Source organism: Muscardinus avellanarius, assembly GCF_963383645.1.
Source record: "Muscardinus avellanarius genome assembly, chromosome: 6".
NCBI classification, from domain to species: domain Eukaryota; kingdom Metazoa; phylum Chordata; class Mammalia; order Rodentia; family Gliridae; genus Muscardinus; species Muscardinus avellanarius.
Window position 1 is genome coordinate 69,556,558 of NC_137791.1, and position 72,089 is coordinate 69,628,646.

Below are 72,089 nucleotides of genomic sequence, written 5' to 3' on the forward strand. Positions count from 1 at the left end.
TAAAAAAAACTATTTTCTAGAAAGATAAACAAGTCAACTTTTATGGCTTTCACCAAATATGTAATCCAAATGGCTTTGTGTGTGTGTGGGGGGGGGGGTCTGGGGATAGAACCCAGGAGCATTTGACCTCTGAGCTACACTCTCTGCCCTATTTTTTATTTTTTATTTTGAAATCGGGTCTCACTAAGTTACGGAAAGCCTCACTAAGTAGCTGAGGCTGTCTTCGAACTGCGATCCTCCTCGGTCTCAGCCTCCCAAATGCTGATTATAAGTATGCGCCATCATGCCTGGCTAATCCAACTGGCATTTTTTTTTTTTTTTTATGGTACTGGGGTTCCTGGAAACCCTTCTACTTCCAGGCTACATCCCAGACCTATTTTTATATTTTTCTTTGGAAACAGGGTCTCTTAAGCCAGCGCAGCTGGCTTTGAACCTGCGCAATCCTCCTGTGTCTGCCTCCCAAGTGCAGGGATTACAAGCGTGCGCCACCACGCCTGACTCCAACTGGCATTTTGAAGTGCTTTCTTCTGTGTGTGAGGAGCTAGAGACCTTCCAGTGTTTTCTCTCACTCCAGGAGAAAGTTAAAATAAAAGTAATATATACAAGTTGGGCATAGTGTTGCACTCCTCTAATCCCAGTACTTTGGAGGCTGACAGTGAAGGACCGCAGGTTTGAGACCAGCCTCAGCAATTTAGCAGGGTCCCTCAGCAACTTAGTGAGACCTTGTTTCAAAATAAAAAATAAAAATAGGGCTGTGGTGTAGCTCAGAGGTAGACTGACTTGGGTTCAATCCCCAGTACCAAAACAAAACAAAACAAACAAAAAAAGAGTACAAGGGATAGTTTTTTTTTATTTTACTTATTTGTTTATTGTGGTGTTGGGGATGGAACCCAGGGGCATTCTACCTCCAAGCTATACCCCCAGCCTTATTTTTTATTATTTATTTTGAAACAGGGTCTCACTGAGTTGCAAAGGACCTCACTAAGTAGCTGAGGCTGTCCGCGAACCACGATCCTCTGGTCTCAGCCTCCCGAACATGGCGAAAGTTGGGTGTGGTGGTGCACACTTGTAATCTCAGGACATGAGAGGCTGAGACAGAAGAATTGCAGGTTCACAGCCAGCCTCAGCTACTTAGTGAGGCCATCTGAAACTTAGTGAGACCCTGTTTCAAAATAAAGAATAAAAAATTGAGCTGGGGGTATAGCTTGAAGATAGAATGCCCAGGGTTTGATCCCCAGTACCGAAAAAAAAAAAAAAAGGCAAAATTTTAGGAGACACACAAAAGAATTTGCTTGCCCTAATTAGAAAGAGAGCCTTATTAATCAAGACCGGCCTTCCTCCTCTCCTATCTTACCATCTAAACTTAGCTAGTGTGTAAAATTATGAATAAGATATGGTTAACCTGGACAACCATTGGTGGGAGGGGGGAAGGGAAAATGGGGGCGGGGGGGGGAGAGGGCACCAAATATAGTGTAAATGTATACTATTTATGTTCAATAAAAAAATTGTTAAAAAAATTAAATAAAACAGTGACTTTGGGAAAAAAAAATAAAACGCAGGAGGTACATAAACAAATGCATCAAAGTAAATCACCAAAGAAGCGTGGGATGGAGGGAGGGGGAGGGAATGGGATGGGGGCTGGAGGAGGGCTAATTGGATGATGTGTGCTTGTATATCCTCTCAAGTCTTGTACTCCACTGTGATTGATATATGACTACAATGCATCAATTTAAAAAATAAATTAATAAAAAAATAAATTAAAAAAAAAAAAGAAAGAGAGAAGTTAAAATCTCTTTTCCTCTTCAGTAATATCCTTGGCTCCTCAACCAAATCACACTTTCTAGAGATAGGGATTAGTTTTTGAGACCAGGGCAGCTCCCCTTGACAAATATTTGCCCCTGAAGGGTAGGATGTTTGTGTGGATATCTGTACTTCCTGCCGTAGGACTGCTAACGTCTTTCTCTCGTTGCTCCGTGTTTTGAAGATTTCTCTCTCTCTCTTTCATCAACAACTCTTTAGCACCAGGACTGTAGAGCTATCTCTCTGATGAGAGTTCAGAATGTTTTTCTGCCAGGTAGACAGCGCTGTCTCCCAACATAGTATGGGGCCTCCATAAAAATTCTAGACTACATTTATATTCGGGGCTAATTGTGGTTGATCCTGCATTTATTGCATGGCCCTGGCTAGAGCTCATGCTTATTTTTGTTTCTATCCACAGATCAGAAAAGATTCAGGGGCTGGTATATATGCCACTTACTAAAAATGATAGATGTACAAAGAGAGAGGCCTTTGTTTGGGCCAGGGGTACTGACCCATAAAAGCAGAGGAAACTGTGAAGCAGTTTTACTCACAGAACTGGTAGAAGAGAAAGGAAAAAAATAAAATGGAGACGGGCAGTATAAGAAAGAGGTAGAGTGAACTAAGGAGGGAAAAACCATGCAAAAGACCTCTTGGGCTCACAAATATGGAGCCTGGAGACTGGGAACCGGTATGGATGGAGAGAAAGATGCACTGCAGGGATCCCAGTGCTGATAATGACCTCTTCCCACAGGGCAGCCACCAGGGAGCTCTGCTCAGCTCCTCCAACTTGCCTAATGTGTTAGCCTCTTAAAGGATAATCACTTTGTACAATAATATTCCAATTTTTTATTTTAAAGCTATATTAATAAGACGGGCATGGTGGCACATGTTTGTAATCCCAGCACTTTGGTGGCTGAGACAAAAGGATTGCAGGTTTGAAGCCAGCCTCAAAAACTTAGGCCCTCCATAACTGAGTGAGACCCTGTTTCCAAATAAGAAGTAAAATTGGGCTGAGGGTTTAACACAGAGGTAGAATGCTGCTGGGTTCAATCCCGGTACAAGTAAATGATAATTATTAATATTATTAATATAGGATTTTTTTTTGGTGTGTGTGGCACTGGGGATTGAACCTAGCGGCATTCTTCTTTTGAGTTATGCCTTCAGTTCTCTATTTTCTTTCTTTCTTTCTTTCTTTCTTTCTTTCTTTCTTTCTCTCTTTCTCTCTTTCTTTCTTTTACTTTGAAACAAGGTCTCCCTAAGTTGCTGAGGGTCTCACTAAATTGCTGAGACTGCCCTCAAATCTGCAATCCTTCTGTCTCATCTTCCCAAGTACTGGGATTAAAGTCATATGACAATATGCCTGGCTCAATAATTGTTTATTTTTAACAGTCTATATTTGAAGGTAAGAATACAAGGAATCTAAAATGTTCATGAAATATGCCACTTTGCAAAGCTGGCTAGAGTCTAAGCCAGGTCTCTTGACTCTCAAGGCAAGGTAAGTTGTATGCTGGATTCTATAAAAATGGATGGAGTCTTAAGGAGGTAACCAGCAAGTGATATAATTATGGAGTAAGAATTTCAAATGCAATCCATGTTCTTTGACTAAGGTGTAGACCATGATCACAACAAACCAAACTCATAAATATGGGGACTGGAACAAACTGTATTAAGTGTCTCTCTCAATTTTCTCTATTTTCTGATAGTATCTTTATTTGGAATATTGGGATGGGAGCTTTTATATATTTCTGGGGAAAATACATTATATACTTATGGAGTCTTTATTTTATTCAAGTTCTTGAATTATGAAAGTTCTTTCTTTAAGAAAACCATAGTCTCAAAACATATTCTCATACAATTTAAATCTAGTTCCTTACAAATGTACCGTTAGCATACTAGCACACATTCTTCATTTTAGATAGCCCAGCCTACAAAACTATCTTCTTTTCTTTTTTTTTTTTTTTCATGGAGAGGGAAATTAGGATTCTCTTAATTAACCTCTTTCAGAATTTCCTAGTGAAGAGGTTTCCTGCTTATAGACAGTCTAATATGTACTGAGTTCCTGGTATGGGCTAGTTAGTATGGGAAGAATTTTATTTTTCATTAATTACTCTGATATTTCTCCAGATACTCCATTTTACAGATAAGCAAATTGAAACTCAATTTTTTTAAATGGTTACTATTTTAAAATGGCAGATTCAAAGCTGGGCGTGGTGGCGCACACTTGTAATCCCTGCGCTTGGGAGGCTGAGACAGGAGGGTCGCACAGGTTCAAAGCCAGCCTCAGGTACTGAGTGAGGCTCTCAGCAACTGAGTGAGACCCTGTTTCCAAATAAAATATAAAATAGGTCTGGGAGTATAGCCTGGAGGTAGAAAGCCCCTGAATTCCACCCCCAGTACCACCATAAATAAATAAATAAATAAATAAATAAATAAATAAATAAAGTGGCAGATTCAGGTTCATGTCTAATAATTCCCACTTTCCTCTCTGTCCTTCACTAAATATTGCAATAGATAGACATGTGTTCTGTTAGTTCTATGAGTTGGATGGAGATCATATGATGGGCCAGTAATATTTGGAAGCTTAGGGTAGAAAAAAATTGCCCCAAATTAAATAATCTTTCTCCACTTAAGTCACTTATTTGTTCAATATTAAATGCATATAATTTGCCAGTACTAGACTATGCATAAATAATTCAAGAGTTAATAATAAATTTATCTTTTTCTCACTACCAGGGTTGCCAGTGATATAGATATGTATATAAAGATATGGAACACATTGTTCTGTAACTCTATGATAAATTAGTATGCATTTATTGTGGGTAAACCAGGAAGGGACTGGTCAATTTTCTGTGAGGGCAAGTCCAAGGATAGCTTTCACGAAAGTACATGGAAATGTATTTTAAATACCCCTGACAGGGTGTGACTCAGAGGTACAATGCCCCTGGGCTCCATCCCCAGTTCCCCAGCCCCCCCCCCCACAAAAAAAGAAAAAAAAAAAAAACCCTGACTGTGCCTAGGCCACAGGTGGCCATACGTATTCATTATTTTTATTGTGATAGGCAGAAAAGACTGAAACAGCTATATTACATTTATTTTATTCTGCTGCCTAATTTTCATCATTTCTACTCTGTCACTTTTTTCCTGACTTATTCTTGTTTCTTTTGGAAGCCGCAGGATCCAGAACTTCTGTAAGGACAGCATTCTCCCTTTCTAGCCACTTATGGGGCAGGAGCAGGGGAGCCTGAGCGTGCCAACTTCTCCAGAGTGAACCATTAAGTGAGGATTTGGAAACTCTCGTCTTGTCTCCTCTTCTCTTACTTTCACCAATCAGCAACCTTCTCTACCTCTCTCACAGCCTTCTCTTTCAACCACATCAGCACGGACTCCTATGGGACGAAGACAAGAGCTTTCCAAAGACAGAGGAAGCCAAAAGAAGCGGTAGACCCTGTCTAGTGGTGAGCTTTACGAACGTGCATGTGTGTGGTTTCTTTAAGTCACTGGGAAAGTTTTTAATGCTTCTAGAAGCCAAAAAGGCCTGGAGAGTTACAGAAACCCCCAGTGGCCACCAGCTGACACTTGAAAGGCACCGAAGCCATATATCCATCCCAGAAAGAGATGGGGAAAGGAAGGCAGTGGGGTGCCAGAGGCACTGGGTAGTTTTTATTTTTGTTGTTTCTTCCCTTCACAAAGTACATGTCATAGACATATCCTCATCAATCATCCTCAAAACACAACTGCACGGGCATGTTGAGAGCTTGTTTCCATATTTTCACATCTATTCCTACATGTGAGGGCTCTCTCTTTTTCTCTACTTCCCTGCCCTGTTTTATTCTGATTCTTTCTCTGAAAACTTTCCCATGAGTCTTTTTGTGTTTCAACAATTACTTAAAGCCACAGCAGCATACAATTTGAAGAATTATCATCAGGTGTTGGGGTGTTTTAGGGTGTGATTCAGATGAACACTACTTTGAAAGATAGAGATCTCATTTATTGTTTCTACTAAGGTTGAAGCAGTTTGTCACAAAATATCTTCTCTATGGAAATATGGTAGAAGCTACAAACTTCCTACCTAAGAACCGAGAGACCTCATGTAAAGGGTGTGTGATAGAGAATGCTGCACACACATGCGTGCATATAAGCACATGCATTTTTATTTTTTGTCTTTATTTATTACATGTGAAACTAATAAAATAATCCCACTTTGCATCCAGAAAGTGGACAGCTATCCATCCTGAACCGTTTGCGTTTCATATAAAAATACCATCTTGCAGTGTTTAGTATCTCTTTATCCCAAGTCTAAATTACCGTGGAAGAAAAATTTACCTGAATTAGATGTGATAATTTTCTTTCTTTTTTTTTTTGGTGGTACTGGGGTTCCTGGAAGCCCTTCTACCTCCGGGCTACACTCCCAGACCTATTTTTACATTTTTATTTGGAAACAGGGTCTCCTAAGCCAGCGCGCGCGGCTGGCTTCGAACCTGCACGATCCTTCTGTCTCTGCCTCCCAAGCGCGGGGATTACAAGCGTGCGCCACCACGCCCGGCTAGATGTGATAATTTTCTTGGTTCGGTCTGCTGGGCATGGTGGCACATACTTGTAATCCCAGTACTTGAAAGGTTGAGCCAAGCCTCAACCACCAGCCTCAGCCACTTAGTGAGGCCCTTCGCAATTTAGTGAGACCGTTTCAAAATTTAAAAAAATAAAAAAAAATAAGACTATTCTCCTCAATTATTCAGTCCCCACTGTTTCCTATTTTCTCTCTAACTTCCACATAGGAGAGAAAACATCATTTTACCCTAGACTTTCTGAAACTGGCTGGTCTAACTTAGCATAATATTCTCTAAATCCATTGATTTTTCTGCAAATGATATGATTTTGTTCTTTATGGCTGAGCAAAATTCCATTGTGTACACTGATCTCCATAGGGGCTGCACTAATTTGTAATCCCACCAACAGTATAGAAGAGTTTGTATTTCCCTGCATCCTTGCCAGCATTTGTTGTTGTTTGACTTCTTGATGATTGCCATTCTAACTGGGGTTAGATGGAATCTCAGTGAAATTTTGATTTGCGTCTCCCTGATTACTAATGATGTTGAACATTTTTTCATGTATGTATTAGGAGGGAGAGAAAAGGGAAAGTGGGGGAGGGGAGGTTACCAAGTACTGTGTGAATATATGCCATTGTCAACATGATTCACATTATAACTTGAGACTATAGTGCACCAATAAAATAAAAAATAAAATAAAATAAAATACCATTACTGTCATGTATCAAACTCTTACATATCCTAGAGTAATCTGTGAAATTTAAGTTCCATAGTTGTATTCATGTAGAGACAAAACATTTTCTATTTGATTCTCATGTAACAAGAGTTTAATTATTAGGAATGAAGTTTTTAAAAATTTAGGGTACTCTCTGTTGACTATTGGTATTGAGTAAGATAGTTACTTACATACGTATATTTGTATTATAATATAGCATCTTGCTGAACTTTTTAGTAGTGTTTAAATTTGGTTAGCCAGCTATAAGATTATTTCATTTACAAGTGATTAAAATATATCATATATAATCTATGATATGTAGATATATATCATAGATATATATCATATATTTTATGATATATATCATATATTTTATCAATATATCATATATTTTATCAATATATCATATATTTTGATATATAAAATATATCATAAAATATATCATATATAATTTATATCATATAAATATATATAATCTTTAAATTTGTTTCCATCTTTTGATCAATACTTTTAGAATAATGCTGAATAATAGTAGTGATAGTGTAATCATGATTTCAGAATTTTAAAAAATATACTTTTGAGGCCGGGCGTGGTGGCACACGCTTGTAATCCCCGCACTTGGGAGGCAGAGACAGGAGGATCGCGCAGGTTCGAAGTCAGCTGCACTGGCTTAAGAGGCCCTGTTCCCAAATTTAAAAAATATAAAATAGGTCTGGGAGTGTAGCCCGGAGATAGAAGGGTTTCCAGGAACCCCAGTACCACACACACACACACACACACACACACACACACACACACACACTCTATATGTATGTGTATATATATATATATATATATATATACACTTTTGAGCAAAATTCCCTAATGTACATGATGTACATTCACAAACATATCAAAGTCAACCACTAAGCCAAACATGAGGAGGAGTGAGGGAATGGGGTGGGAATTTGGAAAGGGCTAAATGAGTGAGGTGTGCATGTATGCCTCTACCATCTTGTACCCCATTAAGATGCATGACTACAATGCACCAATAAAAATTAAAGAACCAAATTATACTATAAAAATATACTTTTATTGGTGTGTTGTAATAACACATTCTAATGAAGTTCAGAGTGATAGGGACATACATGCACACAGCCACACAGCACTTGAACTTCTCTCCAGATCCCACTCCACTCTCTCCCCTTCCCCACACATGACATTGAGATTGGCATTGATAATTTTGTATATATGCATGGCATCAATTGAAATGTTTCCTTCATCAAGTCTCTCCCACCCACCTCCCTCCCTTAGGTCTTCTCCATGGCTCCACTGGAGTTTTCCTCCTTTTCATGAAGTCCCTCTTGTATCCTAATTACGCCTAAGCTTCCACATATGAGATGAAACATATGACCCTTCACTTCCTGAGGCTGGCTAATGTCACTTTGCATAATATTCTCTAGTCCCATTAATTTCCCTGCAAATGACAGAATTTTGTTTTTTGTGGCCGAGTAGAATTTCATCGTGCACATATCCCATAACTGTGTAATCCATTCATCTGTTGATGGACACCTAGGTTGGATCCATAATTGGCTATGGCAAATTGTATATGCTTGTATCACTATAATATTCTGACCAGAGTTTTATGGGACTGCCTTTGAAGGAATGACATGAACTCAGATGCCAACAGTAACTTAGTAGGAAACAAACAATGGACAAAGGCCACCATCAGAAAACAACCATGTGAGTGGCATGAAACAGAGTCTCTTGTCACCTGGTCTCTCTGGCAGAGGAAACGTAGAGTGAAACAGTAACCGCAACTGTCACATGACAGAAAAACATCACAAAGTTTATGCAAACTATTATATTTTTAAAATCTTGTTAGCTAGAGCAAATTAAAAGCAAATCAATGCACCAGCCAAAACAAACCTATCTGTTGTACATATCTGGCCCTTGAGCATCAAACCTGTGTGACCTGTTGTCTGGGGTGCAGTTATAATAATGAGGATGGTATTGGCTGTTGATTCCAGATAGACTTGTTTTTCATGTGAAATGAGTACATTTTAATTTATACTTTACTAATAAATTGTATCAGGAAAGGATGCTTTCCTGATTTCCAAGAATGGTCGCTGTATCAGATTTGAGATAAGCTGGGCGTGGTGGTGCATACTTGTAATCCCAGCATTCCGGAGGTTAAGACTGGAGGATCGCAGTTCGCAGACAGCCTCAGCTACTTAGTGAGGCCCTCTGCAACTTGGTGAGACCCTGTTTCAAAATAAAGAATAATAAAAAAAAAATAGGGCATGGGGTGTATCTCGGAGGTCAAATGCTCCTAGGTTCCATCCCCAGTCCCGCCAAAAAAAAAAAAAAAAAGAATTGAGAAAATTTTTATAAATTTTCACAGTTAAAAAAAATTGTTTTTAAAACTTTAAAATTTATCAGCATCAGGATAGCTTTTCAATTACTGTATTGTTATGCTCTCTGTTGAAGTTCATTACATTTTCTCATTAATGTTGTCTTTAGTGAGCTAAGACTGCCATCACAGAGTGCCACAGACTGAATGGTGAAAACAAAGGACGCTTAGGCCTCACATTCACGAGGGCCAAATGTTCAAGATCAAGATACTCAGGGTCTGGTTTCTCTTGAGGCCTTGCTCTTGGTTTGTACCTGGACTTTTCTTTCTTGTCCTCTCGTGGCCTTTTCTCTGGGCCTGTGCATCCCTGGTGTTCTCTTCTTCTTCTGCTGAGGACATTCTTCTTAGTGGATTAGAGCCCCACCGTTATGACCTCAATTAACCTCAATTCCCTCTTTACAGAGAGGCAATTATTTCCAAGTTAGGGCCACAGTGGGAGTTAGGGATACAACCTAAGAATTGGGGGAGGACACAGGTTATCTTTATTTTCCCTTGAAATTATCAAAACTTCCTCCATTTTCATTTTCATTTCTTCACAGAGTCCCAAGCATTAGTTGTGTTTTCTTCACTGATTCTTCATTCCTGCTCAATGGGACTGATTAATAAGACCAAGAGCAGGTGTACGGGAGAGCACATAGCTGAGAGAGTAACAAAATTCCTTGGAAGTCCAGGCATAATATTTGTGTGTGTGTGTATGTGTGTGTGTGTGTGTGTGTGCATGGTACTGGGTAGAACCCAGGGGCTTTCTACCTCTGCACTACACTCCCAGACCTATTTTATATTTTATTTGGAAATAGGGTCTCGCTAAGTTGCTGAGAGCCTCACTAAGTAGCTGAGGTTGGCTTTGAACCTGCCTGGTCTTCCTGTCTCAGCCTCCCAGTGCGGGGATTACAAGCGTGCTCCACTATGCCCGGCCAGGCATGACATTTTTTTTTTTTTTTTTGGTGGTACTGGGGTTCCTGGAAACCCTTCTACCTCCAGGCTACACTCCCGGACCTATTTTTTTTATACTTTTTTAAATTTGGAAACAGGGTCTCTTAAGCCAGAGCGGCTGGCTTCGAACCTGCATGATCCTCCTGTCTCCGCCTCCCAAGCGCGGAGATTATAAGCGTGCGCCACCACGCCCGCCCAGGCATGACATTTTTTAACAGAGATAATTCTGGGGAAATGATTAGTCCTTCCCACATCATGGTTAAGAGCATACACCTCTGGGCCCAGACTGCCTGCGCTCAACTCCACATCTCCCACTTACCAGCTGTGTGACTGTAGGGAAACAACTTGACTCTTTGTGCCTCAGTGTTTGTACCTATAAAATGGAGCTTTTGATATCAATCTCCACGAATGGTTGTTAAGAAGATTTAGCCGGGTGTGGTGGCACACGCTTGTAATCCCCGTGCTTGGGAGGCAGAGACAGGAGGATCACGCAGGTTCGAAGCCAGCCGTGCTGGCTTAAGAGACCCTGTTTCCAAATAAAAATATAAAAATAGGTCTGGGAGTGTAGCCCAGAGGTAGGAGGGTTTCCAGGAACCCCAGTACCACCACCAAAAAAAAAAAGAGAATTTAATAAGTTAATATTTGTAGATTTCTTAGATGATTTCCTGGCACATAGTAGTTGCTATAGAAATGTTTGAAAACAATAAACAATTATAAGTAGAGCAGAGACTAGAGCTATGGACAGGAACCTGCTGGAGAGTAGAGTACCGACTTACTGTCAGTAGGGCTGCCACACGCATGGCCCAGAAACTGGTGCTGATACTGAGGCCTGATGGGATTTCCCCACTGCTTTTTTCTGAATTGCTTGCAGATGGGTCTGGTCCTTTAAACTAAATGAGCCTCTTTAATTTATTGATAATTTTGTTGGTGAGGACATGATATAAATGGTTTGGACTTCTAACTTAGCTCTGTAGTAGTATTTAGCCATGTTGAGTTTGCAGTACAACCTAGCAAATTAGTTCATACCAGTTAAATATATAAATTCTATACTAGTTTTAGATAATATTCTTTTTTGCCAAGCTTTTTGCTTGTGATTTTGACATATTTTAATGGGTTGTAAATATTTACGTAGTTACATCTGTTGGAATTTTTGGGTGTGATTTCTTTGTATTTTGGCCTGTTTTCTTTATTTGCTGAGGAAGACATCCTGACATAGGTCACAATATTAGCAAAGAAACAAATATAATAGTAACGGGATGAAAATATCAGCAGGAAGTCTCACTTGCTGAAAATGAAGGGTCAGGTGAAATTCTTTACTGGTCTTGCTAACAATTTCATCTCTCAGAAAGGAAGGAAACTGATGAGGGGAACTACTATTCTCAATTTAAGAATCCCCAGAAAAGAGTTGTTTAATCAAGTGTAAATGATGAGAATTCTGGTGAGAATGACCATTCTATCTTAATATCTATGATGAGGCAGGGAAAGCCTGACATAGTCACTGCATGCTGTAGATAAGAAGTGACAAAAAAATGAAATCCCCCTCTTCCTTCTCCTAGGCCAGTGTCAGGCATTAGTAATTAACCAAAAACTTTCCTGCTGAACTTGAAAACAACTTCAAATCTATCTCAAACCAATTCTCCAGAGTGCCATTATCAACTGATCAAGTTGACAGTGGGAGAAAGCTTATTTTACTTCTTTTCTATATTATATAGGATTCGATTGTTAAAGTTTTAAATATATCTACAGGTTAGGAGCCCATCATAATTGTGATAACACTTATCTGACATATTATGTGATCATATATTCACGTGTTCATGTGGCTGATCAGACAGAGTGGGTTATTTACATGACAGTGTCTTGGGTTGGGGACTAGGCCTTGTTCCTCTTTGAATTTGTGCTGTCTTATATGGGGCCTACTAGTATATTAAACCCATGAAGCACTGGAGTGCTTCTAATGAATATGAAGACGTTTTATATATTTACTTAGAAATGTATATATTTAAAAACTATCCTTTGCACACATGGTTTCATTTGAGTATACATTCTATTAGTTTCAGAAGAGATAAAAGCCCCACCCAAATATCGCAAGAGCTGAGATTTTCTTCACCAGAAAACATGATTTATGAAGAAAGAATAAGACACTGGCTGAATAATAGCTCACAATGTGAGTGGCAAAACATTGATCTTTGGAACCATGTCAGGTTTCCTGGCCTCATTTTCTCTGATGTGGGTTAAGTTGGTAAAGCTTGAACACAGGGTTTGCAAAGATATTAATGATGTTCACTATATTGGAAAAAATCCTTCATGCTGCTTTATTAGTGTATGTGAAGACTTTTTACTCCTTTCCTCTCAAAAGGAAATAGTTGTAACCCAGGCCAAAGTGAGTAAACTCCCAAGAGCATCACTGCTCAGCCTCACAGCAAGTCCCTGTGACTACTTGCATGGCGAGTGCAGGTAATTCATTCTCATGACAATGTCGAGACAGAGCCGAAAACGAAAACAGTGGTGAGTGATATGGTGCTGCTTGACCTGTGTCGCTGGGGAAATGTGAGTATAAGAGAAAGTAATTTAAACAAAAATAAAATGGGAGTGGCTTTAGTTTGTGAAAGTCCCTGTTTCCCCTAGACATTCTCCTACAGCGTGAAACTCCCATAGTTACTTTGCCTTTGTGCAATGCTATGTGGATGACTAAACATGGGGAGGGGGGAGGGCAAGAGACCAGGTGGGCGAAGAGACCATAGACTCAGCATCCCAGAACAAATCAGGGGTTTCAGTGATGGTAACATCATGCTGAAAGTGGCATATCAGGAAGACCAGTTTTAGTGGTTCCTTTCATCATGGATTGGAAGAGGGAGAAAGAGACTCTAACCAAAGGGTAGCACTCAATTATTTATTCCAGTGGTCCAAGTGTGTGTTTATGGGGTCTCTAGCTACAGGAGTGGAAGTCTGAATGGAAAGAAGGAACTGGGCCCAAGCCTGCTGAAAAGCAAGCAGTGCCTGGGCTCAGAGACAGGGGGGATACAGGCAGGGGGAGGGGGAGAAATAACATTGCAGGTGGTGATTTTACTATTGGATAGATTACTCTAAACCCAAACCTTGATTTAAGAAAGAAAATGAGAAAGCGTTCTTTTCTCGTACTGACTTGATCACTATTCCCTTTTTCCTCCACATTCTTTTTTTATGTGATTTCTTCCCCACAGAGTGACATTTGATAATTAATTGCAGTTTTAAATATAATTATAAAACCAAAAATTTATTTCTAAGGTCTTTTTTCAATAGTATCATTCTTGTTTTAAAATAATTTTTATTGGGGGCTGGGCGTGGTGGCGCACGCTTGTAATCCCCGCGCTTGGGAGTCAGAGACAGAAGAATCGCGCAGGTTCGAAGCCAGTCACGCGCGCTGGCTTAGGACACCCTGTTTCCAAATAAAAATGTAAAAATCGGACTGAGAGTGTAGCCCGGAGGTAGAAGGGCTTCCAGGAACCCCAGTACCACCAAAAAAATAAAATAAAATAAAATAATTTTATGGGTATATTGTAATTATTCATGATAGTGAGATTTATAGTGATACAGTCATATATGTACATAGCAGCCAGCTAATCCTTTACAAAAGTGCCAAAAACATATGTTGGAGCAAAGATAGCCTTTAACAGGGTGTAGTGGTACAGGCCTGTAATTCTAGTACTTAGGAGGCTGAAATAAGAGAATCACAGGTTCAACATCAGCTTTAGCAACGTAGCAAGACCCTATCCCAAAATAAAGAATAAAAAGGGCTGGGGTGTAGCTTGGAAGTAGAACTTCCCTGGATTCAGCCCCTAGTAAAAAAATAAATAAACAAAAAAAGACAGGCTTTTCAACAAATGGTGTTGGAAAACCTGGATATCCATGTGTAGAAGAATGAAACTAGATCCTTATCTCTCACTCTGCATAAGAGCATCCTCACATCTTTTCATCCTTAGGAATAATAAAGAAGAACAAAATCATGTCATTCTCAAGAAGGTGTACAGACCTGGAGAACATTATGTTAAGTGAGATCAGCCAAGCACAGAAAGAGAAGGGACATATGTTTTCTCTAATATGCCCAAACTAGGGAGTATTAGGAATGCCAGAGGGACTCCAGATAATGGAGGGGAAACCTCAGCAAAGCTAGAGAGGAAGGGTAGTGGGGGAAGAAGGCTGAGGTTGATTAATGGAGGAACTACATTCAAATATGTGTAAAAGTATGAATGTAGCATGGTCAACCTGGACACTCATTGTTGAGAGGGGAGGCAGGGGACACAGGGGAGGGAGTACCAAGAACTGTGTGAATGTATGCAGTTGTCAATATGATCCACATTACGATGTGAAACTATAATTACAAATAAAATAAAGAAATTTTAAAAAATTAAAAAGCTAGAAAGAAATTGGGAAATGAAAGAGACCAGATAAATGAGAAGAGATAACAGCAGGGGGATTTGAGAAAACAGGTGGGGAGGGGGAAGAGGAGACTTGATGAAGGAATCAGTTCAAACAATGCTGTGAACATTTGCAAAGCTATCATTACTGGTTTCAATATTAAGAATATGGATGGAGGAGGGAGCAGGGTGGAATCCAGAGGGAGAGCACTGGGTGGTCTGTGCCCCTAGGTTGCTATCATACTGAACTTCAGTGTGATGTGTGGTTACAATGCACCAATAAAAGTATATTCAATAATTACATTATAAAAAAGAATTATTAAAAAAGGAGTCAGCACAGCTGGGCGTGGTGGCGCAAGCTTGTAATCCTCACGCTTGGGAGGCTGAGACAAGAGGATCACATAGATTCAAAGCCAGCCTCAGCTACTTAGTGAGGGTCTCAGCAACTTAGTGAGACCCTGTTTCCAAATAAAATATAAAATAGGTTTGGGAGTATAGACTGGAGGTAGAAAATCCCTGAGTTCTACCCCCCAGTACCACCAAAAAAATAATAATAAAAGGACTCAGTACAATGTGGTATCTAGCTTCACATAAACTTCAATATTATGTGTGGTTACAATAAACCAGAAAATGCATATTAAATAGGTAAATATATTATAAAAATTGTTTTTTAAAGAGTCGGCATAATGTGGTGTCTAGTGTAAGTTTTAATTTTGCCCCCAGATAAGCCCTCTTATTACCCTTTGGAAGCCTCCAGGTCCACAGCTGTAAAACGAGGTTGGGCAGGACAATCTCTGAGGCCCTTTTCTTTTCTAAGTTTCTGTATTGACTTCTCTACAGGTTGTACTATTTCCCAAAGACTTAAAGTATAATGAAAATACGGTATTTCTATGAAAGGCGCTGCCTCCAGAAAGTGTACAGTTTTCCTTGGTCTTTCTCATGTCATGGCGTCTACCTTTATCAGAAAGTCCTTTATGTTTAAAGACTTCCACAAATTGTAGTTTGTGAACCCAGGGAAATGGAAAGATCAGAAGAATAATTTAATGCTGTTGCAGGCAGTTGAGCAGGCCAGAAAAACAGAAAATGAAACTAAGTCAACAAGCAAAATGATGGATGCCACGCAAGCTCAGGGGCGTTTTCAAAGGTGAAGAAATGCCGCTGTGCTAAGCCGTGTGGGGCACTGAACCCAGGGAGAACCCGTGGCCCTGGCCGTGAATGTGCATGGAGTTCAGCCCCTTCCTCTTTAGCCCTCGGGCAAAATCCCCACTTGTCCAACTGAACCAAGATCAAAGTAACAACAAGGTGAAAAATGAGAGAAAGAAAAATAGCACTCGTTTTGATGCTTTAGCCTGAAACTACATGCAGCAAGTCACAAAAAAATACCTTGGAGTGCCGTCACGTGTTCCGTCTTAGCTTGGGAACAACAACAGCAAAAAAGATGGAATCTTGAAACTGCAGGCAGGTTCCTTTCTGTCTAGTTTCTGTTGATGGTTAACCTTCTTAAAATCTTGGAAACAATTTCTTTTCCTCAGGAAGGACTGAAAGTAGACAATTCCTGGGGCAACTACATGTTGATTTAAATTTACACTTAACTGAGAGAATGGTGGACTTTGACTGAGGGTTTGTGGAGCCAGAAAGCTCCAGGTCTCTGAAATTAAGAATCCCACACAGAGAAAAGACCATGACAGAGAGAAAATTAGAAGTCTTGAGCAACCAGCTTGCCTTCTTTGCACTTTGCAAGACCTAATTTATTTAATTTTCAAATGAATTATTCTGAGTTGTCCTTGGAATTATTTTTACGCTGATGGCTTCTGTTAGTGAATAAAGATTTGTAAATCTTTTTGCATTTCCTGAGCCCTTAGGGCCAACGCATCCATTTTAGTGCTTTTCTCTTGGTAGAAATGAAATGAATAAAATAACTACTGTAAGAAACCAAGGAGTAGAAAATGAAGTGCACCTCCAACTGTGAGCCTATATTGGGTTCCCAGCCTCCTGTTTTTCTGGATCTGTTGGGCAAAGATTTGTTCTTTAGGAACAAACACTGCCATATGAGAAGTGCCAGGAGTCAAGATTACTAAGAAATGAAGCTGAAAAATACTCTACTTTTCTGGAGGAATAAATATGTGCCTTTGGTAAGTATCAGAAACAACTTGATCATTACAGATTTGCTTTGAAAGCAGCCAGCTCAGTCTTTTTGAGCACCGTGCTCTGTTCTTTATTATTATTGCTAATCGAAAATCCATACTGTGAGCTAAGCACCTTTTTAGCAAAGGCAAAAGCGAATTCAGCTAGTGTGGTTTGACAAGCGGCCCGGCTGCCGCTCCCTAATGATGTATTAATGTGAAAGTAACAATAGGAGAGAGAAAAGCAAGTATTTGTGTCATGCATTTAAAGAAAGGATGAGTCAAAAGTACAGGGCTTGAATGAATGGGGTCTTCATTTCTGAATTTTAGCAGACTTCACTGGTATTTTTAGCTGCTTTTAAACGAGCTTGAGAATTAGCTCAGCATGTGAAAGAAATTAGGTCAAAGTTTTAAGAAAAACAGGATGAGGGAAAATTTGTTTATATGGAACGGATGAGGAGTGAGTGGCACACACCTCCTGCCCTTCCTTTGACTGCCAGTCACAAGGATGCTGTGGAGATGGAGAGCAGAGGAAACCTGTCAACAGGACGTGGCCTGTTGCTTTAGCCCATCTGCAAAACATCTATCTGCACGACACTGTTCTATGACTTTAAGCAGAAGACCAAGGTTGGAGTTACTGATTTCTGTTTCCAAACACTTACCCAGTTGGGAAGCGGGGATGGAATAATTGGATTTTAAAACTTCCGTGATATAATTCTAGACTTACAGAAGAGCCACAAAGATGATGAGTTCCCATGTTAACATTGTACACAGGCAGGGTACACTGACCAAAACTAAGAAGGAAACACTGGTGTCAAAATGTAAATGAAACAACAGGCTTTGGTTTTGCTGATCATGTCTACTGCTGTCTTATTTCTCTTCTGAGATTCAACCCAGGACCCCACATTCTGCTTGGTTCTTGTGCTTCCTCACTGACCTCCATTCTGTGACAGTTTGTCATTCTTTCTTTTTCCTTTTACATTTCATGAATTTGACATTTTTGAAGAGTGGTGATCAAGTGTTTTGTAGACTGTCCCTTAGTTTGGATTTTTCTGATGCCAGGTCATTGTTATTATGGTGTTAGTGGAAGAATGCCACGGAGACCAGGTGTCTTCTCATCAAGCTGCATTATTTCAGGGCTATGTGACACCACAGTGACTCACTACTGGTCATGGTAACTTTTATCACCTGGTTAGGGAGGGCCCTGCCAGTTTTCTCCTGTAGTCATCAAAAGTGAATGACTAAATCCAGCCTATACTATAGGGCAGGTGAATTTAGCTCTACCTCTTGGGGGATAGAGTGTTGAGCAATTCTTGGACCAATGTTAAAAACACCACAAATAATTGATAAGAATTTTGAAAAGGTACTTTGGGGCTATGCAGATATGCTGCCCATCTTTCAATTTAGCATCCATCGGTGAATCTGCCTGTAGCAATTATTAGCGTGGTGTTATAATGGTGACCTTCATTCCTTCCATTGTATTGTTTTCATTTTATCTCATCTGCAAAGACGATTTGTGTCTTCTCCCCCATGGATTTATCCAGTCGTCGATTTTCATCAGTGTGGACCCATAGACGTGTTTTGTTTAAAGGGTTATAGTGCATTCTTATCATTATGTAGTTGCTCGGATTGTTGCAGTTAAAGCCACTGAGAATTACTTCAGTTTGTCATGGCCCCACTAAAATTTTATTTTTTCCTTGCTTTCTGCTGTTAGAAATGTTCTAGATTCATTTTGCATTTTCTCAAGGAATCCTGGTTCCTCTGTGGATACTAGCACTTGGAAACCAAGATTTCAGTGGCTGGTGTGCTCATTGCTTCTGCATCAGTATCAACTGCCTTTAGGCTCACTCAGTGGACAGAGCTGAGAAATGTATGTCTATGTATGTGCATGTGTGCGTGTGCAAATAGTAAAAGCTGCACTTTGGGGTGTACACATCTATGGGGTTTTGACAAATGCAGTCATGTATCCGTCTATAGTACCACACATAATAGTTCTATCACCTAATATTTTTTGTGCCACAATTTTGTATTCAGTCCTTTCTCTTCTCCCAAAAGTGAACCTGTTTTCTTCCTTCCCTCCTCCCTCCCTCCCTTCCTTCTTTCCTTCTTTCCTTCTTTCCTTCCTTCCTTGTAATGGAGCTTGAACCCAGGAGCATTCTATCTCTGCACTACACCCCCAGACCAATTTTTTATTCTTTATTTTGAAACAGGGTCTCACTAAGTTGTGGAGGGCCTCACAAGTTGCTGGGACTGGCTACAAACCTGCAATCTTCCCGTCTCAGCCTCTCAAGTACTGGGATTACAAGCATGCACTACCACTCCAGGATCTGTTTTTCATTTCTATAGTTTGGCCTTTTCTAGAAGTCATAAAATTGAATCGTACAATATTCCGCCTTTTGAATTTGGCAAACTTCACTTTGCAGACTGTATTTTAAGAACCATGTTGTTCTGAGTCAATAGTTCCTTTTATCACTGAATTGGTGTCCCATTGTATGGATATACCATTGTATGTTTTATATCCACCAGTTAAAGGATACTTAAAGGATACCCGAGTTGTTCCTAGTTTGTGGCAATTATATAATAGTATTGCTATAAAAATTCACATGTGCATTTTTGTGACAACATAGTTTTTTTTTTTATTCCCTTCAGTAAATCTTTAGGAGTGGGATTTCTGCAGTTTTGTGGTTAGTGTTTGTTTAACTTTATAAAAAAAACCTAAATTATTTTACAAAGAGGCTATACTCTTACTACATTCTTATCACCAAAAAATGAATGATCTAGTTTCTCAGCATTCTTCGTGACATTTGTTATTGTCAACTATTTGTTAAAAGACTTTTTATAACAATTTTAGATTTACTATGGAAAAGGTTCATAAATTTCCCCTATACCCTTTCATTCATAGAAAAACAGCTTCCCCCACGATCAAAATTCTTCACCAGAGTGCTACCTTTGCTACAATTGATAGGCTAGTATCAACTCATTATTACGGAAAGTCTATACTTGACATTAGGATCTCTTGGTATTATGTTTTTTGTTGGAAAAAATGTGTAATGGTACGTATTCACCATTATGGTATCATACACATATTTTCATTTCCTAAAAGTCCTCTGTGCTCCACCCTTTTGTTCCACCATCCTAATCCCTTGACAACCTTTTTTTCCTTTCAGAGTTCTTCCTTTTCTAGAATATCATATAATAGGAATCATACAACATGTAGCCTGTGTAGACTGGCTACTATTGTCAACTATTATTTTTATTTTAGCCACTCTGATAAGTGGTTTTTGTGGTACTAAGGATTGAACCCAGGGGCATTCTACCTTTGAGCTATAACCCTAGTTTGTTTTACATTTTGACTTTGAAACAGGTTCTCCCTGGGTTATTGAGAGCCTCACTATGGAGTCAAGGCTGTCCGGGAACCTGTGAACTTCTTGTCTCAGCCTCCCAAGTACTGAGATTACAGGCATGTGCCACCACAACCGGAAGTCATTGTTTTAATTTGCAGTTCCCATTAACTCATGATGTTAAAAATATTTTATGTGCTTATTTGCTATCCACATATCTTCTTTGGTGAAGTGCTTATTCAAATTTTTAAATTTAGTGTGTTTTCTTATTATTAAATTTTAAGAGTTCTTTAAATATTCTATATACACACCCTTTCTCAAATATGTAATTGGCAAATATTTTCTCCCAATCTGTGTCTTGTCTTTTTATTCACTTAACAGTGTCTCTTGCAGAGAAAAACTATAAATTTTTATAAACACATTTTTCATTCTTTTTTGATTGTTTTGGTACTAGAGATTAAACCCAGGGACATTCTACCTCCAAGCTATACCCCAGACATTTTTTTATTTTAAAACAGGGTTTCATTAGGTTTTATTTATGAGCCATCAAGTTTAAGCTTTGTAAAAAGGAAATGTGAAAATGGACTGGGTCATAGGGTTAAAGATCAGAAGTGTTAGTATGTGAAAGTGAACTTGGTATCAGAGGAAGTGAATTAAAAGTAAAGGAAGTGATTGTCATATTTTAGGGTGATGAAAATTTAGGTTATAAAGGGGATGCAATTATTGGTAACTATGACAAGGTAAAATCCCAGGAGTAGTTGGGCTACCAAATGAGATCACTGGAGAGGCTGAAATCAAGATATTGATAAATCAAGAGTATTAGATCACTACGATGTATGAATATAATGCACCAATAAAAAATAAATTAATTAAAAAAAGAAAGATCACCCCTGTAGATATTGACATTACCAAGAATCATGATGGCAGCAGTGTTGGAGAAAGAGGAGTTGCTAAAATCTGTAGGAAATGAGATCTATGTTGAGGTCTGTCTGGAATGGTTCATCAAGGAGTGTAGCGTGTGTTAAAATCTGAAGTAGGGTTTTCCAAAGAGCTATAGATTTTCAAAGAGGGAGAAAAAATAAAGCTTTGTAAGTAGTCATTGGCATAAGATGTGTGGGAGAGAAAACAGACACTACTCGATAGTGATGCTGAGAAAGGGACGTGGGGCATAAGTAGGTTTCAGTAGACCAAGAATGAGAAGAAAAGGTTAGAAAAGAGTTTAAACCTTTGGGAGATGTTTCCAGTAAAATCAAAAGGGTTGGAGGTTTGAGGGTATGATTAGGAGATGTTTGGTGCAAGCATTCAGATGATGAGTGATAATCTATATATATTTGGATTTGCTCATGCTCATAAATTTGTCCTGAGAGTTTCTTAAAGAGTATTTAACTATGAGATATTAAGTGTATTTGACTGTAAGATGTTGGTGTCCAGGTCTTGTTACATAAAGGAAGTTGTGTGGGTCTCTATCCATCACACTGATGATTGTATTCAAATGGGCATGGGTGGTTCTATGACATAAGCATTATTGCTGTTTTCAGAAAGAAAAAAATGAAACCAAACAAGTTTGATGATTTGATGAAGAATAGAATGTGGCAGGCTTGGTTGGGAGGGAAGCCTGATTTGTCTAATCTCAAAGTCTGCATTCTGGAAGTTTTGCTGGCAATTTTCCCTTACTTGAGAGGCTCCATTTTCCCTCTGGGATAATTGTTCATCCACTTTGGGGTGAGTGATTCTTTCTTAGTCTATTGACAGCAACATTCCCGGAAATGTGTTTCTACAAATAAACACCTGACAACTGCAACTTTCTTTTTACTGTTTTAATTGATTATCTTCATATCCCAATAACGTAACTATCTTGTAGAGATATTAAGTTCTTTTTATCTTTCAAATGTATTAAAATTCTTTCTTGATGAATCAATATATAGATCAAGCATAGGTTAAATACCTTTTAAATTTCTTATCTAGACTGAAAAAAAGAATATATGCTTCTAGTCAACTTAAAAAAAAAGGTTTGGAGATAAAGATATACTTAGGAGATAGAAATATACTTGTGGCATTTAGAATTCTCAAATCATAAAATATAAACTCCCTGAGGACAAATGTTTTGCTTTTTTCTTCTACTATCAAGGGGCCTACAATTTGAATGAATTGGCATTTGGGTTGTTTTCAATCATACTGAAAGGATAATGTGTCGTGATAAATGTTCCTGTCAATGTCTTCTTGAATGTATGTACAAGATTTCTAGAAAGTAAAAAATTGGAAGTAGAATTACCAAGACCTCCAACATACAAATTTTACTTTATAAATGCTAAGAAATTATTTCCTAACAAGATTGTACCAATCTACATTCTTAACAACAATGTAAGATACTTTTGATTTGTTCTCATCCTTGTCAGATTTAATCTGCACTTGAATTTGTATTAATAACTGGTTGTTAAAACTGAAGATCTTGCCGGGCATGGTGGTGCGCGCTTGTAATCCCTGCTCTTGGGAGGCGGAGACAGGAGGATCATGCTGGTTCGGAGCCAGCCTCGCTGGCTTAAGAGACCCTGTTTCCAAATAAAAATATAAAAATAGGTCTGGGAGTGAATCCCCGAGGTAGAAGGGCTTCCAGGAACCCCAGTACCACCAAAAAATACTAAAAACAAAAAACCCTGAAAATATTGATTAATGCTAATTAGCTATTTAGATTCCATTTGTATTGTCTGTTCATAATGTTGTCAACTTTTTTATTTGTTGAATTTCTCTCTCAGACTCTTTTATTTTTCATTTTTTATATGGGTTCTCTATATATTGTAGATCCATCTCCTTGGTCTATTACATGTATTATGACTATCTTATCCAAACTTATGAAGACCAAAGAGAATCAAAGTTTTGAATACTGATGTGCTCACATTTATCAGTATTTTAAGGTTTATGACTTTTTGTCTCTTAGTTAAGAAAAGCTTTCTTTTACTAAGTCATAAAAATAAAATTACTTTGTGTTTTTAAAGTGTGCTTTATAAACATATTGAATTTGTATGGCATGTTACAGATATAATTTTATTTTTTTCCATAAGGATGACCACTTTTCTCATTGCCTATTGAACAGTCTATCTTATTCTCTACTTGTATTGGCATTTATTCACAAGACTTCTTCTGGGTGTGGCACTTTTTTATTGGTCTAATTTTCTATCCTTACCTGTCACACAACTGTGTGACTTATTTACCATTTTTTAATCTTAATTACTTTATTTTACTTTATTTATTTACTATTAATTATTATCATATTTTAGATATCAAGGAAATACTTATACTTTATCATTTACCTATTTTTCTCATTTTTGTACATTTTTTATCCAAATTATAATATCAACTTATCACGTTTCTTGAAAGAAGTGTTTTGAAGGTTTTTGAAAGTGTTATGGATTTAAAGATATATTTTGAGATAATTAGTCTATTTATGATTTTGATACTTGCATTTCATGGATATCATAGACCTTTTAAATCTTTTGTTTCTCTTTTATTTTCTTATAACAATAATTCATTTTCTTCATTACATTCTCATGTACCTTTTATTTTTCTTGTTTTATTATATTAGGTAGGATATTTAATATAATGTTAAATAGAAGTAACAATAATGAACATACTTCCCTTTACCTTGACTTCAAAAGACTTGCTTCCTACATTTCATAGTTGAAGGGTATTTGTCCTAAAAATGTTTGTAAGTATCTTTCACTGACCTAGGGAAGCTACCTTTAATTTCTTATGGCATAAAACTTTTTATCATTAATGGTTATTGAATTTTATGGAATATTTCTTCCTATACTTATCAAGATAATAAATTCTTTAATGAGTTAAAATATTAAATTACTTATAGACTTTTAATCGTAGATTATCTTTTCAGTTCCAGATTGAGTCTTCTTTGATTATAATTAAAGAAATACATTACAGATACAGTTAATGTGGTATTTAAGAGTTTTGCTACGTAGTTGAAAATAACATAAAATATACTCTTTGTACTCTCCAAATCCAGCTTTTTAATGAAGCGTATATTAGCACCCATAACATAAGTTGGAGTGTTCATCATTTTTTCCTATTCCCCCCAAAATCTTATATAATTCATATATAAATTCAGGCTTTTGGAAGGCCTGAAAATTTTGTGAAATTATATGAGTCCTCTGCTTCACTGTGGGAGTGAGATTTGATGACTGATCTGATTTATTTAATGGCTTTAAGTATATTTACTGATTTAATTTCCAAATAAATACATTTTTGTCATTTAAAGTTTCTTCCACAAACTTATTCACATAATCCACATTTTTAAATAGCCATGCCTCCTTTCCATTTCTAATATTGACTCTCTTCCCTGGAGCTCTTCTACCCCCTGCCACACTTGCTTCTTTCAGCTGAGTTTGATTGTATTGTCATTCCAAGTAGCTGGCTTTTGATTTGATCAGTTTTTTTTTAAGGTTCTTATCTTCTGTTGAGTTAATTTCTGTTTTTTTTTGTTAGGTTATTTATTTGAAGAGTTTCTGTTTTTCTGATGTGAGCACTCAGTGCTATAAATTTTCCTCTTAATACTGCCTTCAAAGTGTCCCAGAGGTTTGGATGTGTTGTATCTTTATTTTCATTTGTTTCTAGAAATTTCTTGATTTCACCTCTTATGTCTTCTATGACCCATTCTTCATTCAGAAGTGTGATGTTCAGTCTCCACATGTTTATGTTGTTTCTCTGGGTCTTCTTATAGTTGATTTCTAGTTTCATTCCATTATGGTCTGAAATGACACAGGAAAGTATGTAACATTTTTTTAATTTCCTAGAGCTCATTTTGTGTCTCAGGATGTGATCTATTTTGGAGAAGGTTCCATGAGCAGCTGAGAAAAATGTAAACTCCACTGTAGTTGGGTGAAATATTCTATATGTGTCCAACAGGTCCATTTGATTAATGGTGTTCTTTAGTTCTGAGGCATCTTTACTGACCTTTTGTCTGGAAGATCAGTCTAATGTTGTGAGAGGTGTGTTGAAGACTTTCAGTATTATTGTATTGGGATTTATGTGTGACTTCATGTCACAAAGAGTTTGTTTTATGAAAGTAGCTGCACCTATGATTGGGGCATAGATGTTGATTATTGTTATTTCCTCTTGCTGGATTATTTATTTTACCAGTGAAATATGACCTTCTTTGTCTCTTCTAATAAGTTTGGGTTTGATCTAACTTGTGTGATATCATAGTTGCTACTCCTGCTTGCCTTCGAGTTCCGTTAGCATGGATTAACTTGCTCCAGCCCTTTACCTTGAGTTTGTTCCTATCTTTACTTGTAAGGTGTGTTTCTTATAAGCATCAGATGGATGGATTCTGGTTTTGAATCCATTTTTCCACTTTATGTCTTTTTATTGCAGAGTTGAAGCCATTTACATTCAGTGTGATTATTGAGAGATAATTTTTAATTCCTAACATGTTAAGATTTTATTTCTAAGTTTCTGGGAAGATGGCGACCGAGAAAATTGGGGCTTAAGAGCCCCGCTAACAACCAATCTCCATTACCACAAAATCAGCGCCTTTCATAGCCAGAAATCACCATCACCAGTGAAACAAAAAAATCACCAGGCTCCAGAGAGGAGGGGGACTCAGAACAAAGTTCAGAGCCACAGAGGAGATACGCTGGCCTCACGCCTGAGGACGCGGCAGCAGCACCTTACTGCTGGTGGCAGCGGCGAATTCACCGGACGGCTACAGCTACAGACCAACACACTCAACAGCCTACCAGGCTCCAGAGAGAAGCGGCGGACAGCAAGCCGAGGTGAGCAGCTGAGGAACAGCCGGGTGGGATTCGGCAAATTTTTTGGTGCAGGGAGTATCTAAAGCTCCCAGTGGCTGAGCTCAGCACACGCTGCAGGGACCCAGAGCGGAGCTCAAAACCAGAGAAGAAATATGCCAGCCTCACAGCCGAGGGCGTGGCAGTGGCTCCATATTGCCACCAGCAGCAACGGCAGCAACAGCGAATTCACCGAGTCCACTACAGCTCCATCAGCGCACTCAACAACAGTGAGTCAAATTGTGGGCCCCAGAGGAGAAATCCCAGTACTGTACTCCAGGGAACTTGACCCAGTGGGGGAGTGGCGGTGGCAGAGATATCACACCATAGGAGAACGCCCAACCTGGCACCCCCCATAGTCTAAAGCAGCCTCTTTCGACTCCCTGGGTCTGAGACTCTGTGATACAATCCAGTAAAGGAGTAGTGGGGTCTGAGATACCACAGACTCGAGATCCAGAGCACCTTAAGTGAAGTCATAGTGACCCAAGGGAAGAACCCAGAGAAGGCACAAACTTGCGAAATCATGGGAAAGAGGAATAACAATGGAGCAATGAATGCCCACAACCCCACAACATCAGAACCCGATAAAACAGAAATTCAGAGATTTCTAGAAGATCAAATCAGGAAAATAACTGTAGAAATAATAGAGTTGTTTTGAAAAAAATTCAGAGAGAGCCAAAAAGAGATAAAGGATACAATTAATGAAGTAAAGGCCTCAATTCAAAGTACAAACAACCTATTAGACCACATGGAGAATAGAATCTCGCTCCTAGAAGATCATTCCAAAAATGAACACATAGTTTATAACATAGAAAAAACAATTCGTCAACAGCAATTGGACATTGAAGAAACATGGGTTTATCTTGTGAGAGCTAACCTAAGAATTATCAGCATAGAGGGAAAAGAAGGTGAAACCAAAGGGATCAACAATCTCTTCAAAGAAGTAATAGCAGAAAATTTTCCAAACATAGAGCAAGAGGTTGATACACAGGTCCAGGAAACTTATAGAACTCCCTTTAGACAGGATCAGAGAAGAGGTTCCCCATGCCACATAATTGTCAAAATGACCAATGTGGAAGCCAAGCAGAGAATCTTAAAGGCAACAAAAACAAAGGGCCAAGTGACATTCAGAGGCAAACCAATTAGAATCACTCCAGACTTCCCAAACCAAGTCATGAGAGCCAGAAGGGCTTGGAGTAACATATTCCAAACTCTGAAAGAAAACAACTTCCAGCCAAAAATTTCCTACCCAGCAAAACTTTCTATTAAATTAGATGGGGAACTAAGAAGCTTCCATGACAAACAGAAACTGAAGGAATTTATGTCTTCAAAACCAGCGCTAGAGAAAATACTCAAAGAGATTAACTACAAAGAAGAAATAGATAACACACACCAGAACCAGAGAAACAAGATTTTCCATCCAACAGACAACTAAGATTGGTTATCTGTGGAGATTCATTATTTATGTTAGTCTTTTACCTATCTCTAAATTGTATTGTTTGCTTTTATTGTTGTTAATTTTTAGGATTTCTAGTTGGAATATTAATATACCTTCAGATATAGCATTTGGAAATATTTTATCCCATTCTATCAGTAACTTTTAACTCTGTTTACATTGTCTTTGGATATACAATATTTTTTTTTATTTTTTAGGGAGTTTGTATACTCTTCTGTTGCCTGTGCCATTGAAATCATATCCAAGACATCACTGCCAATTTCAATGTTGTGAGGTTTAATGACCCAGATTTTCTTCTAAAAGTTTATAGTCTTGAGATTTATATTTAGGTCTTTTATCTATTTTGAGTTAATATTTGTATATGGGATTAGGTAAGAGTCCAGTTTTATTCTTTTTCATGTAATTATTATTTTTCAACAATATTTAGTTAAAAGATTATTATTTCCTCCACCAAATGTTTGTGGAAACCTTGTCAAAAATAACTTGACAATATATGGAAGAATTTAGCTCTAGGCTTTTATTTAACTCCAATGGTTTATATATCTGTCCTTAGAACAGATTGAACACTGTTTCAATTATTGTAGCTTTATATGGTTTGAAATCAGAAAATATATATCTTCTAGCTTTGTTCTTTTTCAAGATCATTTTGGGTATCTAGAGTCCATATTCCATATTACGATAGATTTTTTCTGAAAAATAAATATATAAATATATGATAGTTTCACCTAAAAAAAAAAAAGAAAAGAAATTCTCTGGTAAGAAAGAAAGCAAAAAGAAATATTGAAATGTTATCTTTAAGTTATCAAAAGCTTGGTATCAGACAAATGAAAGTGTTATGTGAGATTATCATTTTTAATTTTGGATAAATTGCTATAATACTAGATGTCAACCACTAAGCCAAGCATGGGAAGGAGGGATGGGGAGGGAATGGGGTGAGGATCGGGTGGGAGCTGACTGGGCGATGTGTGCATGTATGTCTACAAAAGTTTTTTTGTATCCCACTATGATGTATGAATACAGTGCACAAATAAAAAATTAAAAAAAATAAATAAAGGACAATTTCACTAAAAAATAAATAAAATAAATAAAAAATAAATCAAAAAACAAAAAAAAGATTTTATTTCTATTTGAAATACTGTTTATTGTTCTTTGCTTAATTGTCTGCTGGATGGAAAATCTTGTTTCTCTGATTCTGCTGTGTATTACCTATTCCTTCTTTGTAGTTAATCTCCTTGAGTATTTTCTCTAGCGCTGGTTTTGAAGACATAAATTCCTTCAGTTTCTGTTTGTCATGGGAGCTTCTCATTTCCCCATCTAATTTGATAGATACTTTTTCTGGGTAGAAAATTTTTGGCTGGAAATTATTTTCTTTCAGAGAATATGTTACTCCAAACCCTTCTGGCTTTCATGACTTGGTTTGAGAAGTCTGGAGTGATTCTAATTGGTTTGCCTCTGTATGTCACTTGGCCTTTTGTTTTTGTTGCCTTTAAGATTCTCTCCTTGACTTCCACATTGGTCATTTTGACAATTATGTGGCATGGGGAACCTCTTCTCTGATCCTGTCTAAAGGGAGTTCTATAAGTTTCCTGGACCTGTGTATCAACCTCTTGCTCTATGTTTGGAAAATTTTCTGCTATTACTTCTTTGAAGAGATTGTTGATCCCTTTGGTTTCACCTTCTTTTCCCTCTATGCTGATAATTCTTAGGTTAGCTCTCACAAGATAAACCCATGTTTCTTCAATGTCCAATTGCTGTTGACGAATTGTTTTTTCTATGTTATAAACTATGTATTCATTTTTGGAATGATCTTCTAGGAGCGAGATTCTATTCTCCATGTGGTCTAATTGATTGTTTATAGTTTGAATTGATGCCTTTACTTCAATGATTGCATCCTTTATTGCTTTCAGACTCTCTCTAAATTCTTTTCAAAATACAGAAACATGAATCAAATATTTTTTTCTTTCTTTAAAGAAAAGAGTTTGGGGAAGGGGAAAATAGTGACTGTGGGATGCAGCACATCTCAGTGGCTGTAACAAACAAATATCAAGGAGAAGACAGCTCCTTGTCAGGAAAAACAAAGTAGTGAAGAGACATAGGAGCAAAAACACAAAAAGGGGAACTGCGGGAGAATAAAATCCAGTTGTCAGAACTTGAGATAGCAAAGAGCCCGAGAGCATGACTGACCTCATGTGGAGGCCCATGCCATATTTTTCCACTCCCCTGAGCTGCATCTGCCAGCTCTGTGACCCCAAGAAATTCCCAGCAAGAAAGCTAAACACTTGAGGTGAAGTAAGGGGCGGAAGAACTTCAACAACATTTTAAGCGATCAGCACCATGCTTCAAGAACAAGGAAAAAAAAAGATCCAATAGCCCATACATTCACCAGAATTCTGCACCTGCAGCAACACACTGTGCCCTTCAGAGAACTTGCCCCACAGGATAGTGAATTAACTGCATTTCAGTGGAAAACCTCCTAGAGCAGCCACAGAGCCCCAGGTGGTCTGAGATTTCGTGATCCACACCTCAGGTAGTCAAGTTAGAACCTACAGAGACACAGAAGAGGTCCATAGTTCCCAGGGCACAGTACCCACACAAAATCACAGGGATTCACTCCAAGATTACACTGGACACCCTCTGCCAGTGGGGGTAGGGAGGCTCAGGCCCTGGGCCAAAAAGTGCAGAGCACAGGGCTGGAAAGCACAGAACTCTGTGCTTATATGGAGTTCATTTACAGTGATGCTCGCCATTCTGACATCTGAGCGCAAAGCAATGAGAGGTGAGAGAGGGGTGCAGGAACTCAAAAAGTGAGTCCAGAAACTGAGGATAGATTACTGAGCAAATTAGAGATATTGAAGCATGCTCCAGACTACTATAGTGAGCAGACATTAAAAGGCTGAAAGTATCCACGTAGACCTAGAAGGACTGCAGAGGTCACGTCAGCCCTTTATGTCTATATTCACAATACTGTTTTTTTCATTGATGTTGTTGTTTTATTTATTTTATTTTGATTTGCTATTGTTGTCATTGTTATTTGGTTGGTTGTTTTGTTATTTCCTGCATGTTTATTTGCTCCTTTTTAAAATTATTTAACAAGCTTCCTCCCTCTCTCCTATCTACTCTCTTCCTTCAAAACTTTTTCTGTCTGTATCTCATTGCCTTATATTCAATCTATTTCATATCACTATACCTAAATACTTTACACTGACTACAAGAATCCTACTATTTATTCACTATCTCTAATCTCTACCAGATACTACCTTACTATACTTAAACTCTTATTCAACTTGGTCATATTTTCTACTTTACCCTATTCTACTGTACCCTATTCCTGTACCCTATTCCTGCAGCTTCTTCCCCTTCACCTAACCTTCACCATTGAAAACAACACTTGGAGTAATATATTCCAAACTCTGATAGAAAACAACTTCCAGCTCAACATTTCCTACCCAGCAAAACTATCTATCAAATTAGATGAAGAAATAAGAAGCTTCCATGACAAATAGAAACCAAAATAATTTATGTCTTCAAAACCAGCGCTAGAGAAAATACTTAAGGAGATTAACTACAAAGAAGAAATAAGTAATTTCTGCTTTTGTTTTCATCAGTCCAGTTAAGGTGCAAGAAAGGTTAGAGGGGTACATGTTATATTCTTTAATGAATTCACTTATTAATTTACCAAATGTTGATTAAGTATTTTCTGAGTGCTAGGCAATGAGTTTGATTTTGATATTTGGATATGACTAATATTAATGTCACAGCTTTGGCTGGAGTCTGAATCAGTGGACCCAGTATTTATCACTCAAATGAGACAAATCCATTTTCAAACACTAAATCTTTTTTCAGTACATTTCTGTAGTGTGTGTGTGTGTGTGTGTGTGTGTGTGTGTGTAAATATACACATACATATCCATGTGATATTTATCACTGACTGTAGTACTGGAAGATTGGCTTTAAATGACCTGTCTTACTCAAGTTAGACTGTTTTATTTATGGAAGTGAAACTCCATGTGGGGTAGTGAAAATATCATCATTGGAAGAATGCCTCTTCACACCTTCCCAGGGGTCAGCCTCTTTAATGAGGAGCTCATTGACCTTGGATACTTCCTCTGGGGAGCAGTCTTGAGAATTTCACCACTAAAGGAAAATCTGAAATTTTAGATGTTATCACTAATGAATGTGAAAAGTAATGGGAGTTTCATTGTTTTAATTCTGTGTCCAGGGAATATGTTGGTTATAAAGAGAAAGTAGGATCAAATTTAAATTAAAAAGTTATGCGTTTTTTTGTAGAGTAATGTAAAAATTTTAACTTTGAACATGTTTGGGATAAGGGGGGAAGTGCTGAAGAAAGAACTTCTGAAAGCAAATATGCATTAGCCTTGAGCACTCTCTGCTTTTCCAATCTAATCAAAATACATGGTAAAAGACTGCCTTAGCAGAAAGTCAATATGAATGCAAACTTCAATTCACGCCAAGAAAGTCAGCACAACAGAATTTTGTTTTGAAATCTTTATCGCTAAAACTTAAACATGTCGTCATTTTCTCTGACCGGCTAACCCTCACCCTCAACAAAGCACCAAATCTCATACCACACGAGACTCTGATATTAATTATGTGATATGACTTAATTATGTGATCATACCCCCTCAGTATATATATACTTGCTGTGTCTTACAGCCAAAGAAATTGAAGTCTGAAGATTATATAACACCTTTTTTTTTTGCTCAAAAGGAGAACTCAGAGGTATTTTGCCACTGAGCTATAACTCAAGCCATATTTTATCTTCTTAATTTTAAAACAGGGTCTTTCTATATTGCTGAGAGTCTAAGTTCCTGAGGCTGGTTTCAAACCTGCTACCTCCTGTCTCAGCCTCCCAAATATTGAATTTATAGGCATACACCACTATTCCTGGCTCTATATATTTTATAAAACATACAATTTCTCAGGGGTTCCAATATGCCCCTTGTGGAAGCTCCTCTCCAAAGCTGGCCTCTAGTGAGCTATGATACCGTGTATTCATGGCCCTGTGTAATTCTCTCCCAACCTGTATCACCTGGGCAGGCAGATGACTCACAAACATCTGTTTTTGGAAGCCCAGATCTTCCATATAAGTCTTGCTACCTAGCTAGAAAAGCCACAGGAAGAGGAGAGGCCCTGAGGTATCATGGAATGGGGAGAGGGGAGCTCTCCCACCTGACCCTAGATGGAGATAACTTTAGCCTCAATCACAGAGTATTTGCAACTATGTCACAATCTATCTGATGCCCTAAATGAATCTAGAAGAGCAGCCTGATTGAGCCCAGTCAGCCTACAAGGTGTTGATGTTTTGAACTACATTTTGGTGATGTGCTTTATAAATGAGTAGATAGGCAGAAATGGCCCCCAGTGGATACCTTTCTGCAACCTCTTCTCTACTTCTCATTTCTATTGATATCTGGGGGCACAAAGGTGGTCAAATGGCATATACATTTAAAAAATCTTTCTAGAAACATTTTTCTTTAAAATATTATAAATTAGCATTTCCACTAAAGAGTCAACATTATAATTCTGCTTTCAACACCGTATTTATATAAACATTTATATCTGTACCTGTAGCTTTATATCTTAAGCTAAGGAAAGGAATCAGAGAAACTGAATACTTAGCATTAGAGATAGTGAAAGTAAAAAGCAAATGAAATCACTTCTGGATTTTTTTTTCCCTCACAAATTAAATTGTACTTTCCTCTTGCTTCCCATTCTTCCTTTATAAAGCTTCAAAGAAGAAATGGCATGGGGCTTCTCATGTTTGAGCTTAGCCTTGGAGCCTTAGAATAGACTTCTACTAACCCTGACATGACGAGTCCAAAGGTTTTAACTAACTCTCCTAATTATTGGATTTTTGGCTACTGGACATTCAAAATTGTTTGCTATAAACCAATTAATGAACAAATAAGTCTTATTCTTTTCTCATGTTTTATAGCATTTGTTCTTTCTTTAAAAGTGTTCAGTTTATCTGATAAAATAAAAATTTAGATGAGGAGTCCTTGACCTTGACCAACTTTTCTAAATCTTCAGACTTCAATTTCTTTGGCTGCAAGATGCAGCAATTTTGCTAGTTAACTTATAATATCTCTTCTATATGTAAGTGTCCATATGACAGACTCCCAGGTATTTATCCTACACATAGGACTATTAAAAGAAAAAAAATCTAGTTATTCCTATAAACTTAAATATATAACTCTAATTGTTAGGTATTGATTATGAAGTCTTTTCTTGTGATACCACCTCATAAGTGGTTATGAAAAAATTGGTATGTTCAAGAATAGAGTTCCAAGTGACTACCGATTTTAATAGTGAAATCACAAGGCATTTTCAGCTGCAGTGTATAGGTTTCTATAGGCAGGTTGGCATAGATCTGCTCAGTGTTCAGTGCCATTATTCTGCTGTAATGTGCAATATAACTTAATATAATCACACCTTTTGAACAACAGAATTCGGATGACAATATTCTTTGATTTGAAAATTTACTTTTCAATACCTTATCCAAGAAAATAAAATATAAGAGCCAGGATGCTTTTTCCTAGTTCTCTTCTTTTTAGCATTCTATTTTTCCTCTTCCCAGAAACACAAAATCTTCTTTAGTCTCAGCCTGCATCATTGGTCTCCCTGACATAACTTTTTCACTTAAGAAGAATTAAGAATTTCCAATGAAAAATGTTAATCCACGCATCCTTATTTTAAAGAAACTATAAAAAGTGTTAAGTGGAGTATTAAAAAATTACTTTGTACTGATTAAAATCCTTGTTATGCTATATTGTAAGTGAGAAAAATCACATTAAACAATAGCCTGTTTCAAATTAGAAAAATAAGCAAAGAATAAAAGTCTGGAGAAAGATCATAAGAAATTTTTATTTCTACAGTCTCCGTAGAGACTGAATTTTAAACATTTATTTCTCTTTTTCAGAAGAAGACAAACACAGGAGCTCAGAGTTTCTGAGTGATGAGAACTTGTGGTACATCGTGCTGCAGAGGGAATATTTTTGTTGGGGAGAGTCTAGACTTCTATGCGATCGTTCTGCCTAAGTCACTGGCCAAGTTTTGGACTGTGCATGAATGAGAAGAGATTCCTTGAGTCCTAGTAATGAGTGGCTGCTGCAGACATGAGAGCTACAAAGAGATTCTGGTGGCAATGCAGAGCTTGGAGATGCTGAGTTCTGGCCTGCTCTGATGAAGATGTTGGTAAATATCTCAAGCATTTAGCTGAGATCCATTAAAGAGCATGCATTAAATAAGGATCACATACTAAAATAAGGGCTGTAACCTGAGACTAAGGACCAAAATGAAATAGAGCTACATGAGCAAATCATAACAAAGCCTCATATGATCAAAAAGATACACTAGTAATTTAATTGAGAAAAAAATCTCAATATCCTTCTCAAAAATTTATTGAGAAAAAAAATCTCAGTATCCTTTAAGAAAATCCAGGCTCCCTCAATATAATATCCTCTATGTTCTATATTCAATCAAAACTTACTAACTTGCGAAGAAACAAAAAATGTGTCAAACAAAAAATAAAAGTCAAGTAACAAATAGACTATGCGATGAGCTAAATGTTAAAATTAGGGGTCTATGACTTTAAAAGGGAGAGAAGGAAGATATACAAAGAATTTTACAGCTTAAAATAGCTTTCGGGCAGTGTGATTTATCTGTCTCTCAAAATATCAGGTCGTTTAGGATATCAATGCCTATACAGACATATCCTTTTCTTAGAATGCCTAATTGTAGAATCTTAAAATTTTGGCACCCATAAGGTAGTCTAAATTATATCCTAACCTCTAAAATGCATGATTGTGGGAATCTCATCATAAAGAGGAAACCCGATCCCATTAATAATGGAAAGAAATAGAGGCGTTTTGGTCAAAGTGTCAAGGCCATAATTCTGTGAAGTAAATTTTGTATGCACTGAATAACTCATATGAGGCATGTTTGGCATCAGGTCTCAGGAAAGACATGTTTGCTCAATGGCTTTTTCTCTTTTCTTTCCCCAAGCCTTCCACTTTCTGAAAGTTTTGGGAACGGCTTCATTTCATATAAAATGTGCTGTGACTCCCCATCATTCACAGATGTTACAGGGTGGGGAGTGGGCAAAAGATCGACAACTGTGAGGTTCAGCTCTAAAAGACCAGCCACCTCAGCAATAAAGACAGAAACCTCAGTTGCCCTTGGCCATGGTTTGCATAGAAAACTGCAGCCAGCGGTGCCGGTGCCCTGGTAACAGAAGAGTCTAATACTGCTCTCCAAATACATGTCACCCTCCCTGCATCTCCTGGAAAGCCTTTGATGTTGATTTGCAGATGGATACCCTGGACTTTTGCTTATGCAAACAAAGCCAGGCAATTCGAGTTTTCTCTGCAAATACTGTCAGACGTCTTACATTCAACCACAAAAATTAAATGTTTAATTGAAATGTTTCTTACTCAAAATTCTGCTACTGACCATAAATTAAAACACATACACATATACGCTCACACAAGATTGCTGTGAGAAAGAAGAAAAAAACTATTTACAGTATGCATACAAAATACTCTTTAAAAACCAAATCCCATGAAATCATGTTTTCTTGAATCTGTCCCCTTGTTTTCTAAATATCGCATACTCACCATATACATTCTAAACTCTGGCCCTATTTAATTTTTTTTTCAATTACTTAAAAGCAACTTCTTCCTATTCTTTCAGCTATAATTGTGGTATAGTTATTTTTTGTGTTTAAATGAATTATCCCTCAGATTAAAAAAAAATCTTTCAGTGGCTTAATTCTGCTTAGAATAGAAAGTCCACACTTCTTGGCTTCAAATTTAAAGGTAATCAGATATTGTCTTGTATACACATACAGATATCATTTTTTTTTTGCTTTTGTTTATGTTTTTGGTGGTACTGGGGCTCCTGGAAGCCCTTCTACCTCTGGGCTACACTCCCAAACCTATTTTTATATATTTTTTTTTATTTGGAAACAGGGCCTCTTAAGCCAGCATGCACGATCCTCTTGTCTCCGCCTCCCAAGCGCGGGGATTACAAGCATGCACCACCACGCCCGGCCCATACAGATATCATTCTAACTTATACTAAGTTTCCCCATTCCTCATAAAAAACTAAGTATATAGATTTTATACCCCTTTTACAAATAAGGGTACTGGAATAAAAAAACGAACTTGATCTAATTTTTATTTTTATTTATTATTATTTTTAATTGCTGCACTGTTGTTATACATCTTAATGGGGTACAAGATTGTAGAGGCAAAAATACATCACTAATTTAGCCCTTCCTCAGCTCCCACCTCATTCCCTACCCCCTCTCTCCTCATGTTTGGCTAAGCGATTGACTTTGATATGAATATTAGGGAATTTCCCTCTTCTTCCCTCCCATCCCCCTCAGATAGGTTGCCTTATTTGCTCATCTATGGTTTCTCCTTCTTTGTCTAGAGTTCCTCCTATGACCCTCTTTCTCCCTAGTTTCCACATATTAGGGAGAGCATCTGATCTTTTACTTTGTGTGACTGACTAATCTCATCTAATTTTTAGCTAGTAAATTTCAGAACTGCAATATCTTTATTAACCAAGCTCTAGTCCTTTAGAAATGATATACGACTGTGGTTGAGGGATCCTGAAGAAAATATGACCAAGTCCCAATTCCAAGAGATCCTTTTATTTTCCAGAAATATTCAGATAACACATTTCATTATGTTAAACAATCTTTACTTTGTCTCCTATTTCTAAAATACTCCAGCAATCAGTGTGTCCCTGTCTTCCAGTCCTTGATCTACCATCTCCAGTCTGATGTCAGGTAAAAACACTAACACTGAGAGCTGGAACAGAACCTAAGTCTATGTGCCTTTTATCATCAGCGGATAAATTAGCTTTACCTACAACCCAGATTATACAGCCCTTTAAGAATTGCCACTGTTCAACCCACATCTACAGCCTATGTGACTTTCAACAGTGACTACTCAACACAAAGTTTCTCAAAGTGTGTGTAGTCCACCTGTATCCAAGTTCTATATATTGTGTTTCATTAAAACACAGTATATAGATATACTTAGTTATATCTATACTTATAACTAAGTATATAAGATCCTATTCCAGATAAGTTATATGATCCTATTCCAGATTTTTTTAATCATATTCTCCAGGAATGGAGGGCTAGGCGATATGCACTTCTAATAAGCATTTCAGTTTGCGCTTACTAAGCTTGAGAAACACTGACTTTAGCTGAACTTGGCAGACTTAAGCATCTTCAGGGGATGCTTAGTGGTATAAAGACCTGCTATATGGCTCTGTAGATCAGATCCTTCATGTGGGATGTCAAATCTCTTTTTGTCTGATACCAGATATAAACTATAAGAAGTAGACCTTAGGACTATGAACAGCTATTATTAATTATATAGTCTTTCCCTAAAGATGCTTCTGTACACAAAGGACATCCTGAACTCAGCTCCATGCAGGGCTTCGTAAGTATGAATGTTTCTTATACTTGTATCCACTGGATTTGACAGACATCCTGAATAAACTCTCTGGAATTTCAGTGTAAATGCTAATATCTGGTAGATGGGAGGAATTGTGGACCCACAAATAGGAACCAGTCACATACCTACCCAACAACCTCACTTTGAAACCCATTTTTCAATATCACATCTTGAAAAATATCACATACTGCTTAGACTAAAGAAGGCAGACAAGCCCGATGATAAGACAATAGTAAAAGAAAGTAATGTGAATAGCAAAGATTTTGAGGGCAGAAATCATTGTATCACCCTTCAGGCAAGCACACACCCATTCCCCCTTTCCCAAGCATCCTCTTTAGTTGGTGATCTTGGGTCTGTCTGAACAATGATACTTAAGATCTGTTATTTATGGCATAATCTTTCCTTAAAACTGCTTCCCAGTTGCATGATGGAACTTGCACATGCCCCATTCTGACCTTTTAGAATTTCTATCTCCATTTAGATGCTCTGTGACGTTGAACATGTCATTAATGGAGTTTATCTATATTATCTAGAATTTCTGTCTGGGTGGAAGAAACCACTTTAAATGGCTTCATGTTCAAACAGTTGGACTAAATGGCACCATAAAGGTCTGAAAAAAAAATACATCTCCTCAAACTGCTTCCCTCCCCCAGGGAAATAAAACTTAATCATCTTGTAGAATTAACCTACTATTTTTTGGTGGGGAGGAGTACTGGAGGCTGAACCCAGGGCCATTTTACCTCTGAGATATACCCCAGGCATTTTATTTTTTATTTTGAAACAGTCATGCTAAATTGATGATGGTCTCACTACGTTGCTAAGGGTAGCCTCAACCCTCCTGTTTTAACCTTCTAAGTACTGAGATTATAGGTGTATTTTGTCATACCCAGCAGAATTAACCTATTATCTAACCAGTCTTTATAAAACCCATATATTAGGTTTAACACTCATATAGACACAATGACAAATCACACTAAGCTTAGAGCTCTTACACCAGTGCTTACTCTAAAAACATAATTGCTGCCTCAGCATCACTGAAGCACTTTTAACCAACACTTTATGTCTCTCCTTGATTCTACTTTTATTATGAGATAAGCTCTTGTAGTCTTCTCTCTAAAAAAAAAATAAATAAAAATAAAGAATAAAGAATAAAAAACAGGGCCGTAAGCTGGGTGTGGTGGTGCACACTTGTAATTCAGTAGGCTGAGACAGGAGGATCGCAGTTCACGGACATCCTCAGCTACTTAGGGAGGCCCTTTGGAACTCAGTGAGACCCTGTTTCAAAAAAACTTAAGACTAAGTGAGGCCCTCTGCAACTTAGTGAGACTGTGTTTCAAAATAAAAAATAACCAGGCGTGATAGTGCATGCTTGTAATCCCAGTGCTTGGGAGGCAGAAACAGGAGGATCGCGCAGGTTTGAAGCCAGCTACGCTGGCTTAAGAGACCCTGTTTTCAAATAAAAAGTATAAACTAAGTCTGGGAGTGTAGCTCAGAGGTAGAAGGGTTTCCAGAAACCCCAGTACCACCAAAAAAATAAAGAATAAAAAAAAAATAGGGCAGGGGGTTTAGTTCGGAGGTCAAATGGCCCCAGGTTCCAGCCCCAGACCTGCAAAAAAAAAAAAAAAAGGAACACTTCCTTGTCTGAACTTATGTTTTCTGTCTTTCCTTCATAGGCTATGTCAGACTATGTCTAAATAAATGTGTTTGTGTTTTACATTCTATGGTACTTTGCATACATCTCAAATTATAATTATTTAACACGAAATATTGTGGCATTAACATGTTCAGAGTATGGGAAAATAAAAATAAAGTTAAATAAAGCTAAATAGAAAAGAGGATGTTTAAAGTCATTTAACCAAATGAAGGGGCATTCATTTTTATATTACTAAAAGAGCAGCGAATTGAAGACTATATTCTCTCAGTCTTTTAAAGTACACTCAAAATGTCAAGTGGATATATAAAATGCTTAGTTTTCTACTGTTTCTGGGATTATAAATTAATACAACCACTATGGAGATCAGTATGGAGGTTCCTCAAAAAAGTAGGAATGGAACCACCATATGACCCAACTATGCCACTCCTTGGTATCTTTCCAAAATAATTAAAGTCAGAATAGTATAGTGACACATGCATATCCGTGTTTGTAGCAGCACAATTCACAATAGCCAAATTATGGAACCAACCTAGGTGTCCATCAACAGATGAATGGATAATGAAGACATGGCATATACACACGATACAATTTTACTCACCCATCAAGAACAAAATTATGTAATGAAAATTGATGAAATTGGGCACTCTTATGCTGAGTGAGATCAGCTAGCCAGTCTCAGAAAGCCAAGGCTAGTATATTTTCTCTCACATATGGAAGGTAGAGAGAAAATAGAAAACAGAGAGACTTCAGGTAAATGAGGTGAAAGACCAATAGAATAGTGAGAGGGGATAGAGGAAGGAGGTAGAGAGGGGAAAAGGAGAATCGAGGAAAGAAACAGTTTAAATAAGGCTACGTCAATATATGAAAATCGCACTAATGTGTACGGGGAGGTAAGGGGAAACGGTGGGACATGGAGGGAATACACCAAGTGCCGTGTGCACGTATGTTTGTATCGCTTTGACCCTCACTATGATGCTTAATTTCAATACCTCAATAAAAGTATAACAGAGTAATGCATAGATTCCACTGTCATGGTTTTTTTTTTTTATAAATGCAAACATTATCCTATGGAAGTCTAGTACTTTTTTGTTCAGGCCACTGTCCTATTATTAAGGGGATTTTTCAAGGTGTATCCCTTGAGGGCAGTTATAGGAACTGCCATGGCTCTTGTTCCCTTTCCCTAAATAATGTTTCTATACATGTTGAAATTCAAGTACCAAGCCGGGTGTGGTGGCGCACACTTGTAATCCCCGCGCTTGGGAGGCGGAGACAGGAGAAAGCCAGCAGCGCTGGCTTAAGAGACCCTGTTTCCAAAATATAAAATAGGTCTGGGAGTGTAGCCTGGAGGTAGAAGGGCTTCCAGGAACCCCAGTACCACAAAAAAAAAAAAAAAGAAAATGAAAAAAAAATTTAAGTACCAAGAGCACATAGTTTATTCTTTTTGCCAGCCTCAATTTTGAAAAATTTCATACTTATTTTATGTTTATAGGCCAAGACAGACATTTGACAAGTTCAAAGAAGGACGGGATTCTAAAATAATTTATTGAAGTTGGAGGAAAATGTAGAAGAGTTGGCATTTGGAGTAAATATATTAATAGAGCTAATGTGGTTGTTTAAAAGGAGATTCTGAGAAATCACAGGAGCAGATTTATTTCATATGAGATATGTTATCCATAATCTAGGAGAAAAAAATAAAAGCCACGAAGTATTTAGGATGACAAACCTTTTAAACAATATCTATGTCATTTTATCAAATGAGTTGTATAGATTGTATTAACTCTGTAAAAAATATTGCTTAGTTTTTCAACCAAACAAGTAGATTGACAGCTGCATTAAACAACAAAGATTATGAAATAATCATAAGAAAGAATATACATAATTGATATAGATAAAATTTTAAGACAAAATGAAAAGCATTATCTATTTCTTAAAGGTTAAGGCAAATGTAATTCCAATTAAAATAATAAGAAAATTTTACTTGGAATAAGATATGTCATTTCTTCATATCATAGGAAAATAAAATGCTTCTGTAAAGCCTCTAAGAAATAAGCCGGGCGTGGTGGCTCACGTTTGTAATCCCCGTGCTTGGGAGGCGGAGATAGGAAGATCGCGCAGGTTCGAAGCCAGCTGCGCTGTCTTAAGAGACCCTGTTTCGAAATTAAAAAAAAATATAAAAAATAGGTCTGGGAGTGTAGCCTGGAGATAGAAGGGTTTCCAGGAACCCCAGTACCACCCCCAAAAAAACCCTCTAAGAAATAATAACAATAAAAGGAAATTAATAGGTGTAAAATAAGTATACTGAAGATATAATAATTTTAAAATGTAGTATTTGGACATGAATAGAAAAACCAAGGGAACACAATAGGAAGTTCTAAAATAGATGCAAGTACTTAGAAGGGTTTGGTATATTGTCAAGATTTCACTTTAAATTAGTTGAGAGATTAATGGAGTAGCTACATTCAAGTATGTGTATCATTCAAGTATGTGTATCAGTGTGAATTGTTAACCTGGACACTCATTGCCTGGAGAGGGGAGAAGGGGAAACGGGGCGGGGCAACAAGTACTGTGTGAATGTATGCCATTGTCAATATGATCCACATTGTTATGTGAAGCTATAGTGTACCAATAAAATAAAAAATAAAAATAAATTAGTTGGGAGAAATTGATTAAAAAGAAATTTTGCCAGAAAAGAAAAATGAAGTTGAATTTCTTCCTAACATTGTGCATCAAAATAACACCTGATGGATAAAATAGTTAAATATTAAAATGAAACAATTAAAAATACTAAGAGATACACAGTGTAGTGCTTTGGTTTTGGTTACTGTCAGAGTGAGAAACACTTGTCAAAAAAACACACAAAGCTGGACATGGTAGTGCATGCTTGCAATCACAATACCTGGGATGCTGAGACAGGAGATTCTAGGTCAGTCTCAGCAATTTAGCAAGGTCCTTCAGCAATTTTGCAAGACCTTGTTTTAAAATAAAAAAATAAGTCTGGGGAAGGGTAGTTTGGAGGTACAATGCCTCTGCATTCAACCCCCAGTACAAAAGAAAAAAAAAAAAAGACAAGATCCCCAAAGACACACACATAGATGAAATCAGACCAAGGCAATGAATTCAACTGCACAAAACTCAGATTTTTTTTGGGGGGTGAGGGGGGCAAATACTTCTGAATAAAATAAAATCCAAAGACAAATGGAAACCTGAGAAAACAGGTTCACATCAAATATTACAAACAAATGGCTTAATTATTTGGGGAAAAATATGGGCAAGTGAGTAGAGACCGAGAAACTCATAGACAAATAGGAAAAGAATGCAGACATTTTTCCTACTAAAGGATGGATTTAATCTCCTAACTACCATCACTTACAACATAAAAATGCCCATTTTCAACTCCTATGAGATGAGAACCTGCCCCTGAGCCCAGATAACATGATCTACCCCTCCTCCTATAGGTATCTACTTTTTTTTTTTTTTTTGGTGGTACTGGGGTTCCTGGAAGCCCTCCTTACTCCGGGCTACACTCCCAGACCTATTTTATATTTTTGAAACAGGGTCTCTTACGCTAGCACCGCTGGCTTCGAACCTGCGCGATCCTCCTGTCTCCGCCTCCCAAGCGCGGGGATTACAAGCATGCGCCAACACGCCCGGCTCAAGGTATCTATTTTTTTGTTGTTTATGTATTTCTCGGTGTTTATCCTTGCAATATAAACACATACAAATACATGTTTTCATTGTATCTTCTTTTTAATCTACAGAAATGGTAGAATTCTTCATACATATTGCATATCTTGCTATTTTTACTTAACAATATATAACAGTGATCCTTTCTTACATGTAGAGAGCTTCCTTAAAGTTGTATAGTATTAGTTATATACTAATACTAAAGGTTATTCAATGGTTCCTAAAACGTGACTATTTCAGTTGTTTCCAATCCTTTGCTATTATAAACAAAGTCACAACAAATAATCTCTTTTTACACTTGTTATCTAGCACATGTATATTATTTTTTCAGAACAGATTCACAAGAGTGGATTGCTGGAGTAACTGCAACTATGTGCATTTCTTGAAAAATTGCATGCACATACAGCATTAAATGCTTGAGTAAATGCTAAGGGCAAATGTGACTCTAATTTTGGTTGACATTGCTAGATTCCCTTCCATGGAATTTGTATAAAGTATTAGCTCCACCAGTGATATAGGAGATGTCAATTTCCCCTACAACTGCATCAACAGTCTGGTGACAAGCTTTTATATTTTTGCCAATCTGATATGTGAGGAATTCTATTTCAGTGCATTTATTTTTGGATATTGAATGTCTAAAATTAAAGAAGTGAATGTCGATTCCTTTGGCCAGTGGTTGTGCCACATATTTGCTTTACAAAACAGTAGAGGGTAATGATTTTGTCTCATTATAGCAGTACTTAACACAGCAAAAACACCTGCTATATATATATATATATATATATATATATATATATATATATATATACAATCGCCCTTGTCAACAAAAAAGATGGATAGAACTCTAAAATGAACACTTAAGAATTCAGAAAATAATCTTCAAAAATTATTAGTTTTTATCACTTTCAATCTGTACTGTTTTTTTTTTTTTTTTTTTTTTTTTTTTTTTTTTTTTTTTTTGGTGGTACTGGGGTTCCTGGAAGCCCTTCTACCTCCGGGCTACACTCCCAGACCTATTTTATATTTTTGAAACAGGGTCTCTTACGCCAGCACGGCTGGCTTCGAACCTGCGCGATCCTCCTGTCTCCGCCTCCCAAGCGCGGGGATTACAAGCGTGCGCCACCACGCCCGGCTTTGTACTGGTTTTAATTACAAATAATGCAAATGGTAAATTCCCCTCCTGATTTTAGCCATTATATAAAAAATGTATCCTCGTTTGAAGAATGCAGCATTGCTCAAGTGGAATATTTACTTGAGAATGATACTCTATGAATTTAAGTGTTTGATTGTGGTTAGGAAGGCAAGTCAAAATCATCTAAGTACAGCTACTCTAGAGAACTCCAAACTCCCTCTGAATATAACATTAAAGTTTTTTGAGGAAGCATGATTAAATATAAGATGACAAAGTATAGAATTTTCAAAAATTATTACCAGTCATGCTTAAGCTATAGAGAGAAGACAGATATTTCTATCTGGCACAGTCCTTGGAACTATTCTGACATATGGGCCAGGTGTGGACTGAGTAGGGGAAGTTCTGTACTTCTGTATCCAACTCAGATGTGTCTTATAGCTTTATCTCAGACTTCACAACTTTCTCAATAGAATGTGAAAATTCAATTGGTGTGGTGCCTAAGAATATTCACAACTTATTCAGCATGACTTCTGTTTCACTCAGAATGAGCAGCATGGGCAGCATTGGGTAAAAAAACATATTTCCCAAATCCTGCTTTAGGAAAAGCTGCTGCATAGATGCTTCCCATTAATAATGCTTAGAAACTGGGCATGGTGGTGCATGCCCGTAACCCCAGTTATTGGGAGGCTGAGATAGGAGAATCAAAGATTCCATGCCAGAATTAGCAAAAGGTCCCTCAGCAACATAGGTTTCCAAAATAAATAAATAAATAAATAAATAAATAAATAAATAAATAAATAAAAGTAAAATAGGGCTGGGGGTGTAGCTCAGAGGTATATTGGCTCTGGGTTCAATCTCTAATACCAAAAATAAACAAAGAATGCCTACAAAGCTATGAATACCCCTATTACTAGTCTTTTTCTTAATTGTTTTCAGACCAATTTAATGTACACCTTAATAACTGAACTTCTTCAGTAGAACCCAACTGAAGAAAAACACCTTTTCTTTATTCTGATATGGTGGTACTGGGGTTCCTGGAAACCCTTCTACCTCCGGGCTACACTCCCAGACCTATTTTTTATATATTTTTTTGAAACAGGGTCTCTTAAGCCAGAGAGGCTGGCTTCGAACCTGTGCAATCCTCCTGTTTCCGCCTTCCAAGCGTGGGGATTGTGGGGATTACAAGTGTGCGCCACTATGCCCAGCTCAGTGATTGATTTTTGAAAATTAGCCTTTGAACTTTCTGGAGGCAAAGGCAAAAAAGAAAAGAGCACATTTTCTGTTCCTTTTATATCTTTTATATTAAGCTATAATTTACTTACAATGAATTACACAGATCTCAAGCATTAGAATTCCAGAGTCACATGTATACACACACATGTATACTCTGCCACTTTTTATACCTTTATTGGTGCATTATAGTCTCACATTATAATATAGTAAGTAGTGATCATGACATACATGTACACAGCACTTGGTGAGTTTTCCCGCAGCTCCCTCCTCACTACCCCCTTCCCCATACATAACATTGGATTGACACTGGTATTCTCAGGTATGATACGTGCATAATGTCAATGGAAGTGCTTCCTTCATTAACTCTCCCTATCCTTCCTCCCCTAAACCACCTCCCTCACTCCACTGGCATTCTCCTCCATTATCTAAAGTCCCTCTGGGGACTAGATTACTCCCTAGCTTCTGCATATGAGAGAAGAATATGGCCCTTCACTTTCTGTGACTGGCTAATTTCACTTATCAGGATGTTCTCCAGGTCTGTCCTATAAATTACATAATTCGGTTCTTCTTTATTGCTTAGTAGAATTCCATTGTGTGTATAACCCATAATTTTATAATTCATTCATCTGCTGATGAATACCTAGATTGGCTTTATACTTTGGCTACTGTGAATTGCACAGCTATAAACAAGGATATGCATATATTACTATAATATTCTGATTCAGTCCCTTTGGAAAGATACCCAGGAGTGGTATAGCTGGATCAAATGGGAGATTCATTTCAAGTTTTTTTTAGGAATCTCCACACTGATCCCCATAATGGCTATAGTAATTTTCAGTCCCACCAATAGGGTAGAAGGGTTCCTATTTCTCCACATCCTTGCCAGTATTTATTGTTTGATTTCTTGATGATTACCATTCTAATTGGGGTTAAATAGAAACTCAGTATAGCTTTGATTTGCACCTCCCTGAACACTAATGATATTAAACATTTTTTTTTTTTGGTGGTACTGGGGTTCCTGGAAACCCTTCTACCTCCGGGCTACACTCCCAGACCTATTTTTTATATATTTTTTTGAAACAGGGTCTCTTAAGCAAGAGAGGCTGGCTTCAAACCTGTGCAATCCTCCTGTTTCTGCCTTCCAAGCGTGGGGATTACAAGTGTGCGCCACTACGCCCAGCTCAGTGATTGATTTTTGAAAATTAGCCTTTGAACTTTCTGGAGGCAAAGGCAAAAAAGAAAAGAGCACATTTTCTGTTCCTTTTATATCTTTTATATTAAGCTATAATTTACTTACAATGAATTACACAGATCTCAAGCATTAGAATTCCAGAGTCAACAAATTGCTACACCCATGTAATAGTGTCTATCAAGATATATACCATAAACATCACCTCAAAACACCCTTTACAGCCATTTCTTTATTGTTCTGATTTCTTTCAACATAGGCTTGCTTGTTTCAAAAATTTGCATCAACAATACTCAATATGTACTTTTTTTGTACAGACTTTATTCGGCTTTCTCTCATCACAATTTCTTGAAAATTAATTCAATGTCTTGTATTTATCAGTATTTTGTTCCTTTATGTTGCTGAAGACTATTCTACTGCATGAATAGAAAAACTTTTAAAATCATTAGTTTTTTGGAGGGAGGTATATGATTGGAAGCTCTCCTAGTTCTTAAAAAGAACTGTATTTTGACCCGTATAGTAACAGATATTTGTTACATAGCTTATCAGATAATATTAAGGGCAATGTACTTAGCAGTTGCAAATGTAGGAACTATCTTCAATTTTTTATCAACCTTAATATCTACCTATTCTATAATCCTTGATTAATCAGCACACATTAGGTTTTCTGACCCTTCAGAAATGTTGTAAAGGGTTTCAAAGAATATAGAAAAACATAGGTTTTCGAAGAATCTAGATTAGTTTAGTTCAGCATAAACGAAAGGGTCTTCTAATAACTGCATTTCATCCACAGGAGGTATATGGGCGTAGAGCAGAGCAAGGGTTAGAATCTTACATTATGCAGGAAGTTGTAGTGGATTTGAATACGCTGAGTATTTGATTACAGAACAATGGCTAATTGTATTACTTTATATGGCACTAGCATGGTTGCATTTTTCATCTCAATTATGTTTTGTTTTTTAGAAAGTGTGATGCAAGGAGCAGAGCAAATCTTTTATTATGGACCCAGCTCCAAATGCCTATTTGGCAATTAAATTCCATCTGCATACAACTACTAATGATGGACTATCATGTCCCTTAATGAAGAGCATTTGCCATTTAAGCAGCTTCGGTAACATTATATCTATCCTTCTACTTAGTGCTTTATATGTTAAATGTTTACTATACCCTTCAGTGAGTCTGAAATGTTATAAATCACGACGCTTCTCTTTTTTTCTTCTAGTAGTAAAATAGAATACTAGAAACTAAGGTAGAAAAGTTGAATGAATTATGTCACTCACTTTATTTTAGGAAATTAAATTTAAAGGTACTGTTTTAGTATGTTTCTAATGAAATTTTTGGTGTACAGTTTTTATAGGAAGATAAGTGCTTTTTATTTTAACTTTATATTGTTGACTTTTTTCCATAATGAGAATTGACCTTAATTTACTTAAAAAGTTTAACTATAAATGACATTAATATTTTTAATTTTTTGGTACTGGGGATTGAACCAAGGGACAGTCTACCTCTGAGTTACATCTCTAGCCTGCCCTTTTAAATTTTTTTATATTTAATAAATTAATTAATTTTTGTGTGTGTGGATTGAACCCAGAAATCTTTTACCTCCAAGCTATATCCCCAGTCCCATTTTATTTTTTATTTTGAAATAGAGTCTCATTAAGTTGCAGAGGGTCTCATTAAGTAGCTGAGGCTGGCCGTGTACTGGGTGGCTCCCAAGTACTGAGAGGCTGAGACAGGATCCGAGTTCACGGACAGCCTCAGCAACCTAGTGAGGCCTTTTGCAACTCTTTAAGACCCTGTTTCAAAATAAAGGTTAAAAAATAGGGCTGGGGCTATAGCTCAGAGGTAGAATGCCCCTGGGTTCCATCCTCAGTACCACACATAAAGAAACAAAAACCTGAGACCATCTCAAATTTATAGAAAAGCTGCAAGTATAGTATAAAGGACTTTTTAAAGTCTAACCCATTTGAAAATAATTTCCTGACCTGGTGACTCTTCATTGCCCCTACTAGTGTGTTTTTTCTACAAATGAGGACATTCTCCTACAAAACCACACAACAAGCATAAAAGTTGAAAAATTGACATTGATATTTGTTATCTAATTCTCAGACCCCACTCAGTTTTCACTAATTGCGAAACAATGTTCTTTACAGGCTAGCACTTAGCTGTCATGTCTCCTTAGTGTCTTTTAGTGTGGGAGAGTTCCTTCTTAGTTGCACGACTTCTGTGACTTTAACACTTGCTAACTACAGTCCAGCTACTTTGCTTTATTTTTATTAACTTCACTTTATTGGTGCATTATAATTACATATCATGGTGAAATTCAATGTAGAAACATACATGCACATAGCTCTTGTGTATTTCTCTCCACATCCCATCCTGCTTCCCAGTCCTCCCTCCCAATGTGAGTTAGTGAGATTGGTAATGGTACTTTCATATATCGCCATAGTATTATTTGAACTGTTTCCTCCCACAGTCCTCCCTCTTTTCTTCTCTAATGCTTATCTCTAACTCCCTTCAACTACTCTACTGACTTAGCTTTGCATTATTTGAAGTCCCTTATGTTTCCCTTTAGCCTCCACAAATGAGAAAAAATATTTGACCATTCTCTTTCTGAGATGAGCATAATATTCATTCATAAGCTGCATATGACATAATTTTGTTCTTCTTTATGGCTGAGTAAAATTCCATTGTGTGTACATTTCAGATTCTCTTTATTGATTCATCTGTTGACGGGCACCTGTAACCCAATTATTCTATAAAATGTCCCTTTGTTTGAGTTTGTCTCATGCTTCCTCATGGTCAGATTCAGAGCATGCATCTGAGTCAGGAACAGCACAGAGCTGATGCCGTGTTCTCATTGCATTCTGTCTGGTGATTCATAATACCGATTTGTCCCTTAAACACATTCTGGATTTCAGAGGCTCCCTGTTCCAAGCCCCCATATTGATACTTGTATTATTTGGCCCAATCTAATGACTTTTGGACTAAATTACACAAGGAATAAGAGGAAGAGAAAGAAATAAGACTCAGTTTTTGTAAAGCTTTTCAGTGACTCTAACGTAGTCAGGAAGCTCAGAGAGGTAAATAGGAACCATGACTCAAGGACAATCTCCAAGCTACAAAATATTCCTGTTCAAAGCTACGACTCTTACGTGGTGCTCCCATGGAATCCTGCAGATTCTTTTCATAATATCTAGCTAGACATCTGGATCTACCTAGTTGTAAGTTGAGAAACTTGAATGTCAAATTCAACCTGAAATTTCATAGTTTTTTTTTTAACTAACAAATAATAATTTTGTTTATTTACAGGGTACAATGTGATGTTTTGATTCATGTGAAATTATTAAATCAAGCTAATTAAGATTTATAGCTCGCATAATTATTTTGTTGTTAGAACATTTTAACTTTCCACTCTTGCCAACTCTGAAACATACACTACCTCGTGTATTAACTATAATCACCATTTCATGCTATAGGTCTCAAAAATGTGTTCCTCCTGTCTAACTGAAACTTCATATTCTTTGGCCATCTTCCCGTTCCCTGGTTGCCCACCTCCAGACTTTGGGGACCACCATTGTACTCTCTGCTTTGATGAGTTTGACTTTTGAGAACCAAACAGATGATCTGATGAGTTGCAGACTAGGAATGAGGATCCTAGTCTGAAAGAGCCCTCCAGGACTCTGTTCTTAGAGATGTGTGTGAGGGGCATTCTCAAAGCGGGTTTCGTGGAACACTAGTCCCATAGGACTCTTTGCTAAAGGATTCTATGGTCAGAATATTTTGAGAAATCATAACCTAGATATTGCATCTAAACTTACAAGTCACAAGAGCACATTTGTGATTGTGAGAATCCTGCTATTCAGTTAAACTTAATGTAACTGTTTGCCAAACTAATGTTCTCAGCTGTATTTTATAAGGCAACATCATGTTCAGAGGTATACTGCTTGGGAATGCATTTCAGTCGGGAAACCTTTAGACCATTAGTTCAAAGCTTGTCTTTGTGGTAACAAATAAGTGCAAGAAGTTTGTTTTGCTTATATTTGTATTACTTTTTATAATTTTCAGATTTATTGAGATAAAATTGACACATAATAGGTTATATATATTCAAGTACTACAACTCAGTGAATTATTATCTATGAATATGTCTGTAAAACTATCACTACATTTAAGGTGATACATATCCCCATCACTCTCTGTGACCCCTGGTAACCCCTCTCTGAGGCCTTTCCTTCACACTTTTATCCCAGGTTACCACAAATCTATTGTCACTAGAGATTTGATTTGAAGTTTCTAAAATCTTGTATAAATTATATTATATAGTAAATAATATTTATTCTCATTCCTGTATTTTATAGTAAGTACTATTTATTTATTCTTCTCACTGGGATTGAACCCAGGGGCATTCTATTTCTGAGCTATGCCCTCAGTCCTTTTTAATTTTTAAATAGGGTCTCACTAAGTTACTGAAGATGGCCTCTAACCTGTGATGCTCCTGCCTCAACCTCCAAAGCACTGGGATTACAGGCCTTTCTCACCACGCCCTGACGCTTTCATTTCTCTTAGTTAAATGCCTAGTAATAGAATGAATGGCTCCATGGAATTTCTTTTTAAAAAATTGCCAAAAAAATTCCAAGCATATTTATTCTATTCCACATTCCCACCAGCAGTGTATCAGTTCTAAATAACCTCAAATTTTATTTTTTCTTAAAACTTTAGTCATTCTAATTACAGTATAGTGATGTCTCCTTGTGGTTTTAATATACATTATTCTAATGATTAATGATGCTGAGTATCTTTTGAGGGGGTACTTGCCATTGAGGTATTTCCTTTTCTTGGTGGAGGAGGTGTGAAATATCTCTTCAAATCTTTGGCCCATTTTTGAGAATAAGTGGCTTTGTCTTATTATTAGAGTGGTAAGTGTCCTTTATGTGTTGTCTAGGTAAGTCCTCAGTGAATAGGATATGCAAAAATATTTTCTCCCAAGCTGTGGCTTACCTTTTATTTTTCCAACAATGTTTTTGGAAGAGAAAATTTTTTAATTTTGGCAAAGCACAATTTATTTTCTTCCATGCATACTATGTCATATTTAAGAACTCTTTGTCAAACCCAAGGTCACTAAGATTTCCTCTTATGTTTTCTTCTAAAAGTTTTACATTTAGGTATATGTTTTATTTGAGTTAATTGTAAGGTGATGGTTGAGATTTTTTCCATATGATTACTCTTATGCATTTAAATAAAAACAAAACATCAACTTGAATGTATATTGAAGGTTTTATACATAAGGGATAGATAGTGGTAAGTGGGTCTTCTGCATATGTTTGGATGGTATGGACCCAGAACTAGCCATCATTATAATATGGCAGATTCCTGCCAGTGATTTCTGCCCAATTTCTGCAGAACAGGGCTCTATATCAGGAAGGTCTGATTCCAAGGATATTTTAGAATCCACATGATACAGGTCAAGGGCTTACTGATTTCTTCCCTTGGGCCTAGATTGAATTTTTGGTTCTCCCAAGAAGCGACTTGCACCAGTAGAGGTTAAGTAGCATGAAAGTATACACTCTGCCAAAGTAACACAGCATGAGACAGAAGAAGAAAGAAGCTGGGCATGATGGTGCACAATTGTAATCCTAGTACTTGGGAGGCTGAGACAGGAAGATCGCAGATTCAAGGATAGCCTCAGTAAGTAGTGAGATGCTCATCAATCTAGCAAGCCCCTGTTTCAAAAATAAAACTAAAACTGGGCTGGGATATAGCTCAGAGGTAGAATGCCCTGGGTTCAATCCCCAGTACTGCAAAAATAAATAAATGAATAAATAAAAATAAAGAGAGAGAGAGAGAGAGAGAGAGAGAGAGAGAGAGAGAGAGAGAGAGAAGAGAGAGACAGAGAGAGAGAGAGACAGAGAGAGAGAGAGACAGAGAGAGAGACAGAGAGAGATGATAGAATGATTCCTTCACAGCAGCTGAGGTTTATGTTCAATACCCTTGTTTTTAACACTTGCCCAGAGAGCTTCAGAAATATTGATGTGAATTTTAGTAAGTTATGTCAAATATGCTACATCTCACTTCAGTTTTCTTATTTTCAAAGTTTATCAACATTTCCACATGGCTGTGGCTACAGAAGATACAATGCTCAAAAATATATCTCATATATATCTCATCCATATATCCAGGATGTTTGTGGAAGTCACCGCATTATTAAAGTAGGTGCCACTTAAAAGCAATTCCCAGAGAAGTTACATTACATTGAATTCCCATGGAACATTTAAAATATGATTTCATTTCTATTTACTCATATATATATAATTTATCAGGAATGTGGATGACGCTCACACACTGTACAAATTCACACATGCACACAGACCTCACAGTCATAAGCATCATGCCATATTAGTTTTAAAATTTCTAAGTGGGGAAAAATGTATGAAAGACAAATAGAGTTATTTTATATAACTACCAGTGTTGCTTCCACAGGAAAGAGCAGAATATTAATTTTTTTTTGGCACACGAAAACAAAACAGAGATGAGTAGCTAGAAAAAATACATTCAAAGTTACACATTATATAGCCCACTCTCCCATTTCACTGTCAGGATAATTTGATATTTACTCTTGGAATGTACTTTTGATATTGACTCAGGACCACAAACTTATTTTTGTATTCTAGAAGCTACCATCACAAAACATATTCTTGGTAAATATTCATTCACATTTCTATAAACTATACTTTACCTTTATTGAGCTTTTCGCATTTGACTTCATTGTTAGCCTTGTGACAGCAGGCTCTGCGATTTCTGTATAACTGACCATTCAACGGGACTGTTTCTGGTTAGATTGGGGGAAAAAAAATGGGACATCGAGCAGAAAATTCCCCATTGGAATTATGTTAGTATTCCAGAGAATGTTAAGGCTTCCGGAGGGTGTTGTTAATTAATAGGAAGGCTTTTAAGGAAAACCTAAAATGCATGCACATTATTAATCGATTTTCTGGGTTTCCTCAAAATGTGAGAATGGGTGGCTGGTCACCTCTCCTACTACTAAGATAAATGTCGAAGTTGTTCTGTGTACTATTCACACCAACTGTAGTCAGTCAAAAGGGAGAATGACAAAGCGCAAATGAATAAAAACAGAATTTTCTTAATGTGGAAAGACACAGACCGTGATCAGACAGGAAATAATATTTGTTTTACTTCCAGTCATTTGGAATGAGCTAGCATTTCTTACTTCTGGCTCCACCACTCGAGAGATCATCCAGAACTCTCTGAAATGAAACCCACTGTCATACTTTCCACTGTGGCAGAGTCTCCATATACGCACATTGTTTTGCATTTAAATATATATTGCTTTTAAATTTTAAATGGTGATATGAGTGAGAACCCGTGGCAGCCAAGAAATTAGATTGGGAAGTCAAGTGAGAAAACAAGGGCAGGCAAATATATTAAAATGGGGCTTTTCATTTGTTTTGCCTCAACTATCCACCTGGAATCCAGAATGAGTCTGCAGATGCTGGATACTCAACTTGATGTTTTCTTGAATGTTAACATCTTTCAAGAGGATAAGATAGAAATGCTTTCAAAATATAATATTTGGGTACAAAGGGAAATGAGTATGGATTCATCAAAAGAAAATCTTAAAAGCTCTCCTTATATCCCAGAATTAGAACTAGAGGAGGAAAAAACTGAAGAAAATTACAATCCTTAGTTCTCTACCATATTGCATTCTTCCCCATAGAATTAAGAAACAAAGAAAACAGACTCTATTTAAAAAAGTGAAAGATGGAGCGATGTTGTCATTATAGAGATAGGTATAAAGATAAACTATATATGTGTGTGCATATGTACATACTTTGTATAGAGAAATACAAATGCTATATATTCATTTGGTGTGTGTGTATGTGTGTGTATGTTTGTGTGTGTGTGTGTGTGTGTGTGTGTGTGTGTGTGTGTGTGTGTACCCTTGCATGCTCATTGTCCTTGGAAAATGATATCCAGACCCCAAAAAAAGATCAAAGAAAAATAAAAGAAGTAATAGACTTAAGAATATAACAGATGGGGAAAATGTGAGGGAAGTGAATACATTTTGCCAAAGAAATGATACTAAGCAGGTCAGGAAATGAAAACATTACCTAAATACTTATACACCAAGCACAAACACAGGGTCAAATCAGGCCCTCAAAGACTCATAGCTCCCACTGAGGTCAAATGTCTGCACCAGGAGTCATGTACATGCTTTTGAAGACAAAATTTACCCTTAAACAGCTAGTAGGTGAGAAAAAAAGTATTTATTTTGGATAGAAATATCCAAACAAGTGAGCTTAAGAGAAGGAAAACTCACTTTTGATGTAAAAGGGAACCTTTTTCACCATAAGGAAAAACAGACGCTGAAATGGCTTGTCTGATGAGGTAATCCCAGTAAACAGTAGTTATGCTTAATTTAAGACTAATTAGGTCAGTAGAAATGCTATGTTGATTTATTCAAGGACTAAGTGCAAATATCAACGATCTTTTTCCATCAAGCCATTTCCAGTGTGATAATATTAATCATTATTATATTACAACAATCTTTTGCTCTTGGTATTTGGTTTTTCCTCACTTAAGAGGCATTTACATGATCATGGCTTTTTAAAAGCACAAAGAAAAAATGAGTTTTAAAATGCATTTCTTTGCTGAATGGATTTTAGGGTACTAATGGTTCCTTCGACACAAGAACCCAATCCAATGTGAGAATATCCTCTGAACTGAAAAGAAAACTTCCCTTGAAAGCCAGAAGTATACTAAGCAAATTGACAGGCTGTCTGCCTTATTGTAATTGGCTCCAGACCCTTGGGAGAGGGCAAAAATTCCAAATCAACCCATGCTCAAAAAGCTAGTTTCCATTTGAGTACTTGGAAATATTTGAGCATCATCTTTATTTTATATTTCTTGTAGTTTATGAGATAAGAAAAATTCCCTGTAGGTCTTAGCAGACCTGCTGACTAAAGCTTTATAATTTGCCCCTGCTGATCAGAGAAGAAACATATTGTTGAATTTATTGACATTTTCATTTTATGCATTTAGTATTCGATATCTTCTCCAGGCAGAAAAGAGAGAATCTATTGCTTTTACAATGTGTAATGGTAGGCACCATATTTTTTTTTCTAATGCAAGGGAATGTGAAAAATAACTGTGCCAAGAATGAATTATTTGAATTTAACACACAAGCTGCAGCTGGTCACTAAAACCCATTTGTGACTTGTCAGAGAAATGTGTGGAATCACAGAATCATTTTCCCAGTTGTAGCTGCCTGTTCGGGTGTACAGAAATTGAACATTTCTGATTGGATTTATGAAAGAGAAAGACTTCTCCAAGAAACTCCTTTTAGCACTCAAAATACCAAAATAAAAAATTTGAAAACCATCACACCTACCCTTATGCATCACTGCTCCTTCTCATCTTGAAATGCTCCTACAAGTTTCAAACTGCTTCTACAGCAGTAACAGATGAGGAAATGGGAGTTGTAGCGAATTTCCTCAAGACTATTTAAGCAGTCTGAGATAGGCCTAGGAAAATTAAGACACAATTGCCCTGTTTCTCATGAAACACAATGAGCACTATGTTTGCAGACTCAGAATATTTGTAGACCCACGTACTGGATGTCACTTAGAGGCTTCACCAATCCAACCTGGACCAATGGCAGCCATTCATTTCAGCTATTTTCTCTAGTCTCCCAGCCAAAATGGGGTCTCTTATCTGCCTTCCTCCTCTGCCACACTTCTACTCTTTTATCCTGGGGTTGCTAGAAGAGGTTGCATCATACATATTAGCTTTGCCTGGATTTCCTGTTGTCTGACATCAGATGCTACTCAACAAAGTTTTACTAATCTCCTGGTGACTGCTAATGGTATTTCAGGGCAGCTGAGTCAGAATCATCATGGATTGGATCTAGGTGACTCTGATAGATGGCCAGGGTCAGAAGGAGCCTCAAGCAATTCCCCCTTGACAAGCATTCCACATTAATTCTATTCTCTCATCTCCAGTCTTATTCAGAGTCTCCAACAACATCCAGTACCATCCTTTACCCAAAATTTCTACTTTGGGTAAAGTGGAATTTGTCACATGAGTAAATGGAAGGAAAGTTAGACAAATTAATATTAGAGCTTTGCTAAACTTTATTGGTAAACACATTTTATCTTCAGATATTGATTCATTTTTCAAGCAGCCATAAATTAGCAACTTAGGGGTATGTCTTTTAAAATCTTGACTCAAATGGTATTTTTAACATTTGAATTAATTGACAATTGATAGTTAATCCAATCAATTATCAATTAATTGGCAGTTAATTCCATTGAATTAACTGCCAATTTTAAACATTAGGAGATTTCACATAAAATTTGCATTTCCTGCTGTTTTTGAAAAAAATGCTTAGATTTTGGCAGTGCTGGGTTTAGTCCCCGGCTGAAGCAGGCTAAGAAGCCCAGTTAGACAAGGCACGTCCTTTCCATTTGCCATCGTCCTCTCTTGCCTCTTGCCTCTAGCCTTTACCTCTCTTGCCTTACAATACCAAGGTTGAGTGCCCTTTGCAATTATCATCACACCTGTGATTCCAGTTTTCTTTTAACTACTACTTGGCCAGTAACTACTGTTATTTCTAAACTGTTTTATCATAATTCTCCCTTTAGTAGTTCACAAGCAATTAACATCTTTTCACATGAAAGAATTAAGGATCAAAAGAGATAACCCACCTGGAGGCCCTTTGATTACCTACATGGTTCATAATAGAATTTGACTTCGATACGATTTCTATCTTTTTAGAATAAACCATGAAGACAGAAGACTTTGATTCTAATTAGCTTCATAATCCTAGCCAAGTTTCCTGATTTTTTTTGGCAAAATTGATATTCATTAAAAGGACTGGGCTAGATTTTATTATTATTTCCCAAGCTTGAGTCTCAGTTCCTTTGGTGCCACAAAAATAATAAAGAAGGATCCAAGACTGAGATAATCAAAACTGAATGCGAATTACACATGCCTGTGATGGCTATTTATAGCAACTAAGAATTGTACCAATAAATTATTAGGTATGGCTATTATAAATAAGAATAGACACAAAATTCATGATTTTTGTTGGCGCACTGTAATTATACAACATAATGAAATTCAAAGTGATACACATATTTGCATGCACCACTTGGTGTATTTTCCTCTGGGTCCCATGACACTCTCCTATCTTCCCTTCCCATACATGTTACTGAGATTAGTGACACCTTCATATGTGGTCGTAACAGTACTTGACCCATTTGTTTACTATTTTCTAAATTCCACAAATGAGAGAAACATGACTGAGAGGTACTGATCTCCTTAGTACAATGTTCTCAAGTTCCATCCATTTTCCTACAAATGACATAATTTTGTTCTTCTTTATGGCTGAGTAAAACTCCATAATCCACACACAGAATTTCTGGGTATTTTTCAAAACATGGCACCCATAGAAACATTTGGATAAATATTTGGGGGTGTACCTTTAACATTCTTTTTTTTTTTTTTTTTTTTTTGCGGTACTGGGGATGGAACCCAGTGGCATTCTACCTCCGAGCTACACTCCCAGCCCTATTTTTTAGTCTTTTTATTTTTTTTGAAACGGGACCTTACTGAGTTTTGAAGGGCCTCGCTAAGTTGCTGAGGCTGTTTGTGAATCGCAATCCTCTGGTCTCCACCTCCCGAATGCTGAGATTACAAGCATGCACCACCACATTCGGCCTAACATTCATTCTTAGTAGATAAGTTTTGCATAAGCATCAATGTATTCTCTTTATTTTCTTTCTTTTGTAGAGGAAATTAAAATGGCAAGTTTTCTCCTTCCTTACTGTTATTTCTAATATGTTTTATCTTAATTCTTCTTTTAATATTTAGAAGAAAATAGCATTTTCTCATATGCAGAACATTAAGGGTCAAGCGAGATAGTTCACTTGGAGGCTGTTGAACATTGTGAAGCTTAAGGAACAGTTGTTACTACCTTGACAAGCATCTCAGCAAGGAGGGGACAGTGTGGCAAACCTCTTTACTCTGAACTGTCAGCTAGTTCTTGAGTTATAGCTTTGAACTTCCATGAAAACCTCTTAGTAGTATCAGAAAGAATCTTGCAGGTAGAACTTACCAGTTTTCAAGAAAGATTCTAATAGAGTTGGCTAAATGCACATACCTGTGTGGGAAGTGGGACATGGAAGGTTGGCTTTAGAGTGACTAAAGAATCTGCAAACTAAAGTCAAACTGACTTTCCACTTTGGTTGGGAAAAAAAAAATGGACATTCCTTTTTTACCATTCTTTTTTCCCATAACTCCTCTATCTTGGCATTGGAAGATGCTGAGGGAATGGGTGCCACTGCTCATAGTGAAGACCAATGGAATTCTGAACCCACTGCTCTGTGTCTCACAAAGGCCTGAGTGGTAAAAGCCTCTTCCCTCATCCATGGTGCTATGGGAAGGTGGTGATACCTTTAAAAGGTGGGGCTTAGATGAAAGTCTCCTGGTCCCACTGGAGCACGCCTTTGGAGGGAATACTGACATTGACTTGGATTCTTTAGTAGGTGCCAAGACATCCTGCTGCCTCGGCATCTATGTGTTGAGACCCCACTCCACATATTTAATTCGGCAAAAAGCCCCGAGAAGGAGGTGTCGTCTCTGGCCAAAGTACCCCCCACTTTTACTATTATTCTTTTAACTCTCTACACAAATTGCTCCAATGATGTGAAATCAGGACTATGATGAAATTGAGTCCGTGGAAATAAAATCTCTAATAATTTGCCTAAACGTCCTTGGCTCTGCTCAATAATAATAAAAACTGGCCAGAATTCAGATGCTGTGATAAGCATTCCAGCTGCAGCAATCACAAATGGCCTCCGACCCTCACTATCACTAACTTAGGTTAAGCTATTAACTCCGGTAAGGTAGCTCAGTTTAAGGTAACTTTGTTTACCCTTGAGATCCTGCCTAGAGACAGAAAAGATAAAAACCTTGTGTGTGACCTTAAAGCAATTTAGTTGATAAACAACTTAGTTGCCCAAATACAATAGACTCAAGGAAAAAGATTGGTGACTTTTACGCCCAGTGTAAATATTCCTGAAGACAGAGAGGCGGACCGCATGGTTAGAAATGAATATGACAAAATAAAGGACAGACGTTTTAAGTATATATGTATGAAGGAAAGGAAATACCGTAAGAGTAAGAAAAGCATTTTTGCACGAAGAAGAGCTTATCATAAGAAAGTCCCAACTGGGAAAGGAAGGAATTAGAAGGTTAAAAGCAGGTTGCAGAGGGTTTGTGACAGGGAAATGGATTATTAAAGATGGATAGACCTTTAATAGGCTTGTTGTCTAAAGAAGAGTGTTCAGCAGTTAAGGAAATACATCTGACAATTAAAACCAAGAACCTTGTGGTGTTGTTTGTGATATTTTGTCTGCCAAACTGTGTTGTGAGTTTGCTTAAGCTTTCAGATTTAGAAGGTAAAATGCCAACACCTGGAGAAACTCTATCACATCCACCTGGACCGCCACATCTCCCCATGCTCGTCATATGGACATAGATGGAAACTTCAAAAAAGAAAGCAAAAGAAGATTCCATGAGAAGGCGTATTCTCCAAGCCCTGGGCCTTGGGTGTGCCTGTATTGCCTTTGGAATTTACCCTTGGACCTGCCCTGCTGCAATATCGAAATGCTGGACTAGTCATTTACTTTGTTTATATGTAATTCACTATTGTTTTGCTGTGATTGCCCCCCTTCCCTTTCTTTTTTCTCCTATTATTAATCTCACTGGTGAAGGGTATAAATTTTTCGGGGTTTTTGTAATAAAGTGTCATTGGCTCAAGAAGCCTTTGTCCGCCTCAGATTCTTTCCCAAACGTCGTACCTAAAAACTTAGGGAATTCATAGAGGGGAAAGAATCGCTGCAGATAAGTTTCTGCAGGACATCACCTGCCTTTTGCCCCATCTTTCTGAGGCTCCCGGCCGCGAGTGGACTTGCCCCCCCCACAAGGACTGAGCCCGTCGGTAACAACTAGGTATGAAGAAAAAAAACCCTGATACTTATTTCAAAATAAATATTAAGAAACATTTGTGTGTGTGTGTGTGTGTGTGTGTGTGTGTGTGTGTGTGTGTGGTACTGGGGTTCTGGGACACCCTTCTACCTCCAGGGTACACTCCTAGACCTATTTTATATTTGTATTTGGAAACAGGGTCTCTTAAGCCAGTACGGCTGGCTTCGAACCTGTGCAATCCTCCTGTCTCTGCCTCCCAAGTGCAGGGATTACGAGCATGCGCCACCACGCCTGGCTAGAAACATCTTGCTATGAGGCCCTGTACATGATGTGTATCACTAATGGTGCCCAGGGAACTGGAATTTTACAAAGGATTTGATTTGTAAACAGGTCTTGGAAACTGTTTACTTGCTAGCTACAAAAACAAGACAAAAAACAAATAAACCACAGTAGGCATAAAATGTTCAGATGAGCCCCCAAGGCAGATGCAGTTGCCTCTTTGGGAATGTGCATGGCATCAGGTAAGTCTCTCTGTAAGACAGGCAGTTGCATCAGTCAGGATCCTAGCAGGAAATAAATGGTGACTTAGAGGAGTTGTTTAAGTTTAATAAAAACCATATTTACAAAAGTGCAGGCAAAGATTTGGAAAACCACAAGGAATGATGCTCTACTCTGGGGCTGTATCCGTGTGAAAGGCTCTTACATCCAAGGCCTGAAAGGCAAGGGAAGGGAGCAGTTAGAGAAGAATGGAAGAGAGCAAGATGGGGAGGGGGAAGAAACAAGAGCCAGGTTCCAGGGACTGTGGAGTTTGGGCCCAGGTCTGTTCTCAACAACCCTAGGCAGTAGGAACTAGGAGAACAAACACCTAGACCTCACAACCTATGGCTCCGCTGATCTACTGCCCGTGCTCCCCAGAGGGCCACCCAGCAGAAATGTGAGGCCAAGGAGTTAGTCACACAATCAGCCTTGCTGAGTATGAAGCAAAGTGAAGATCAGAGCTCAACAGGAGCAAAGAGGAGAGGAGGAGACCTGTCCATCAAAGAGATTTTTCTGATGAGGTCAGTATGTTGAGGAGCTAGATGTACTTCCATGTTTAGTGCAGCACTATTCACAATAGCAAGGAATCAACCCAAGTGTCCACTGACAGATGAGTGAATGAAGAAGATGTGGTACACACACACAGATAGGCAGACTCTCTCTCTCTCTCTCTCTCTCTCTCTCTCTCTCTCTCTCTCTCTCTCTCTCTCTCTCTCTCTCTCTCTCTCTCTCTCTCTCTCTCTCTCTCTCAGTATAAATTACAAAATCCTGGATCAAATGGTAGATTTGTTCCCATTTTTCTAAGATTCTTTATACTGTTTTCCAAAGTGGTTGCACTAATTTGCAATCCCACCAACAATGTCTTAGAGTTCCCACTTCTCCACATCCTCGCCAGCATCTGTTGTTGTTTGTGTTTTGAATGATGGCCATTCTAGTTGGAGTTAGGTGAAATGTCAGGGTAGTTTTGATTTGCATCTCTCTGATTGCCAGTGATGTTGAGCATTTTTTCATGCATTTATTGGCTTTTGAATTTCTTCTTTTGTGAAGTGTCTATTTAGTTTACTTGCCCATTTTGTTATTGGATGCTTTGTTTTCTTAGTGTTGAGTTTCTTGAGTTCTCTGTAAATTTTAGATATTAGTCCTCTATCGGAGGGGTAGGTGGCAAAAAATCTTCTCCCATTCTGTTGGCTCTCAATTGAAGTTCTTGAAAGTTTCCTTTGCTGAACAGAAGCTCTTCAGTTTCGTGCAACCCCACGTATTGATTCGCCTTTTAGTTTGTTTTGCCTTTGGGGTCTTGTTGAGAAAGTGTTTATCTGTGCCTATGTGTTGCAGTGTTGGACCTATGCCCTCTTCAAAGGAGCTTCAAGGTCTTTGGTTTAATTTCCAAGTCTTTGATCCATCTTGAGTTAAAAGAAAAGAAACCAAACTACCAAACTAATGCATGTGTATCTATGTTCATAGCTACACAATTCACCATAGCCAAACTATGGAACCAGCCAAGATGTCCATCAACAGATGAATGGATTACAAAACTGTGATATATGTACACAATGGAATTTTACTCAGCTATCAAAAAAACACTTAATTACATCATTTTCAGGGAAATGGATGGAACTGGAGGACATTATGCTAAGTGAGATTAGTCAGTCACAAAAAATAAGAAATCAGATGCTTTCCCTAATATGTGAGAGTTAGGGAGAAATGAGTCATAGGAGGAACTCTAGATGAAAAAGGAAATCCTATAGAGGACCAAACAAGGCAACCAAAAGGAGAAAGGAGGGGGGGAGAGGGAAATCTGTAAAACACACAATGTACTTAAACATATCTAAATCAATCACTAAGCCAAGCAAGGGAGGGAAGGACGGGGAGGGAATGGGGTGGGAATTGGGTAGGGGTTAAATCAGTGATGTGTGCATGTCTGTACACACAAGTTTTTTACCCCAATATGATGTATAAATATAATGCACCAATAAAAATTTTAAAAAATTACAAGATCCTGTCACATTTCCCAATATGATGAGATTGGAGGACACTATATTGAGTGAAATAAGCCAGGCACAGAAAGACAAATACCACATGGCCTCACTCATTCACAGAATCTTAAAACAGTTGATCTCACGAAGGTAAGAAGTAGAAAGGTGGCTACCAGAATCTGGGAAAGATTAGGTGAGAGGACTGGGAGTAGTTTGACATGGGTACAGAGCAATAAATTAAGCTAGTAAGTTATTTGTGTTCTATTTCACAGAAGGGTGACTATGATTAACAATAATAGACTGTATATTTTGAAATAGAGGATTATGAATGCTCTCACCACAAAGAAACAATAAATATTTAAGGTAATGGATATGCTAATTACTCAAATTTGGTCACTACATGTTATATTCATTATCAAACCACCATACTGGGTAGGTATGGTGGCATGTGCCTGTAATCCTAGTACTGGGAGGCAGGAACAGGAGGATCGAAGGTTTGAGGGCAGTCTCAGCAACTTAGGCTTTCAGCAACCTAGTATGACTCTGTTTCAAAATAAAAATTATTTTAAAAGGGTAGGGGTATAGCTCAGAGCTATAATGCCCCTAGGTTCAATCTCCAGCACTGGCTTCCACACACAGCACCACACTGCACAGCATAAATACATACGCATTAATTAAAATTTTAAAGAAGTTTTAGAGATTTTTCCACATGCTACCTGAGGCAGGAGAAGGAAGGAAAGCAATAGTGAGAAAAAAGAAAGATGGAGAAGCAGGGGAGAGGAATGAGTCTTGTACACCGAGGTATCCCACTCCATGACTGTCCTTTACATACCACTGGTCAGAGCAGACCTCATGAGATGCCCTTTCCCTTTCTCCTGAAATCCTCACAAGGTCTCTCTTGTACCTCTTAGCCAGATATCAGAAACGCTACTGCCATTTCCCCCCCCGAGGGGTGATGTAATGATAATTTAAATCAAGAGGCCATGCTGGAGGATGCAACAATTCCTAAGACTCAAGGGGACACACTAATAAATTTGAGTATTTATTAAAGCCATTAAGAATATAGAGACCCCAAGGTGGGTGTGGTGGCACACACTTGTAATCCCAGCATTTGGGAGGCTGAGACAGGAGGATCTCGGTTCATGGATAGCCTCAGCTACTTAGTGAGGCCCTCTGCAACTCAGTGAGACCCTGTTTCAAAATAAGGAATAAAAAAATTGGGCAGGGGGTGTAGCTTGGAGGTCAAATGCCTCTGGGTTACATCCCCAGACCTATAAAAAAAAAGAATATAGAGACCCTCATATTAGTTACTTATCCATGTATTTGGCTGATCAGATTTATACTTCGTTCTGTAGAAAATATACAAGGAAGAGGAGGTGGAATGTTCTTTGGGAGGTAACTGGTGGAATTGCAGGTGCAGTGTTTTTCTGCAGAGGGTTCTTTGGGTCGTATGTCATGAGTTCTTCCTGCTTTGCTCTCTTCTTGGGCTGGTCTTCCTGGCTCATTGTGAGTCATTAAACAAGTATTTGTTGCGTACATTCTAGACTCTCTAGAGTATGTCATGTTCAGAGAACTTAGAAAAACAGCCATTCTGTGTACACATTTCTGGATGATGACCTAGATCCAGTTCTTTTTGGTACTCACCACCTCTGAAAAGATCCCCATTCTCTCTTTGCGAAGACTCAATTTCCTCTCATTTTATCTTTTATAATTTGGTGCCCAGAGATGTTGATCAGGTTTCCTAGGTTTACTCATTCTCCATAGGTTAGAAGTACACACTTTCACTTAAACTGGGTACCTTTCATATCAGAATCATTGAGACCTAAGAATGAAAGTAGACACAAGCTTATTTTTGCCAGCATTAGAAACATGACACCAATGATGAGGAAAAGTAGCATAAATCTGGAACTCAAATCAGGGCTTTTGTTTGAAGAAAAAATTTAAAGGAACAGGAAATGTGTTAATCAACTGACTTAAATTGGATAACTGGTTTCCCATCTACTTGAGAGAATTCAAGGTCAGAGATAACATAGGAGGTGCTCAGGAAAGCCTTAGCTTTAGTGGATAAAAATCAAAGGAGGGGCATTGCAAGTGAAATTAATAGCATGAGCAAGAGCAGAAGTGCATGACTTACTGCCACACAAAGGACCTGGGATATATAAAAAATTGACTAGGAGAATTGGTAAAGGTAACAGTTCAGTCCATGTATGTAAAGGTATCACTGTTGTGGGGCCCAGGAAAACATGGTGTTAGTTAGGCTAACCTTCCCTTCTGCTAAATGCCACTATTACCTGAAAAGTATCCTGGATATATTATGTTGCCCCAACTCTAGGCCCCAATACAATGCCACCTTTGTTAACCTTGGGCCCTGGAATGGGACCACCTTTGCTCACTCTTGTGAACTCATCTTTGTGGGTTACAATGGGCCAAATCAATTTACTGCCTCTAACCTAACGTAACTGCATCTCTGTAGCTGGTTCACTCTTACAAACTCATCTTTGTCTAGTAAAAAAGCCGGACCTTTTCTACTCATTGTGTGGAAGCCCCTTGCAGAAGTCTCTTGTGAAGCACTATTGTACTCAGCCAGCTGCCACTGGGTACAGGAGGCCTGGACCTCCTCTTTCAACCTCCACAGATGAAATAAAGCCAGGTCCACCCCCACTCCACCCCAATGCTGCACTTCTTTGATGAAGACCAGATAAGACCCACCACTTCCCAGCCTTGGCTGGTTGCATTACAGCTAACAATTTCACTCACATGTATGGGGAGGTGGGGTGTAGAGGAAACATACCAAGTGCTGTGAGCACGTATGTCTGTATCACTTTGAACTTCACTATGATATATAATTGAAATGCATCAATAAAAGGACAAAAAAAGTGACTAGAAAGGAAGTTTGGGTCTCAATGACTGAGAAACTTTGATGGCTTAGTATGGAGTATGATAGACACAGGGAAACCTTTGGGGGGTTTTGTTTTATTTATTTTTTAGTAGAGGAATGAAGTCAGCACAACTACAGAGATACAGTTTTGTTAGGTTAGAAACAGCAAGCTGACCTGGCCAATTGTAAAGACTCGGGTGAAAGAGCTGAAGGTAGGAGTCAAGTTCAATGATGTAAAAGAAGGTTCCACAAGTACTCAGCAATGTCAAGAACCATTTAAACAGAGACAGTCTCACAAATGCAAGAGAAGAACATTACCAGGAATGGAATTTGCCATCCATCTTGACTCTACGGCCCAATTCTATGTCATTCTATAAATGATGATAAAGAAAAGGCAAAAGGAACAGGTTGTAGACAGATCTGCAGGCAGACAGGAAGGAGAATGGCTGGGCTAAGTCTGGGGCCTAGAACACTATGAGCGCATGTGCAGTAGTGACCTGAGGTGTGAGGAGGGATTTTTCTTTATTTCTTCAGAGAGGACGGCGGTGTTGTGCAGCTCTCTGTGATTCTGTGTCAGATGCAGTCCAGTGGAAAGAAATTTTACTGCCACTCACACTGTGACTCTCCCTCTGGCCAAAGCTGGCCCTCATTTACCTTCTCAACATCCCACATCTCAATAAAACTGAAGCACACATTGCCTTTTTGATGTTGAAGAGAGGCTGACAAGACAGCCCACATCAAGATTTGATAGCAGTGCAATGCAATGCTAAAATGCTAATAAGAGAGGCCAGGATCAGAGCCTGCCATGAGGCAAGGCTGGTGCTGCAGCCTCCAAGGCCAGGATCGGAGCCTGCCAAGGGGTGAGGCTGGTGTCAGGGCCAGCAGGGCTGGGATCAGAGCCTGCTATGAGGCAGGACCGTTGCTGGGGCCTCAGAGGCAGAGATTGGAGCCTGTCGAGGGGTGAGGTTGGTGCTGGGGCCAGGGAGGCTAAGATTGGAGTCTGCAGTGAGGCAAGGCCGGTGCCAGGGCCTCGGGGGTTGGGATCAGAGCCTGCCGAGGAGGGAGGCCAATGCTGGAGCCTCAGAGGCTGAGATTGGAGCCTGCCATGTAGTGAGGCTGGTACTGGGGTCAGCAAGGCCGGTATCCATGCCTGCCATTTGGTAGGCCGTAGCTGGAGCCAGCAAGGCTGAGATAGGAGCTAGCCTAAAGACAAGGCCAGTGCTGGGGCCCCCGAGGCTGGGATCGGAGCCTGCCATGAGACAAGGCTGGTACTGGAGCCAGCGAGGCTGGGAGCAGAGTCTACAGGGTGGCCAGGCTGGTGCTAGGGCCTTCAAGAGTGGGATTGGATCTTGCAAAGTGGCATACACATAGAAATAACACAGAAAATGAAAAAAAAAAAATCGGATGCTCTCCCTAATATGCAAAACTAGAAAGAAATTGGGAATAGGAGGGAATCTAATGGAAGAAGGGGCCCTATGGAGGAGAAATTAAGGTGACCAATCAGAGGGGATGGGATTGGGGAAGATGGAATCTCTTTAAAGAACATGATATATGTAAATTAACATATCAATATTAAACACTAAGTCAAGTATGGGATGAGGGAGGGGGAAGAAGTGGGATGGGGATTGGAAAGAGGTTGATTGGATGATGTGTACTTGGATATCCTAACAAGTCTTGTATTCTATTGTGATGTTTGACTAAAATGCACCAATAAAAATATATTAAAAAAGAAAAGCATTGATTCCTTTACCATCCAGTAAAATAAATAAATAGATTAATAAATAAATAATAAATAAATACATAAATACATAAATAAAATGCTAATGAGAAACATACAGGCCAGGTCACTGTGGCTCCCTGGGGCCACTGCCCAGCTCCCAGGGCTCTGACCCCTCTCCTGTCACTGCAGCTTACAACACTGAATGACAGCTTTGTATGGGTGAGTGGATAATGGGCTGGACTTCTCCAACAGACCTGATCCTTAAGGTGCCATGGGGAACTTATTTGCTCTTGGTTGGCTAGAATGTAAACTCCATGAGAGAAGAGACTTGGCTTGCTGCGTCCACTGACATCACCAGCACATGGGAGACATGTGGTAAGAGTATGGTGGGCGAATGATCTTGATGAGTAAAAATAATTCAATCTTCATATGTAATTTATATTGAACATTAATTAAATAAGTACATATTAGCATAAATATCAATACTGCATATCATATGTGTGATATGTATTACATATGATATATTTGTAGGTACCCAGTGGTAATTACTATCCACTAGAACCTCACTCTATAAAGAAATTTAAATCAATATTGGAAGTAGTTAATGCCAGGTACAGTGGTGCACCCCAGTAACCCCAGTCCTTGAGAGGCTGAGAAAGAAGGGTTGCAACATATGGTAACTTAGCAAAATTTGTTTCAAGATAAAAATAAATAAAAAGGGCTAGAGGAATAGCTCAATGGTATAGCACCCCAGGATTCAATCACCAAACCCCTCACTCTTACAGAAACAATAAAGAAAATATATATCTACTTGTGTGAAAATAAAAGTTGATTTTATTAAATATTTATAATTAATATATTTTAGGAAAAAATGGCAAACGGTTGGAATTACCTTTTATCATTAGTCTTAGTTTTTTTTAACTTTGAAATCACACACTTTTCATTGTTAACCTCATTTCTCTAGCCAGGCCCAAATCAATTTTCATTATAAAATCTTGGAAGGAAGATTGAGCAAAGAGCAAATTGGGGACCAGAAGGAGGTCCTGCAGGAAGAACTGAGCATGCCTCTTCATCTTCCTGTTCCCCCGACCCCAGCCCCACCAGAGCAAAGAGCACCTCCATCTACCAAGCCACCTAACCCAGGGAACCAAAAGTTCTGCCGGACACTCTGCTCTCCCAGGCCCACATTCAGACAGTTACCCAAGCACGGCAGTTTCTTGGGGGTTTTCAATTGTGCCCAGTGTGGCAAGTGAGAGCCGGTGATGGCGGGAATCATCCCTTCAACAAAGCGACTCTGCTATGGGTCCGTGAAAGCCTGAGAGATTTTCTTCAATAAAAAGAATGTCATTGTGTTAGCCGTCTTTTGGGAACATTCACACTTACCTTCTGTCCCCGTCACCTTTTCTCCATCCCTCTGGCTTTGCATCTCTACCGTGAGGCCAGATCTTCATCAAGGATTATGACAAAGGCTGATCACTGGTGCCCACCTGTGGTCTCCCTTCTTTCGGTCCAGTCTTTCCCCCAGAGTATCATTCCTTGTGTTCCTTCCTCAACTTTCTCCAATTGTTCCCTTATGAAGCTGATAAAAGCACTAAGTGCCTTGATGTAGCAGGCAAAACTATAATCTCTTTCTTGTCTACATGTCCAGCTTCTTCTCCCACCAGTCCCACCTTTCCTTATCAAAGCTTCCAAGATGAAACATCATTCTCTGTGCCTTTGCACCTGCTCATCCCTCTGCCTGGAATACCTGTCTTTTTTGTGAGTGTTACTCTTCTTTAAAATCCACACAAAACTCCATAATTCCTGAGGAGTCTTTTGTACCAAGTTAAGATATCCAAGAGATGACTATGGTTTGGGAACTACTTAGTAAAATATCCATTTTCAGAAATCTCGAATTCTCTTTATATTTTTAAAAAGAGGCTTATTTTTCATTCCAGTGCTCTCTGTGCACTTTAGGGTATTCTGCTTTGAGGATAATTATGATGTAAGTCTGTGCTTTCAGGAGTTTACAGACAAATTGTGGAGGTAAAAAAATATGAAATGAAAAATATTAGACCCTTCCAGGGCAATAAGTATATATTGTGTACACCAAGCTGCAATTTTATGAAGACCTTCAATATAAAAGGCTGGGAAAGTGGTCAATGTGAATGAAGCATTTCTAAGTTACTCCCTGCTCTATGATGGGGTATATACTATCTCATTTAACTACCATGAGTATTATATAAAATGTGTAATTGTTATATCAATGATATTTCTTATTTCCTGAATAACAGAAGTTTGGGCAGCTGGGTAGAGTGGTATATAACTCTAATCCCAGTACTTGAGAAGCTGAGACAGGAGGATGGCAGGTCTGAGGCCATTCTCAGTAATTTAGCTAGACCTTGTGTTAAAAAAAAAAAAAACTAGGGCCTGCTGGGCGGGCACCGTAGTGCACACTTGTAATCCCCGCACTTGAGAGGCAGAGACAGGAGGATCATGCAGGTTCAAAGCCAGCCGCACTGGCTTAAGAGACCCTGTTTCCAAATAAAATATAACATAGGTCTGGGAGTGTAGCCCAGAGGTAAAAGGGTTCCATTCCCAGTACCACCACCAAAAAAACAAGAAACAAACACAAACAAAAAACTAGGGCCAGAGTAGAGTGCTTGGCCCATGTCTAGTTCACACACACACACACACACACACACACACACACAGCCAGGCAATGAATGCTAACAGCATAAGAAAGAGACCTGTGGAACTTTCTGAGTCAGCACTGGATTTGTGATGCTCACTCCCTTGAAATTAATTAGTGTTCCTATGGTGTACCTGCTACCAAAGAGAGGTATTGGATGAATAATCATGATCAAGCCAATTGTATGTTAAGAAACACTACAATTCACAAGTATTTATGTGTTACAATTTATAAAATATTTATTCTAGGCTAGGCATAGATGAATATCATATCCAGGCACCGATCAATGCCCTCTGTCTCATCCTTGTTAAGTGTTTTGACCTACCCTTGCTTTGTAGTATACTAAGTCTCACTTTCTAGGGGCTGAGGCCTTCCTGGCCCTGGTCTAGATTCAGAAATCACCTGAACTCTGTGGATTTGCAGTGCAAGCTTCATGCTCTCTGCCGTGTGTGTTCTCTCTCCACGCGGTGCCAGGCAGCTTTGCTTCACTTCCCTCTGTCCACCTTGTCATTTGCATTCAGCAGTGGTCTACACTGCATCATACAGTCATTGTTACAGTGTCTTGTAGATGTCACTGCCCTGGTACTCTGCCACCAAGCTGGCCACTCTCTTCCTCTTCTATCAGTCTAGTCACATACCCCAGCCGGACTCAGGCCCAACTACTGGCTTCCTTTCTTCCTTGGCTCTAAACACCTCAAGTTCCAAAGAAAATGCAAAAATTCCAAGAGGAGGTTGATGAGCTACAGCTAACTTTTCCTGTCAAAAATGGCAGTACCAGGTGCTTTGCTACACACATTCGATGCCACCCTGTGCAACCAGAATGATGACTTGCATAGTTTACTTAGGTACTGAACATGCCAGACATTGCCACTCTCTCTGAGATGCATTTTTAAAAGTAGATTCATTTAAGAAAAATTTGCCTTTTTGATTTTTATTACTATTAGCCCAAACCCATATTGGTAACTTCTAAAATATCTACTGGAGGGATGGTGGGATAGTTTGCCTTCTCATCATACAACTTCTTTATATTCCAGCAGCAGACTGCGATGTTTATTTGGGTATACACTCTTCCTGTTTTCAATCTATGTGGTCCAGGTGGGATTCTACCCCTAGTTCTAGGGGTGATGCACATGATTCAGCCCTAAGTCAACTAGGGTACCCAATTCTTTTGGTGATAGCAGTAACTCAGGGCTGGGTGCATGAGCTAAGCCTATGAAGGGAGAGTGAATTCTTGAGTCTGCCTTATTCATTCAACTTGGGCCTGAAAGAATATGAGGTTGGAGCAGCTGTGGTCATCTGTCATCATGAGGGCCTGAAATGAAATCACTATACTCTATAGAGGAGAGCAGATCGAAATCTGAATTGAGATCTACCTAAAGACGCTTCTCTCCCTACACTTTCCACTAACATGAGA